The 51190-nt window shown below is 30.8% G+C and overlaps 6 protein-coding genes and 1 long non-coding RNA gene across 13 annotated transcripts; 1 reads left to right on the forward strand and 6 right to left on the reverse strand.

The window, feature by feature from the left end:
- Positions 1-811: 811 nt before the first annotated feature.
- LOC11434498 (protein IQ-DOMAIN 14) lies at positions 812-4269 on the forward strand. 3 transcript variants are annotated; one of them, XM_024771942.2, is made up of 4 exons: positions 812-938; positions 2079-2522; positions 2997-3203; positions 3393-4269. In XM_024771942.2, the coding sequence occupies exons 2-4, from the start codon at positions 2103-2105 to the stop codon at positions 4008-4010; spliced, it is 1245 nt and encodes a 414-aa protein (XP_024627710.1). In that variant the 5' UTR covers positions 812-938; positions 2079-2102; the 3' UTR covers positions 4011-4269. The 3 variants fall into 3 exon arrangements, with proteins under 3 accessions (XP_024627710.1, XP_003627052.1, XP_024627711.1); XM_003627004.4 differs by lacking the exon at positions 812-938 and adding an exon at positions 1095-1417; XM_024771943.2 differs by lacking the exon at positions 812-938 and adding an exon at positions 1721-1916.
- Positions 4270-11987: 7718 nt separating this feature from the next.
- LOC11424327 (elongation factor 1-alpha) lies at positions 11988-14316 on the reverse strand. Of its 2 annotated transcripts, none has more exons than XM_024773445.2 (3): positions 14180-14316; positions 13276-13766; positions 11988-13183 (listed from the first exon to the last, which is right to left on the reverse strand). In XM_024773445.2, exons 2-3 carry the CDS (start codon positions 13741-13743, stop codon positions 12302-12304), a joined length of 1350 nt encoding a protein of 449 aa, XP_024629213.1. In that variant the 5' UTR covers positions 13744-13766; positions 14180-14316; the 3' UTR covers positions 11988-12301. The 2 variants fall into 2 exon arrangements, with proteins under 2 accessions (XP_024629213.1, XP_003627053.1); XM_003627005.4 differs by having other exon boundaries at positions 14170-14310.
- Positions 14317-19181: 4865 nt separating this feature from the next.
- On the reverse strand, positions 19182-25585 carry LOC11430414 (uncharacterized). 4 transcript variants are annotated; one of them, XM_024773726.2, is made up of 6 exons: positions 25388-25585; positions 23842-23902; positions 22338-22366; positions 20993-21286; positions 20145-20290; positions 19182-19986 (listed from the first exon to the last, which is right to left on the reverse strand). In XM_024773726.2, the coding sequence occupies exons 4-6, from the start codon at positions 21284-21286 to the stop codon at positions 19401-19403; spliced, it is 1026 nt and encodes a 341-aa protein (XP_024629494.1). In that variant the 5' UTR covers positions 22338-22366; positions 23842-23902; positions 25388-25585; the 3' UTR covers positions 19182-19400. The 4 variants fall into 4 exon arrangements, with proteins under 4 accessions (XP_024629494.1, XP_024629488.1, XP_024629491.1 ...); XM_024773720.2 differs by having other exon boundaries at positions 21624-22366; positions 25388-25584; XM_024773723.2 differs by lacking the exons at positions 23842-23902; positions 25388-25585 and adding an exon at positions 22436-22888 and having other exon boundaries at positions 21624-22366.
- Positions 25586-27100: 1515 nt separating this feature from the next.
- On the reverse strand, positions 27101-32498 carry LOC120577377 (uncharacterized). Its single transcript, XR_005643446.1, has 7 exons — positions 32421-32498; positions 31979-32311; positions 31840-31863; positions 31532-31554; positions 29962-30080; positions 27695-29583; positions 27101-27607 (listed from the first exon to the last, which is right to left on the reverse strand). It is a non-coding gene; the product is annotated as an uncharacterized lncRNA (long non-coding RNA).
- A 3286-nt stretch (positions 32499-35784) lies between these two features.
- On the reverse strand, positions 35785-38919 carry LOC112417517 (uncharacterized). Its single transcript, XM_024773622.2, has 2 exons — positions 37610-38919; positions 35785-37493 (listed from the first exon to the last, which is right to left on the reverse strand). Exons 1-2 carry the CDS (start codon positions 37679-37681, stop codon positions 36951-36953), a joined length of 615 nt encoding a protein of 204 aa, XP_024629390.1. The 5' UTR covers positions 37682-38919; the 3' UTR covers positions 35785-36950.
- A 103-nt stretch (positions 38920-39022) lies between these two features.
- Positions 39023-40431, reverse strand: LOC11431123 (stem 28 kDa glycoprotein). The gene is made up of 3 exons (XM_003627009.4): positions 39993-40431; positions 39677-39886; positions 39023-39357 (listed from the first exon to the last, which is right to left on the reverse strand). The coding sequence occupies exons 1-3, from the start codon at positions 40394-40396 to the stop codon at positions 39177-39179; spliced, it is 795 nt and encodes a 264-aa protein (XP_003627057.1). The 5' UTR covers positions 40397-40431; the 3' UTR covers positions 39023-39176.
- Positions 40432-43301: 2870 nt separating this feature from the next.
- LOC11431124 (stem 28 kDa glycoprotein) lies at positions 43302-44990 on the reverse strand. The gene is made up of 3 exons (XM_003627010.4): positions 44550-44990; positions 44042-44251; positions 43302-43651 (listed from the first exon to the last, which is right to left on the reverse strand). Exons 1-3 carry the CDS (start codon positions 44942-44944, stop codon positions 43471-43473), a joined length of 786 nt encoding a protein of 261 aa, XP_003627058.1. The 5' UTR covers positions 44945-44990; the 3' UTR covers positions 43302-43470.
- Between the last annotated feature and the right edge of the window lie 6200 nt (positions 44991-51190).

The following is a 51190-nucleotide window of genomic DNA, read 5'->3' on the forward strand; positions in this document are numbered from 1 at the left end:
GAACTACATTTACGGAACAAAAGAATAACTTGTTACAAGAATATAATTTAAAGGACCGTGAAAAGTGTTTAACCCTAAAAAAATATTGCTACTAAAGATATGGTTATGATGTCGGTGAGACATGATGAACCAATAAGTTAAATCATCAAACTTCATTTACAAAAACACGATCTTTTAAAAGGGATAAAGTTCAAAAACTTCAAGTTTGACTTGGTGCATACTTAGAATTATACTCACTCACTTATGAACCCAAAAAAAAAAATCATACAAGATAAATCGTGTCAAAATCTAAGATTCGGCAGTTTAGATCACATAATAACAAAAATCATCTATATAGAATCTGGACTCTTAAATTCAAATCAGACGGTTAAATAGGAAAATTGTGTGACACTAAAACCACCCCCAAATTCAAATCCACCAAACAATTAGCTCTAAATAAAAAATTATTATGTCCTTAAACATTGAAGCTTGTGAGGATATCCAACAAATTGTTAGAATATGCCAAAGACCTTAATTAAGTGTTTGTTACCTCTAATAAAAAAGAATAAAAAATTACACAAGAAACTCTTATATATGATTGATTCAAAATAACACATTGAAATTCAAAATTTGAATGAGAAGCCAATAATAATAAAATTAAATTATAGTAAAATCCAATTAAGATAAAATTATAACATCAGCAACAATATAGGAGTATCACATGGTAGTATTAATTAGCATTGAGTGGCAACAAAACCAACCAAATTTGGAGTATTCCAAAGATATCCACTACTAGAAGTTCACCTAAGAATAGAATTTAATGCTATCATCAGTTATGCTAAAATCTCATTGACTGTTCCTGCTCCTCCGTTTATTTCTCATCTGAGACTATTTCAAAAGCCACTTTTCTGTTACAGATTTTACTATCAGAAGAAAAAGAAATTTTTTGATTTAAAAGGGTAAGCAAAAGCAATGGAATCAGAAAAAAAAAAAAATGATATTTATTTATTTTTTTGCAATTTTTATTTCATTATCAATGACCCTATTTTGGATTATTAGTGGGGACAAAGAAGCTTATATAAAGTAACTATTTTTGAGTTGGTATAAGACTTTTAATGTATAGTACAATTTCACAGCAAAATATGCAGTGTACTATATGTTCAGTGGTGTTATTATTATTTGGTTGCAGAACTTAACTCATAGTCTTATTTTGGTTTGAAACTATACTCAAATGTGAAGAAAATATACTCAAATGGGTTTTTGAAATGAAACTATACTCAATGAGTTTTTTGAACTAGAAGAAAACTCTTTCTAACTAGCTCACGGGTTTCTTTGTTTTTTAGTGGGTATCTTTCATACGTAATAGTACACATTGTTCCAGAAAGTTTTCCAATTGTTGTTGGAACCATTTGCCAGTGATTTTTTAGATTGTTATTGGGTGAGTTGAAAGTACTTTTTGAATTTAAGATTAGATATCATATGAAACTGTTTTTTAGGCTCTTTAAGGTGCTTTTTCTTTTTCATTTTTCCTATGATTAATGTTATTATGTTTTGTCTCTAATTCTTGTCTCTTTACCATGTAGGTGTTTTAGATTTTGAATGTTTTAGTAACTGTTGGATTTTTTACCTTAGTGTTTTGTCTCTAATTCTTGTCTCTTCAATATGAAGGTGTTTTAGATTTTGAAGTTTTATGCAAGTAATATTCTAATGGGTTTTGATTGATTTTTGAATCTATGATTTGAGGTTATTATAATTTATTTTTATGGTTAATTTGAGAGCCTCTCTCTGATAACTTTCTGTGACATCTTTTTGTCATGTAATACAGTTCTTCACGAGCTAGTGTCAGAAGTTTTTTTATATTCTTTTTTCAAAAAAAGTTCCATCTTTATCCAAATTTTTAGTATTTTACCACCGTTTGTCTATTGAGCACTTATTTGGTATTGAATAATATTTTCCTTAATGTTTAGATTCTTTAGATTTTTGCACTAAACTCCACTTGTTTTGTCATTCCACACTCTCTCTTTTAAATTTTACCAAATTCCCTCGTATTGCGTTTATTCAACATTTGACATAGTTTTTCTCATTCACTCACACTTCAGATTCTTGCTTGTGAAGAAGTAGTTATGGGAAAAGCTAGTAGATGGTTTAAGAGTTTGTTAGGAAACAAGAAGAAGGAGAAAGAGAAGGACCACAGTGACATCAATTCAGGTTCATTGACACCTGACATCAAAAAGGAGAAGAGAAGATGGAGTTTTGCAAAACAAGGGAAGAATGTTGAAGTGGAACCTCCTAACATTACTCCTACTTCATCTTCTGATGGTTCTTGGCTCAGATCCTATATTGCTGATACAGAAAATCAACAGAACAAACATGCAATTGCTGTTGCAGCTGCTACGGCGGCCGCTGCTGATGCTGCTGTGGCCGCCGCACAGGCTGCCGTGGCAGTTGTGAGGCTGACAAGTCAAGGTAGAGGTACATTGTTCAGTGGAAGTAGAGAGAAATGGGCTGCTGTAAAGATTCAAACTTTCTTCAGAGGCTATTTGGTATGTTTGTCTCTTTTGAATTTGTAATGGTTTTCTCATTTTGGTATGTTTGTTTTTTCTTGGTTTTTGTAAATGTTTGTGATTTGATAAATTTGCATTGTTTTATGATTTCTGTGGTGATTGAGACAAAGATATTTTGGTTGGTATAAGTGAATAGCTTTGCTTGATTTCTACTTCTTTGTCTGCTCTCAAAAGGTGGGAAAGTGTTATTTTAGATTCTTTGTTTTTTAAGATTCTTAATGAAACAGTGTTCCTCTATTTCTGTTTGGATCCTTGAAACAAGTGGCATATACTTTCCCTTTTTTCCACAATCTAGTTGACTTGACTTGTTTTTCAAATCCTCATTTTCTTTCAAACCATATAGAATATTTGACATGATTTGAATTTTTCAAACATTTGATTTCTCTAATGTATTGATTTGTTATTGTTATGGTTTAGGCTTTATGGTCTTGATCTTTTTAATGAACTTTTCAGGCAAGGAAGGCTCTTAGAGCATTGAAAGGATTGGTTAAGATACAAGCTCTTGTTAGAGGCTATCTTGTTAGAAAAAGAGCTGCTGCAACTCTTCACAGTATGCAAGCTCTATTTAGAGCTCAAACTTCTGTCCGAACACAGAGAGCTCGCAGATCCATGAGCAAAGAAAGTAGATTTCTACCTGAAATTATTGCAAGAAAATCACTGGTAAAAAACTTAATTTTCCTAATCCTGCATTCTGCATTGCATTGCATACCAAACATGTATATGTTAGGATCCGCAGTCAGTTTGGACCGTGATTTTGTCAAACTCACCGCCAATCTGAATATGCATGAATCAATTAACAAGTAGTGTCTAATTTGTTTGCTATTATGTTTCCTTTTGTTACTTGCTTAGGAACGATACGATGAAACAAGGAGCGAATTCCACAGCAAAAGACTACCAACATCTTATGAAACATCATTGAATGGATATGATGATCAAAGTCCAAAGATTGTTGAAATTGACACATGCAAAACTAGATCAAAATCTAGGAGATTTTCCTCAGCAATGTCTGAATGTGGAGAAGAATTACCACCTTTTCATGCACTTTCATCACCTATTCCTCCTGGTAGAATCTCAGTTCCTGATTGTAGAAATCATCATCAACACCAACAAGAATTTGATTGGTATTTCAACAATCTTGAAGAGTGTAGGTACCCTACAACACATAACACACCGCGTTTCAGTAATTCTTCTACGCGTCCTCCAAACACGCCATCAAAGAGTGTTTGCGGCGGTGACATCTTTAGACCTTATTATTACTCAAATTTTCCGAACTATATGGCTAATACTCAGTCATTTAAGGCAAAATTAAGGTCTCATAGTGCTCCTAAACAAAGACCTGAAGTCAAGAAAAGGCTTTCACTCAATGAAATGATGTCTGCGAGAAACAGTATCAGTGGTGTTAGAATGCAAAAACCTTCATCCAATTTTCAGACAAAACAAGAAGATGAAGAATCATGGAATTCTTGACATTTTTAGTTGTCACAGTATTGGAGAAATTTGAGAGGAAACTAAAGATGTAATGATGTTAGTTAGTGCTTTGGAATTTGTTTTTTCATTTGTGTTTGTGTACATTCTTTTTAAAGAGTTCTTTTTTCCTTCTTTCTTTTTCAATCATTCCCCTTTCTTTTGTAACCAAGTGGTTTACATCTAGTAAAGAATTTGGTTTGGTTTCTTTTAAAGAATACAACTCTGTACTCATAGCAATTGTTATCAGTACCTTACGATACATGCGACTCGTATCTCATTTCAATGCAAAACTGGATCAAATCAATACGAATTTCTAGTGTGTATCGCGAGCCGCAATTGATTGTAATGAATTTTAGTTCACGATGGTAAATCATGATTTATTTTAATGGTTTCCTTTGTCAAGTTATTTCCTATGGAATGCACTAAAAACAAATGAGCAACACTTGAAATGTTCAATGCTACATAAAAGATTGGGAATCTTTGGGACATCAAATTGCAGATTGGTAATAGTTTCAAATTTACTTCTAAATAGTTGAAATGTCTGACACTAGAACAACAGTTTGCTATTCAAAGTTTGTAGTGTGTGTTTGATTTTACGGCCACAAAAACTAGTTTGAATATATTATACGGCAAAAGTAATTTTACGGAAGAACATATAAACATGTCAAAATATATGTTTTCTAAACGGTTTTTTTGCAATGTGGATGTACTTTAACATCATCGAAGCTCCATTTCGGAGTTTATCTACCTTGATAGGAAATCATTTATTGAGTAATCTAGAAAAGTTTAGAAGTGCAGGTCAACCTAACGAATCAAAGCAAGCCAAAACGTTTGGTTTGGGTCTTTGAAGCACGGATACAGACAGAGACATTGGACACAACATGGACCCCGGCACACCGACACCGCTAATAATTTGAGAAAATAACATAATTCAGTGTAATTATATGTCTCGGTGCTGTGTCGGTATCGGACACGACACCCAAGACACGTCTAATCCAACGAATGTTTGTGCTTTATTGAGTTTTATCTTTGAGTCGAAACCGAACTAAGTTGGCCAAACACAATCTTGCCACTAATTTACTATTGATATTGCCAGCTAATTGTGTGATGGCTTGGCAGTAACCACAAGCTAGCTAGCTAGTGATCATCTTCAAGTTGGAAGAATAACTCAAAATTGCGTGAAATGTGATAGCATCAAGTTGCAACGAATCCAACGATTATGACACTATAAGATATTTACATATGTTCCTTTCCCTTGTCTTTTATCATGCTAGTAACCAATATTTATACCCTAAAATCAGTACCAAAGATTCTTTGATATATACAATATAAATTTCTAATTCCCAAAAAGATTTAAGAATATTTTTCATTTTTTATAAGTAACGATGTTTTTGCAAAAACATGTAAAAACATCTTTAGGGATTTCATAATAAATAACAAATACATTATAGTATCAATTTTACTTTTTACTAAATGAATTGTATTTTTTTTTTATTTGTACGGAATTGTTGACAAATATTTCTTTATGAATTGTTATATATTCCAACAACCTTTGACATATCATGCCTATTTCGTTCATACTGTTTTTTTCCTTTTAATCTCTTCCATGTTGCATAATCATATAGCACATATGATTATATTTGGTTTCTAGTAGACATATACATTTTTAAAACTAAAAGACAATCATATCGTTATTTTGAAAACATATATGTACATTGTACACTACTAGAATTACTATTTACGCAAAGTCACTAATTAATGATTACTGCAAAAGAACAAAAACCCTTTGTTAAGGAACAAGACTCAATTGTGGATGTCATGAGCACATATATGTTTTTAGCAAGAAGACATGAAAATCATTAGCTAACTCAATTTTAAACAAAGATTCAAATTTGAACATTTGTCAAGAGGCATTAATTCAGTGATTTTAAGTTTAACTTTTTAACTTTTAGGATAAATTAAATCTTGTTTGAAACAGTTGTAGAATAATTATTGTCACCACCGATATTAATAATAATTTTGTCTTTCTAAAAAATAATCCATTAAAAATGATTTTAATTGTTTAATTATGTAGATATATTACAACTAACATTGCAAGTGACATGAAATGTGATTTAATATAACTATTTTTTGTGTGAACCTAATATCCTCTGTACACAATAATAGAGATTAGTCTTACAAATCAAACTGAACCACAATATGTTGGTAAAATTATGTCAAAAAGTTTAACATTCATGTATTCTCAAAGTTAAGTTTGAACTTAGAATCTCAGGTTAAGTTCGGAGATATATCTAAATTTTTTTTACCCCTGCATATCAATCAAATGTTGTATATTTTTAAGATGAACAAAAAGAAAGAAATAATTGATAAATAAATGAACAAAATCAAAGTTTTTACCGCGTGAACCCACGCGTTAAGGAAGTGCGTGGAAACTGAAGTGTGAAGGAGTCCAATCCAAAGGCAGAGTTTGAATCTTAAATTTCATATCGACAATGATTAGAGTTTCATTTGACTGTTCTGTCTTGGCTCTTGGGTTTTGAATTTCGAGTCAACATTTCTTTTCTCATGATTCAGAGCTTAAACTGAACAAAAACATCATTCCAATTTCTATCTAGTATAATTAAGGGGTAATATAGACAATGCATATTATTTGACAGAATAATATTAACCTCATCCTCACTATTTTCGTGCAGTGTGTCGATAATATCTGTGCTTGTCTCTTTAATAAAAAAATGTTAATCGATGCTTCCGGACCACCGATTAAGGAATTATAAAAGAAAATATTTTTTTGAAATTATGTATTCTGAGTTTTAAAAGTTAAAAAATTGATCTTTTTAATGCAAATTATATCTTTTATTTCTACTTTTAACTTCTTAAGCATTGCCCCGAGGCACCGGTTAACAAGACAAAAAAAAAAAAGCATATCATCCGGTAACCGTTAGTAACAAAGTTTAAGATTTTAGGTTTATTAAATAAATGATATATGTAGTCTATATTAAAGACCACATAATCATTTATTGAATGAATTTAAAATGTCAATTTTTACTTATAATAGTGACCATAGAGTGTATTATTAATGATTTAAAATTTGGCTAAATATCACATTTGGTCCTTTTAGTTTGAAAGAATTTTCAAGTTAATCCTTTAAATTTTGAAAGTTTCAATTAAGTCCTTTTAGTTTGACAAAATTTTCGAGTTAGTCCTTTAAGTTTCAAAAGTTTCAAATAGATTCTTTTAGTTTATAAACTATTTCACCGCTAACCCTGCCGTCAGTTAATAATTAACTGATGCTGATGCAGCCGTTAAGTTGTTGACTTGAATCAAAATATTGCATTTTAAAAGTTACAAGGTGTCAAAACGTTGTGTTTAATCGTCACAAATGATCATTCTAGCACTAAAATTGTCATTTAATAGTGCTAGAAATGCATTTGTTGTTGCAAATACCTGTCTTTCCAACATTATAAATGATCATTTGTGACCATTAAATATAGCGTTTTTCAAAATGAAAAGAGTTTTATATTATGAAGAAAAATGAACCCTAATGTTCCCTTCTCTCCCCTTCCAATATCTTCTATTTATTCCACTTATTCATTTTTTTTTCTTCTAAACCCTCCCTCCCTTTTCTTTCCTTCTAAACTCGAAACAAAACTTAAGATGCGATTGAAATGTTGTAATAGTAGTTCTTTTACTCGAGTAAATTTTAAGATTATCCATATCTTCGTGATAAGCCTTGGTGAAAAGTACTTGTTTCCATGAACTTTGATTTTAACTTCTTTTTCCTCTTTCCTTGAGTTAATTACTCAATATTCTCAATGTTTGAACAGACAGAAAGAGACGTTGAGAAGAGGCCAAAATGGATTAATCTATTAAGTGCTTCCTTAAACAATGATTATGTTAGTCCTGAACTTGTGATTCAAAGATTAAGAAAGAGGGTTAGTATTTTATACGATAGTCTGAATCAACACTTAGTTCAAGAAAATGGAGTCCAATTTGTTTGGTCTAGTGGCCTAATTGTGCTGCTGCTTTCGTCACTTGGTTGAGATATTGAGATTGATGCTCTATTAATCCATTTCTTTATACGCACACAGTTATAAACAAACGTTGATGTATTTTCTCTACATTCCAACCAAAATATCAATTTGGTGGCATTATTATTGTCTGTATTGATAATATTATTAGTACATGATCTATGCCTCTATCTATTCAGGATCCTGTCACTGGATTCGGGTGCACCAAAAAAAAGTTTTGGGATTCAATTTTATGCTTTTTTTCTTTCAATAAGTTCTTTTAATTATCTCATTATAAAAACTTCTTTAATTAAAAGTTTTTTCTTTAGTAAAAAAAGAGGGAGAAAGTCCAAAAGCACAAAAATTACAATGGAATTGAACAAAGAGTAGAAACTCTTAACCTACCAGACAAATTTTCTTACTAACTTTTGTGGGTTCCAGACTTTAAAAAGAAATCACATATAAAATTGTTCGACACATAGATTCACCGAATAAGAGAGAGTGTTGATAACACTTTCCTTCATAGGAAAAAATGGCGTGATTCACTAATTTATAAGAGGTTGTGTGTTGAAATATTGTGTTAAAATGACTACTTTGATATTTCAAATAAAAAAGCTTACAAATACAAATGAAAGAAATAATTTTAAAACTAACTTATTTAAGAAGAGAATCATTTTAAATATGATCAAAAGATAAATAAAAAAAACATATGTTTGTAAAAATTTAGAAAATCTACAAGATTTAACAAAATATTTGTTTAATGATGGTAAGTGAATATTTTAATTATGATTCCGATTGTTATAATTTCTGTAATCATTAAAATTACTTTTAAAATTTTTCATTCACTTGCTATAGATTCTTAAAAAAATTAAGAATCTAAAATATATCTAAAAATCATTTTAAATATGAGAAGTTGTTTGAAAGTGCTTCTCTAGAAAGTTATTGTTGATAACAAGAAAAACTGATTTTCGTTTTTTTTTTGTCAAGTAGCCTAGTTCCTTGAGTTCACACAATTTAATTGTGAAGAAGTGGAGTGTCCGAGGTTCAAACCCAAGCTCCTGCATATAATATGCAATATCCCTACCAACTGAACTAAACTCACGGGGGATATTTTGATAAACAAACACAAAACAACATTTGTTTTTTTATTTTATTTTAAAGAATAACCTCTAAAAATTAATCTATATATTATTGAATATAATTTTTTTATTTTTTTTTATTTTTATAATTTGAAACAAAAAGATCTTATGTCTAATTTTGATTTTAGTTTTTTGTGTGTGTCCATAGTGCTAAGTCTAGGTGAGAGCTTAGTCTTGTAGAATATAGATGTTTGGACTTGAAATAAGTCATTTTGAAGGTTCAAAGGTTCTGGTGCACTAATCCAGTGTATAGTTGTTAGATATATATTTTAGATTAACACAAGGTTGTTAGTTAATTAATATTGAAGAAATTACTTATTATGCAAGTAACTAACTATATGAGTTTGTTATATAGTATCGGGCCTACGTGTGATATATAAAGCCCATCAATGTTGTATAAAATGTAGATGAACAATAATAATTGCAGATTCTAAATTTCTCATGTTTCCACCTCCCTCACTTTCACTTTTCCTTTCTCCACTCTCACTAAATTCTATTGGTGACGGTGGTACAATAAGCATTATTATCACATTATTTGATGAACATTTCCACTCCCTCAATTTAAAAAATAAAATTAAAGCATTCATTTAAAAAATCTAATTGAATAACTTTTAAAAAAAAATTGGGGAAGGAGATATATTAAATTTAATGCATATATATTTTAGACCCACAAAAGTAACTTTTTTTTGTTGTTGTTTATATCTGAGATAAGAGAGAGTAACTATACTGTTCTTGTATGGCCACAAGAACAACAAATCTACCGTGCTCACAAAAACTATACTACTTTTACTCTTACTTATAGTCATTACAAAAATTGTTGATCTAACATTTTGAGGAAAAGTATCTTTTTTTGTACGTGTATCTAAGCACTATAGAGTTATGTACGTGTATCTAACATTTCGAACTCCGATCCTACATATCACAATGCCTCTACGACAAACAATAGATGATGTTTTAATATTGCAGAGTTCCATGTAGAAAAATGGCATTAATATTGCAGAAGAATCTCACAGTTATCTAATTGCATGCAAATTTCTGGTAACAAACCATGGCACGCCACTATAAATGAAAAATATATTTCCTTCCTTCAAGAAGTTGTTAGGAACCAACTATTCTTCATGTTGAAACTTAGTTGTTCTCCACTAAACTCCGCTTCAACTCAACTGCAAGTCAAGTTTTTCTTTCTGAGTTTTCATTTTCATTTCCTCCAGTTGTTTACTCAAGTGCTCACCCTGTTCAAACAAAATGAGATGGAATGTTTTTTAAGAATCAAAAACAAAAATTAACATATATTGATTGATGAAAAAACATGTTTAAGCCTGTATAATGGTTCCTAACACATTGATTTATGGACAATTAATCTCTTTATTTATTTATGAGTTTAATTTTTAGTCGACCGGTGCAAAAAGTTGTACGCTATCAACCAATCATTTGTGATGATTTGATGAAGTAAAAAGTCTTTACACAGACAATGCATAAGGATTAAATCCTTCAATTAATATGGAATATAGTAAATGGTCAAGAACAAAACCGGAAATACAAGCAATGTACGACATCAACTAACTCTACAAGCTTATTATCATTGATTCCACCAGCTGGTTTATTCTTAAAGAATTGATTCTCCTTCTTGAGTTCCTTTATGATTCTGCCCTCTTACTTTAACCACAATGATGAAAAAGGCAGATGACTTTATAATTATACTCATCCAAGTAGATATGATATATATGATTCAAGCAAATATGATTAGAACAAATGAAATAAATATTTATGAAAATTAAGTTTACCTTATCAATCTCTTTGTTTACATGTTTCAAATACATCATTGTTCTTTTGTTTATATGTTTCAAATACATCATTGTTCTTTTGTTTATATGCTTCAAAGACATCCTTGTTCTTTGATAATGCTTCCTCAAATTCAAGGCATGTTTGAGAACAAACAATTGTAGTAATGTATAAACATTAAATCAATTTTATGTTGTGACTCCTTGCATTGTGACTCGAGCGTATCTCTGACAGCAAGAGCTACAAAAAGAAAGGAAACAGTCGATGAACAAAAATTCATCACAGATTAAGCGCTGCCAGATATTCAAGATTCCAAGAAAGTGTCTTCAAAGATATACCATTTTCCCAAACAGTATTTCTCAAAACAAAACAAAAGCTTACCCAACACTCCATTATAGCCCAAATTAAAATTAGTAAAACAAAATTGTTACCATGTTTAGATGATCACTTAAGAAAATAACATGATCATACACTTACAAATATAAGAGGCAATACATGTAGAAGAAATAGTAATGCAATCCTAATTATACAAGGCCAATTTCTTGATTAAAGTGAAAATCCCTTGATTATCCTAGTATTAAACTACACTGGTATGAACTATGGAGTCCGATAATTTTATCGGAAATATGAAGGTACTGCTAGTAACATGAAGGGTATGATTGGAAGAAAAGAACTACACCAAAACTATGAATTCCTTTAATATATCAGTATAGATTAATAATTAAAAATAAAAATATACTAGTAACATGACACCGTCAGACCTTTGTAACTTGAACTGGTATCTCCCCCTGTTTCAATGTCCCGTACCATTTAATTACCTTGGTATAATATTCGAATCACATATACTAATATAACATTGGCATTAGGCAAAGATAACTGCTGTAAATTTGGGGGTTCCTACTTAGCAAATGTAAATTTTAGACAAGAATAACAAATTATCAAAGCATTATGGAAGTGACGTTCAAAAACGCTCCTGACATTCTCGGCCAACTAATTGTCTAGAGCAATCAGAGACACCCGGCAAGAACATAAAACATTACACCAAGAAGTAAATACACAAATAAAGAGTTGATATTCAAAACAAAATCAGGCTCAGCATGTTCAGAAACTTGATGTCAACAAAATCCAAGTGTTCACATTAGACACAATAATTAAAGCATAAAACGAAAAAGAAATAGCCCTGCCACAGTCAATCTAGAACCGAGTTCTAGGAACAAAAACTGATATGACAGTGCAGACTTGACACTTAACCTGCAAAACAAGTTTACTAGACAAGGTATAGAAATACTCAGGACCAAAGACTAATTATTATTGTAATAACGACGATGCACTTTCTATTTAAATTTAGATCATCCTGCACAATTCACTTCTGCAATGCCGATTTAGTGATACTACCTCCTGCACCAGGATCCTTCTTCTTCACAGCCTTAATGACTCCAACAGCCACTGTTCGACGTATGTCTCTGACAGCAAAACGGCCGAGTGAAGGATAATTAGAAAAAGTCTCTACCACCATGGGCTTGGTGGGAATCATCTTAATAATGCCAGCATCACCATTCTTCAGGAATTTGGGCTCATTCTCAATTACCTTACCAGAACACCTGTCAATCTTGGCTAGAAGCTTATCAAACTTGACAGCAGTGTGGGAGGTGTGGCAATGAAGAACAGGTGTATAGCCATTTCCAATCTGGCCAGGGTGATTCCTGATGATAACACATGAGATGAAGTTATCTGCCTCCTTGGCTGGGTCATGCTTGGAGTTTGAGACAACATAGCCTCGCTTGAGATGCTCAGCAGACACATTCTCAACATTAAATCCCACATTGTCACCAGGAAGGGCCTCAGTGAGATTTGTATGGTCCATTTGCACAGACTTTACTTCAGCTTGCAGCCCAATCGGGGCAAAAGTCACCATCATTCCAGGTTTCAAGACACCGGTCTCAACACATCCCACAGGCACAGTTCCAATTCCTCCAATCTTGTAGACATCCCGAAGTGGTAATCGGAGAGGCTTGTTTGATGGCCTATTAGGCTCGTTGATTTGGTCAAGAGCTTCAAGAAGGGTGGGACCCTCGTACCAGTCAAGATTAGAAGAACGCTCAATCAAGTTATCTCCCTCAAAACCAGAGATGGGAACAAATGTAATTTTTTTAGGGTTATAGCCAATCCTCTCCAAAAAGTGTGAAAAACCTTTCACAAATTCTTCATACCTATACTTGGAGTATTTGGGTGCAGTGGCATCCATCTATCAAGATAGATGAAAATTAGTAATTATATAAATGAATAATAAAAATAATAATTAAAATACAACTTTGAAGGGGCTGAAAATATAAATACCTTGTTGTAGCAGCAGATCATTTGCTTCACACCAAGGGTTAAAGCAAGGACAGCATGTTCATGGATCTGACGAACCCTAGAAATAGCAGTTTCAGAGTCAGATCCAATAGTAGTAGAATCATATACGAGAACAGCACAGTCAGCTTGGGATGTTCCGGTGATCATGTTCTTAATGAAATCTCTGTGTCCGGGGGCATCAATGAGAGTGCAGTAGTACTTGGTTGTCTCAAACTTGGACAGAGAAATGTCGATTGTGATACCTCTTTCACGCTCAGCCTTGAGCTTGTCAAGCACCCAAGCATATTTGAATGAACACATGTTTATCTCAGCGGCTTCTTTCTCAAATCGCTCAATGACATCCTTTTTAATACCTCCAAGCTTGTAGATCAAATGACCAGCAGTGGTTGACTTCCCAGAGTCGACATGACCAATAAACACAATATTAATACCAACCTTTCCTTTATCCATTATTGCACCTTAATCTTGGAATTCTGCCAATTCAACACAGAAAACAACAGGACATAAGTAAAATAAATTACTTTCAGTATGCTAGCTACCAACAAAACAAAAGAATAACATTTTGACAAGTCAAAAAAAGCAAAACCAATGATAACCTATGATACATAGGTACAGGGTAAAAAATACAGCAAATTTTAAAAAATCGAATACTCTCACTGCACAGCATAATCGAAAAACAAACATGTACAACAACAGAAACTGTGCTTTTTCTAGTATGTTATGTTAAGAAAACATAAACGAATATCACTATATCTATCTGGATTCAGAATAACAACGGTTATAAATAAGACACATAAGCCAAGTATTATTAACATAATCGAAAAGAAAGAGCAGAAAACAAAGAAACAAAACAATATCTAACGATCATATACATACAATCGCTTACGAGTCGGGACGATACGAAATTGAAGAAAAAGAAAGCTTGCCCTGGAAGGAAGAGAAAGATTGTAGAGAGGAGCAGATTGGTTCCATATATATATATATATTCTCACCGTCTCTCCCCTCTCTCTCTCTCTCTCTCTCACATAAGTGATAACTGATGTCCAACTCTTTCATCACGGGATTTATAGTGGAAATTTGTTTTTTTTTTTTTTTTTTTTTTAATAATAAATAAATTTACTCATTTAAACATGTTTTTACATCATGTTAAAAAACTATACAACTCTCTCCACTCTCATTCAATAAATTTATGTTAAAAAAAAAAATTATATGTATAACTTTATACAAAATTATATGTATCAAAAGATTTTGCAGGGACTATTTCTCTAATAAATGGGTTCAGTCATCATGTGTGACGTGTGCAAATCATCACAAAAGTGGAGCAAGGGACCAAAATCAAAATGAGGCATATTTGCAGGAACCAAAAACAACAAATTATTTTTACAGGGACTAAAACCAAAACGAGGCATATTTGCAGGGACCAAAACTATATTTTAGCCATAATATATTTATAACACCATTTGTTAGTGAAAAAAAGATTACAACATCATTTTGTAAAGAGTTTCGGTAAAAACTTTATCATTAAAATCGATGGAATAAAATCATGACGAAGAAAAAAAGTGGGTTTTTTTTTCTAGATTACCCTATCTTATTTAGAGGGTATTTTACCCTCTCATGATATCAACCAATCAAAATGTAATATACATTGACAACATTAAATGTCATAAATGAGTCAATTCTTTTCTAAAAAAAGAATCAATTTTAATCATAATGTAACTTTTAATACTTTTAATTTTTATTTAATTATAAACATCATTACATTGGAGATCATTTATCTTATTTATTTGTTACATTTGGGTCCTTTATCTTTATTTTTTCCCGCTTAGGTCTTTTATCTCTTATAAAAGCACATATACATCATTTTTCTCATTTTTTTATTAAAAAAAAATACATAATTTTATTTTTTAAAATATCTTTTTATTAAAAATGAAACAAATCCAGAAATATGATGAAGATGTTCATCATCTTCATCTTCTTCCTTTGAATCTTCATCATTTTCATTTAATCAAAAAAATTTCTACACAAATATATCTCAAAATATCATGAATTAATGTTATATTCATCTCAAATATTCTTTTAAACACAAAATCAAACCCCTATAGAGAAAGAGATTTAGTTTCATCACAAAAAAAAAATTAGTTATATAAATTGTCACGCTGTATATTATTATCGTGAGAATTGACGTTATTTTCAGTACAACGTCAGATATGATGACTTGATTTTTCTTTTTGATTTGATTTTTCTTGGTTGTGAGGTAATTAATTATAACAATTGAGTAAATCATCTGTTGCTAGCAGGTGTTGCCGCTGTGATGTTGTGGAAGTTTGCTACCATTTTTTTGGTTGCTGCTGAGATGGTTATGTGATGAGGCTTTTGTTCTTTTATTTGGACTTAAAGACTTTTGCTGATAGTGAGACAGGTCTATGCGTGTTAACAGATTTTATTAGGTTGACTGCTTAAATAAAAAAAATAAGTCACGATACCTGACGCGGTTCTAGAAACAACGACAATTCTCACGATAATTGAAAATTGCGGCAATTTGGAACGACAAAATTGAACAATCAAAATGGGAAGAAGAATGAAAAAGAAACAAAAATTGATCAATATGGAAGATTAAAGAAGAAGAAATTTGAAAGAATGAGATGTTTTTGTTCTCACGTTCGGGGTTCTAGAATGGAAGAAATTTTATGAATGTAAATGATGAATTTAAGAACATCCAGATGAAAGAAATTTGATGTAAAATTTTATTTGTTATCAGTCTTGTAGTGTAAATTAATTAAGATTGAACACCTTAATATAAAAAAAATAAATTAAATAATTTGTTGTTTCAAAAAAAAAATTTAAAAAAAAATTAAAAGTATTAAAAGTTACCTTATGATTAAGATTAACTCTCCTTAAAAAAAAAATTAAGATTAACTCTTTTATTTTTAGAAAAAATCTACTCATTTATTTGACATTTAATGTTACCTATGTATATTACATTTTGATTGGTTGATATCATAAGAGGGTAAATTACCCTCTAAACAAGAGAGGGTAATGTAGGCCTAAAAAAAAAGTGTATAACACATATTAGACACACGAGAATTTTTAAAAGATTTTGTGTAAGATGATTAGATTAAAACAACAAAGATAGATATTTTCTTGTAAAAAAAAGCTTAATTGCATGTTTGATCCCTTATGTTTATTTTAGTTTTTAAATTGATCCCTTATGTTTTAAAAGTTTTAAGTTGGTCTCTTACGTTTTAAAGGTTTCAAGTTGGTCCAAAATGTTACTCACATTGAAATAAGTTAGTCCCTTCCGCGACATGATACTGAGTTTAATAAAACATAAAAAATTAAAAAAAAATGTTTTAAAATTGGTTTTCTAAATAAGTTAAGTTTCATCACCCACATTGTAAATCCAAATCTTTAAACGTTAAGTGACTGAAGGGACTAACTTATTTCAACGTGAAAATGTTTTTGACCAACTTGAAACTTTTAAAACATAAGTGACCAACTTGAAACTTTTAAAACATAAGTGACTATCTTGAAACTTTTAAAACATAAAGGATCAACTTGAAAACTAAAATAAACATAAGGGATCAAACATGCAATTAAGCCAAAAAACAAAGATAAATACTAATTTTTTTTCTTATTTTGGTTTATACAAAAGAGAAAACAAATTAAATCTTTTTTGGTAGTGGTTGGGGTTTGAACACCAACCTTACATATTTTATGTATTGTACCAACCAACTGAGCTAAGCTCCCGAGGACAAAATAATATTTTTAAAACAAATTAAATCTAATCTAAGCTATAGATACTTCTTAGAGCCTGCTTGAAACACTTCCCAACAACTCTTTTTTAGTTTTTAAAAATTTGAAAATTAAAAACTTTTTTGCTAAACTATTTTTTAAAATTACAGTTTTGGAAACAGTTTTGAATTTTTTAGTTTGGAGGACTAAAACTAAAACATGTAAAAGGATAACTATTGTGAGAAGATGACTTATATATTTCAAAAACTGAAAACAAAAACTATTTCAAACAGTCTCTAAATCTTTTTGTTTGTTTCCTTCAAATAAAACTTTTTGTTTGTTTTGGAAATAAGATATGAAAAATAACTAACCTAATCTAAATTCCCTAAAAAAAACTAACCTAATCTAAATAAAAGCAAATGAAATCCAATCCTAATCATGCAGTAGGTCCATTTTCTTGTGGTAGGTCATCTGATCCTAATCCTAAGAAGAAAACAAATCTACCTAAATAAAAGAAAAATTAAAAGCTAACATAGTCTTGAAAGATTTAAATTAGTCTATTTCGTGAGTTTAACTCGGTTGATAGAGATAATGCATAACATACATAAGGTTTGGGGTTTAAACTCTGACCAAATAAAAAAAATCTAAACTAGTCCTAGAAATTTGGGGTGAAAGAGATATGAAACGGGAAATCATTCATCATATTTTATAGGGTTAAATATGTTTTTGGTGCCTACATTTTTCCCTCCTTTGACAAATCGTCTTTACATTTCAATAAATGTTTTTAAAATCCCTACATTTTTCCTCCGTTAGCACAAATAGTCCCTGCTGTCAAATAATTAACGAGAAGTTGACGTGGCAGCTAGTGGACCCCATTCTTTTAAGGGTTAAATATGTTTTTGGTCCTTATATTTTGCATGACTTTGAAGAATAGTCTTTACATTTCAATAAATGTTTTTAAAATCCCTACATTTTTTTACCGCTAACAAAATTGGTCCTTGTCGTCCATTTTCGCTGACCGGACAAACAGAACATGCCACATAGATGCCATCAAGGACATTTTAGTAATTTTCCAATAAAGTGCAGGGGGATAATTTATGGAATAGATGTACCGGTACACCTTAATTTAAGGGTGTACCGTATAAACTCCCATTACAATTACCTCAATGGTGTGTTTAATCTCCCATTCAACAGCAATTTTCTCTCCAATGGCATGTTTAATGAGTGTTGAATTGGAAGAAAGAGGAGAGAGAGGATGAATAGATTCAATTGTGTTGAATGCAGTCCGGAATGCCACGCGGCGCGCTGCAATTGGCTGAAAAATGGCGCGTGTAGCACACGCGCCGGTAGGGCGCATGAGTGGTCAGAGACGCGGAGAGAGAAACGACTTTTGAATAGGTATGGACACGTGGCGCGTTTTAATTGGTTGTCCGGATTCTTATAATTTTAATAATTGGACCTCAATTATTTCGTTGTAAATTAATTTAAAATAAATAAATAAAAATATCAAAATTCATGATTTTTTTTCCTCTATAAATAGAGACTTGGTTCATTTGATTTGGACACAGAAAAAAAAAACCAAGTTTTTCACTATCTTCTTATTATTATCTTTCTATTAGCAAACTAAGTGAAGTTTTAATCTTATTTTTAGTGAAATGGATCCCAATAATAAATAAATTATTTTACAATTTTTTTTCTTCCAAAAATACTAAAAATAAATAGTTAATTGTATTATTTTAATTTAATTATAATCGATAATTTTATGTAATTATAAAAACAAAAATTAAATAAGAATAGAAAATAAAAAGTGGTGGGGTATAGTGTTGAATGAAAAACCATTGGAGATGATAAAAGTTGAATGAGTGTTGAATAAGAGAGAGAAAATAATTTGGAGTGTTGGGAATTGAAAAAGTGAGTGTTGAATGGTGTTGAACCATTGGGGATGGTCTTAGTCACACAAGTAATAGTATATTCGATTGAAAGATGGAAGGAAACGGGAGAGAATTATATATAAGATAGGTCCTACGTAGATTTTCATAAACAAAGTACGAGAAACCCATGATTACTTCATTTTTTAAGTCAATCAGCATGATCCACTATCAACAGTCAAACACCTAACAAAACCTGCAACAAAATGTATGAGAAAAAACAGAACATTTACTTTTTTAAATCGAAACATTGTCTCAATTCAACGGTAAACATGGTTTGGTTTCAAAACAACAAAACATCTGTTCTTAACAATCCGCTTTACAGCATCAGAAGTATGACATGATAAAATTGTTCAAAACAATCAGCTTTACAACATCAAATGACAACAGAATGAATGACAAAAGATAAAATGGACCAGAACAAAAACAGCTTAAGCCAACAAGAGTTCAGGGAAGTTTCAGATGATCCTTGACTGCTTTCACCTTGTCATCTACGTCGTTAACTCTCTTACCCAATCGCAACTCCATTGCTCCAACAACATCATCTACTTTCTGTCCAAGCCTGGACTCTGTATCATCTAGTTTTTTTCCCAGCCTTGTTTCCATAGCATCAAACATACTTTGAAGATCAGATGGTGCATGCTGCTGAGCTATTGAGTGTTGTGTTTGTTCATGTTGTGGCACTCTGGCCTGGCTACAATGAGGATGTTGTGAAGGTGCAAGCTGTGGCACTCTTACCCGCAGAGGAGATTGTTCCACTGGCAGATTAGCATCAGGATGTCGATGTAAGAATTGAGGATTAGGGACAGTAGGAGGTGGACCTTTCTCCAATCTAATTTCTTCCCATGGGGTCGGGGTCTTCTTTTTGTTGCAACTTACTCTAATTTTAGAGATTTTTTGCACAATCGCAGCTTTATTGCGATGATACAAGTGAGTTCCTAGAATAGGATGATTCACAATTCGATTAACATCTTCGTTGAGATAGTAACAGCCGCACAATACAGCATCATTCTCGACATTGCTATAACTGGAACTACAATAACAAAGCAAAAATAGTTAGAAAAAGATGGCTGCACAAAAGAACCCTATCCTCATTAGCATACCAATGGGAAATACAAAAAACAACGCAGAAATGTGAAAACATGGAAAACAAAAGGCTGCCTTTCAACTTACATAGGCCTGGCAACTTACCCAGAACGAGGAACAACAGTAATATCATTAGCATACACATCAGTAGAAACCATCATGTTCGAAAGCTGAGGTCCAGAAAATACCACCATCTGCCTGTCACCTTCATGTGGAGGCACTCCAAATTGACTAGATGAACCAGAGGGCATCTAATAAAAATTAAACAATACAAAAATTAGGCCAATTGTGAGTTTGAAGTTTGATTATACAAATTAAAGACATACATAAAGTGATTTAAACAAACAGACAGACTATTACAATAGTCCCCACAACACTAGATTTGTATCTCACTATCTTCCCCAACCATTCTCTCTCCCACATGTCAGTCTCTCTCACCCACTATATTCCATATTTACCTCCATCATTTACCAGTTAGAATGTGATAAAATATAACTGTTTACTGAAACGGAAAATCCATATTGTACAACTTTGGTTGCAGCCAAATAATCCATATTGTACTTTAGTTGCAAACTGAGGATTTAAACAAACAGGAGTAATACAACCCTAAATGTATCCTGATAAAAATAAAAATTTACCACTAGCAAAAAACAAAATGTAACAAAACAAATGAAATTTGTTTCAGATTACAGACACATTTTATGAGTTTTTATTAGTTTTTCAAAAAAATAAATTGGAAGTGTAAAATAATCAGTGAGGGTTGATCGTTTATTGATAATAGTTCAAGAAAACCTAACCGTGGATAAAATCAAAAATAACCAGATGATCAAATAACACTAACGTTAACAGAATAGTTGTGTAAACTCAAAATGTATAAAAAAAGAAAAAAAATATATATAAGTAGGGTTGAGATTTTGCAGAATGAAGTCTTAAAATAAAAATAAAAAACTCACAGCAGTAGAAGGGGTATCCATGTATAAAATCTGATCAACATCCATATCTCCACTAGAACCCAAACCTGGAACTTCTACAGACTCGATCATTCTTGAAAGTTCATCGTCAGCCAACAACTCGTCAATGAAGCCATCACCAATACTACCAACATCCATATTTAGACTAGAACCCAACCCTGCAGCTTCATCGTAAGACAACTGGTGATTGAAACTACTATCACCAATACGACCTTCAACACCTTCATCAGGAGATTTATCCAAGGGACTTGGATCGCTGCTAGAATTTTTTGACATCTAAACAACATTAAACAGTAAAATAAATTAAATTTGACAGGGGAAAAGAAAACGATAGTGTACAAACCAAGGACTACCAACAAAAAATCAATGGACCAAATAGTGCACCATTCACTTGTTTTAAAAATGTAGAATAAAGAACACTATAGTTCAAGAAGACTGCCCAAAGTAGTGTGTCAAAACAGGATTAAAATTTAGCAGAGAACAATTAATCCAAGATGCTTACAGAAGTTAAGAACACTTTCAGAATTTATCAGAATAAGAATGCAGAATCAAATAAAAAAGAAAAACAACGATCACCATGTTTCAAGAAAAATATATGAAATCAGTGACTCACCGTGGGAGAAACAGATGATGGACGATTAACTTGGAAGTGTGTGAGAGAAGAGAGAGAGAGAGAGCTATCAAGAATGGGATTTAGTTAGAGGTTGAAGAAGAGAGAGAAAAGTAGTTAGAGGAGAGAGAAAGAGAGGGAAAACAGAAATTGGAAAATGAAATGGAGTTAACAATCAGAATTGGGTTTATGGGTTTATAAGTACCAAATTAATAAAACAAGTCCAATTATTATCCCAATCCAATTACCCCTCTAAACAATGTGAACAACTTAGTTAATAAAAATTCTAAATGAAAATTGTTTTCAATAAAGTTGTTAAAAAATGTAATTGGTTTTCAATAAAAAATTAAGTTTTTTTTTCGGTCTAGATGAAATTAGTTTTCTATAAAAAATTAAGTTAGTTAAAAGTTTATAAATCAATTTAGTTTTTTGAAAAAAAGGAAAAAAAAAGAAATATTTATCAGATTACTAAAATAAAAAAATCGAGCTGGGAAAGAAAATTTGGGGAAAAAATATTTCTCAAAAAAGGTGGGCGTTATCTATAGAATGCATCGTGTGCGTATTTTTGTGTAAGTCATAGACGTGGATCCAATGTATACGAGATCCAAAAAAATGAAGTAAAGCTAGCCTCGGAACAAAGCTTCTAGTTCAAACCACAAACCAAAACGCCCTTAATGAATGAACCGTTCCAAATGATCCTGAGATGCACATTCTCACCTGCCGTCTGTTCTGCTTTCATCTGGGCCCTGAGATTAAATAAATAAATAAATAAAAAATTAGTAAACCATGGATTAAAAAGCCAAATAATCAAGCACCTCATTGATGCTAAAGCCCGAGGGACTGAGAACCCATGGATCTGAATTCTCATGTATCTGAGAACCTGAGTTAAAGTCATAATCTGTGAGAACTCGGGTATGATGTTCTAAAAAAAAAATCAAAGTAAGCTAAGTAGAGATCTTGTGGATCAAGATGTTTTCCCTTAAAATCAAACAAAAATCAAAATATAGACTTTGTATGATGTTCTCAGAAATAACAATTGTGTCTATAAAATAACACAGGGAGATTGGTTATTTTATCATCATCATTCAACATCATAAAACACAAAATATATGGAAGTTTAGAAGGAGGAAGGGGAAAAGTGATATTGTAGTATATTAATATTTTATAATGAAAACATTTCAACGAAAGATAATGAGAGAAAGCTGGGCAGCTGCGCAGAAATAAATAGGGTTGGGATGTTTGGATGGCTTGAGAAAATATTATATACTCCTGAAAATTGTTATGATGTTGGGATGTTCGCTAATGGGCCTTGGTGTGGCCTGCGAAAAAGAAAATTGTTTTTCTAACATGTGTTTTTTCTTAAAAGTACGTTGAAAATAACATCGTACCATTCCTACCATTCCATTACATTCCATCAATTTAAACATAGCCTAAAAGATGGACGGAGGTAACTTGAAGACTTAAATGGGGCGAAAATTAATAAGGGGACTAAATTGAAATCTCCTAATTATTTAAGGGACAAGTCATGTAATTAAGCCTAATAAAAAGTAGGCTTAATTGCACTTTTAATTCTCGTGTTTTGGCATATTCACGAAACTGGTCCTGCCCTTTTAAAATAGAACAAAACGGTCATTCAATTATCATTTTTATTGCATTTTTCGTCTTACCTCCTATTTTCAAACTCCAGAAACGCAAAGAAATGACAGATTATACCTACCTCCATGCTCAACCATGAAATCAACAAGGAATAAAACATGTGGACACAAGGAATCTATTATATTCAGCACACTAACCAATAAAACCCTAATTTGAAACATATCTTAGAAATTAGTTTTTTTTTGTTAGTGTGTTGAATAAAGTGGATTCTTTGTACCCACATGCTTTATTCCTTATTCCTTGTTTATTTCATGGTTGAGCATAGGGGGTAGGTCTAAAACTGTCATTTTTCTGCGTTTTTGGAGAATAAAATGGGGGGTAGGATGAAAAATGCAACAATAATTGAAGGACCGTTGTATTCTGTTTTAAAAATGCAGGACCAATTTCGTGAGTAGCCCAAAACACGATGATCAAAAGTGTAATTAAACATAAATACTCATTAATTTATACTACTGCTTAGCAATAGTTGAGGGTGAAACATTGTTCAGCAGGTGACCAAAAATCAGCACCGTTACTACGTGCCACGTGTAAGGTGCATCCAACACAACAGGGATCAAACACAAACCTCTGCTCCTGAAATCATTCTTCACTTCTTCGTTGACATTGACATTGTTATCTCCGTCCCCCTGAAATAACGCTCATACACAATTATAATCTCACTATGTCATCACAAACAAGACTTTGCTCAATGTCAACATTTTCAGTAAGGTAATAATACTCAGTATTGTCCATCAAGTGGACCCTCTCATCAAACCTTCACTGGGTACATATTTTGTTTGTTCATTTATAAAACAACATAAATAAATAAAATGTAGTTTTCTTTTCAGCTTATTATTACTCCAAAACATAAACAACAATATTTAATTTGAATAAAATATATTTGACTTTGTAACTCTATCAATTTAGGCACATGTTAAACATTAATTTTATTTTATTAACCGAAAGAATTTAATGAAAAAAATTAATACTTAAACATTTTAAGTAATAAATTAACACAATTTCCAATATTCTATTAGTGGAATTCTTAACACATACTTCCTTTGTCCCAAATTATATGACGTTTTGGGCATTTCACACGTATTTAAGAAATATAATTTATATTATATGGGAAAGAGATATTATGAGTTGTTTTATAAAATTGTCCTCAATAAATGATATGAGAAAGATAAATAAATGAAAAGAAAGAAGATAGAGTAATAAATAGTTAATGATATAATAAGAAAAATAACATTAATTTTTTATTGGTATTGTAAAGCGACATACAATTTAGGACAAATATTTTTTCTAAAGTGACATACAATTTGGGATGGAGTTAGTATTTTCCAATTGTTTATACTACCATTTTGTTACGGAGAGAATTATCATTTTGCAACTATTTTCTCAAAAATAATACTCCATCCGTCCCTAATTATAAGACTCTTTTGCTAAAATCACGGGAATTAAGAAAGTGGATATTTATATTAAAGTTGTTTGTAATCACTATTGTTTTTACAATTTTATCCTTAAGAGAGAGAGTTAGTTTATGTTTTCCATATGTTATTTATTGCTGATTGAAGAAAAATATGTATAATAAATAGGGGCATGTATATAAAGAAATAATTAATGTAGTTGGAAATAACAAAGGGGTCTTATAAAAAGGGACAAATTTTTTCTTCTCAAAATGGTCTTATAATTAGGGACGGATGGAGTATTACTGATTTGATCATCCTTTGACCATAAATAACATTATCATAGAATAACTAGTTACAAACCCGTGCTTCGCACGGGTTGAATTACCTATTTTTGGAAAATTTTGTTGTAGAGGAATGACTTATTGTAGGCAAACACATATTTATTAATTTGGTTAAAAGAAAACTGATTTAAATCATACATACTACATGCATATAATTCCGAAAATCTGTAAACGATAACATACGAAATTCAAGATGGGTCTACCATGCTTGTTAACTTAGATTACGAAGATTCTAAAGTACTTGTGCTTGATGGATTATAAAATTACATTTCCAAAATGATCTGAAAAATCAAGGATTAATATTTTCCCTTCACTTTGTTGTTTATGCAAAGGAGGTGAATCAAATATGCTCTTTTCATGCTTGTTAGAAGAAACAAACCTGGAAACCGAAGCTGCTCCATTAATATGTTTCAAAGCTGATCCATGACTTGATTTTCCCTTAGAATTCAAATTCTCCTTGTTCATCAAACTCTTATCATCTTTCAAATCAATCACATACCATTTCTCTTCAGAATTCTCTTTTAAATCTTTCGATTTCCCGGCGATCACGTCTCTAGCATCAGAACTTGTGAGATAGTTTTAGAGATTTTATAGAAATAACTTATTGAGCTTATCTCCAAGATAGCTTATTGAAATAAGCCTAAAAATATCTTATAAATTCATGAGCTTATTGAATAAAAACAAAACAACCATATTTAGAAACCTCAAAAACATAAATGGATAAAAAATAATCTGATGCAACTAAAATACTGCTCATAAAGAAGTCACATGTGAGATAGTTGGGAATGGATTCAAAAATGGAATTTTGAGAGAATGAGATGCTATAGTTAGTGGGGGGAGAAGAAGCTTTGTTTTCAAACTAAGAGGTAGTAAATAAAATTGATCATTGCGAGAATCCACTCAAGAAAGTTGAACCTGTTTCTTGTAATTTTTTCCCAGCATTATTTGTATGAGTAAGATCAAAGTTAAATCCACTGATTTCTCTGCATATTGCAGAAAATATATAATGCATCTTTACTTTCTTTGCTATTTGGAGCTTTATAAATTGAAATATTTCATCCTTTCACACAAAAATGAGATAAGAATTATAACATAAATAACATGTTACAAATGCATCAAGTTGAATCTCTTTAAGGCTATAAGAGTCAAAAAGGCTCAGGCAGGTTCTCAAATCCATTATCAAATAATAAGGAAACTTGATCACATTTGTCGTCATCACTAATCAGCCAAACTATGAAGATACAACAAAAATATTATTCAAGAAAGCAAATAAGGAAAAGTGGAAGATATTTCAGCCAATCAACTTCTCTATGTCATATATGTTCCGCTAAAGCTCCAAATTTGCTTCTTAATCATTTGACTCTAAATTTGCTAAATAATTTGATGCATCTATTTACATTTAGTCCACAAACATATTCCCATAAAACCATGAGTTTTAAGAGGAAACTTTATCATAGACCAATGTCAAGTTTAACCTCATAAAACGTTAAGAATAGCTAAAATTATAAGATTTCACCAAAACCAAACTCACCATAATAGTATCATAGTCTAGATATTTGGTCTTGTACAATTTTATAGCAGCTGTATTCAAATATGGTTCTGTCCCTGAATCACCTCCTAAGCAATTCATATTTAACCATATAGATAGAACAACAGAGCGGCAAAATGTAGCTCCACTGACCAAGAACTTAACAACCCTTCTAAATATGCACAAAGGAAGAAAAAATCAAATCTGATATCATGATAAGCGTAGTTCATCCAAATAAATTGTGCATTTGAACAAAACATGACTGTGAGTGGTTTCAATAGTGTATTTCACATCAATGGTGAAGGTTGTTTAAAAGTTACTATCTAGTAAAGATCAAATGTGAACCGATTGATCTTAAATCTCCAATATCAATCAATGTCCATATATTTAAGGATCTAAAAATAGTAATCAACCCAAACAATTATAACAATTAAATTAACTATGCAATGAAAATTAAGGATATTTTAGTGAAATTTTAGGAAAACTCACATCATAAGCTTCATTGATCAAGTGAAACTGCGCCCCACAATCTCTTCCTTTGCACTCATCTGGATGGTACTGAAACACAAACAAAACCCAAATATTCATCAAGAAAAACCTAAAACAAATCCAATTACGATGCCACATTTTTATATCTATTTAGAAAATGTGCAACTGCAGCCTATAAAAACAGATCAACATCAAACTCAACAATCAAAACAAAAGCATCAATTAGTGATTTTATTCATTTCTGTACATTGCACCTACAAAAGCATCAGTCACTTCTGGTGTTCAAGTTAAATGCCAACCATCTTATATGCCTAGTCATACTTTCTATTCACGCAGTTCAATAATAGACATCAACTATGGTTTTTGAGCCGGCAGCGCTACTTAGCCTAATTGTTTACATCAAAACATGACAGTAGAATTTGTATGCTCATCAAATCATCAATAGTAGAATATATCACACACCCCTTGTTTCTAGCAAGCAGAAGCAAAAAAAAAAAAAATCCCAGCTTTACAATGTATTTAACTTTTAGCTTCTTCACTTGCTATAACCAATCCTTGTATGCACTTTACATTTCAAATAACCTGCAAAAATGACAATAAATGCCTTACCACAAATTTACAATTACAGATAAACTGAACATTTAAAATCTCTGGAAAATGAACTCTTACCCAATAGCATAGTCAGAAATCCAAGCCACTCAAACCACCTCTATCATAGGATCACTATCTACAACTACTTGTCAACAAAATTTAGTTTGTATAATCTGCCTACTCAAATTTTTTTCAATTTACATTGAACTATTATCAATAGTGTATTTCATAAACCCATTTTTATCATAAACTGAACTGAAGCATATTCAAACCCAACTCTAATTCTCACAGTATACTTTTGATTTCTTCCGTCATCAACACACCTCAACATATAGGACTCACACACATTTAAAAAAAACCAATATATATGGCAACCAAGTTTCATATCCTAATCAACCAAGCCAAGACAAACTATTCCCTGTAATTTATTATTTTGTTAAACATACTCTAATATCATAGGTTAAATGCAGAATTTCAAATATGTGAATCAATTGAACCTCTTTCTATTCTCCTTCCATTTCTCTCTCTCATAGTAAACACCTTCCAGATAAAGGACTGAAATCACTTATGGACTAACCCTATTTATCTTGTAAAAAAAATGTTCCAAAGGAAAAATGAGCAAATTAATGAATATTGCACAAACACTATTTATCTTTATCAAATATTTATGAAAGCTTTACCAAGTATTGATTCATGAAAAGATATATTTTGTTCATGAGTTCAGGAAAACATTATTAAAATTAAGATGAAACTAATTGGAACCAATAATGTGCAAATTACGATTACATATTAGTCAAAATTATAAAAGCGAGCGCTGCCGTCATAGAATTAAAAATCTAAATAGTAACATTATTACTACCAGCCTTAAGATGTCTCATCAAATCACATATTTTTCTCATCAGTACTAAAAGAAATATGATTAGCAATATCAATTGACACTTAACATCAGTCATGTCCATATCTGCAGATTACTCTCTTTTGGCTTTTGAGTTCCATCCAATGGAAGCTTGCATTTTAATAGCATTCAAACATGACATAGAAGTAAATTTTTAGCACAACAAACTCTTATGAATTTCATAGAACTAAATGCATCTTCATATCAAAAGCAATGTCATTGATGAAGTACTCTTAACTGTTAAATCCAAATTTAAACAGATATATTACTAATTAATTAGACAATCAAGCTTCTCAAATATAAGCCATTCATACAATTGAAATAGAAACAAAATAAAAAAAATAGTAAACTTTCAAACTAAAAGCCTGACCACGGCAGGAGCTGTGTTCAAAACAATAAAAAAACCATTCTCATGTCATGCCCACTTAGGATTGCAAGAGTTATTTATCATAGTAGGTAAAGTTCAATATAGATGAAATATTCAAATATAGATTGTTGATGGATAATGGCCAAAATACATTCTCCTTAATATTTAGAATAACAAAACATAAAATAGTTTATAATAGATTTGGAACAAAGTACATTCATTCACCAAAATTGAAACATGGACCTGAAAGTATGATTAATCATTGCATTCTAGTCACCTCCATGCCTCATCCTATGAAATTATTACTACTAAAGTAACTTTGTATGAGTGATCTTCAACACACTTATTCAACCACATATTTATGTGCCCTTATCTAGTCACATTCCCACCCAAAATGGTAAAGTATGTTTCCTTTATAATTTAGTTACCCTTTTCTTCCTTCTCAAAACAGTCATACATGAAGTTAAGCTAATTTCATCCATAAGATACATACAGAAGAAACCCAATTCAGCAAACAATAGAAGTCAATTATCAGCGCATAATCAGATTACCTACAAAACTGTTCGGATTGAGCAGCATTTTCGCTCGCCAGCCTTCAATATCCAGAAGATAGAGTTCCGCGCTCATGAGATCTAAATCGTGCAACATGTTAACGAACTTGTCGGTATAGAAGCTCAGGGCTTGAAAACCACATTACCACTAAAACTGTTCAAAAACAAAAAGAGAGAGAGCATGAAAATAGGAAGGATAGTGGAATTGATGTGTTAAAAATAGTTTAAGACATAGTGGCAAGATCATCCATCCATAAAAGAGCACTATCTCAAGAAAATTGGACACCTATGCAAATATGTGGAGATAAACATCAAAAAAAGGATACATGAATATCAATTCTTGTCTGGATGATCAATTGAGCAACCAAAATGTAGAACCATAGTTTCAAGCAACTCTGACTAATGCATAAACTACAGAACTTTTACATCTTTTAAGATGATTTATTCAATAGATACAATACTTAATTTACCATATAGGACTTTAACAAAAGAATCAAAGTCAGATTCAATAATTGTGAGTCCAAATCAGTACCTAAAGGCAATTGAAGTCACCACCTCAAAGCCATAGATTCAGCCAAAGTGGGAAAGTGCTGCAAAACTCACTGCACCATGAAATGTTTTTCTGTTTTGCAAAGAGTCATCGCACGGAAGCTAGGAATAAAATAGAAATATGTCAAACAAAGTTATAACACCTCTAAAACACAAAAACAGTTTCTGCAAATATCTGTTTGGTTTATCTGATTGCTTCTTTTTTATCAAAACAGATATAGTTAAAAACAAAAGCTCCTTGAAGACATTCAGGTTTTTCTTAATAAAACTTTTAACTAATAAGCCTTGCTAACTCCTTAAAACAACCAATAAAAACATGCTAATAAATTACGAAACATGCATAATCAAAACTAACAATTCATTCCCTTGCAAACCATACATATACAACTCTTTTCCTGATAAAACTAAGGCAGATCAAATGACATTATCACTGGACTTGCCAGGAAATAATTGAATGCTACAGTTCAAGCTAATGCTCATCCAGATCAACCATATAAATTTGAAAATAATCTAAATGTATGAAAAGAAACAATGGTTGAGTACCCTTGTGTGTGCTTGTGCCTCTAAAAGATACATAGACAATAAGCACACAAGTGTGCATTACACTACACATGAATGAGCATGACATAGCTACATACCACTTTGACATATATTACTCAAACCAATTGGTGAGTTAAACATTCATCCCTATATATACAACAAACATTATGAACTTTGCCATAAAAACAGCTTCTGCAAATATCCCTAGGTAATTTGCACAAACTCCTCTTTCGATAAATTCTTCGTCTAAGTAACAAAATATCGAAAAATTACATGATAGAATCCATCTAGTTTCACATTCAACAATGTATTCTATCATTATAACCCCATTCTGAAACAAACACTACATTTCAACCAAATTTTGTATCAACAAACTCTCTTTTACGACAATGATTCACCCAAACACTATCTTTCACCCAAATTTTGCATCAAACACTACTATCATAACCTAATTCTGAGACAAACACTATCTCTCATAATATTCAGAATCCTTATCATGCAGAATTTATCAGCAATGACTTCACTGGTTTAAAAAAAAAATACCAAAATCATGATTGAATAGCAAACAAAAATAACACAAACAGCAACCAAATTTTTAAAATTTCTTAGTGATCAAACAAATGATATCAATGGCCATCTTTAAGATCAATAGACCAGAAACTCTAATTCAAATACCTCAAAATCTTTTTATTTGCTATTTAAAATCATAACAAAGTTCCATAGCCAACATGCATACATTTTCAAATTTAACCTAACTTGGAAAAGATATTTTCGAATCTCACATATCAACAAATTTTCAAAAATAGCTTAATCACAACTTATTGCTTTTGTCTCAAGATTTTGCAATTGTATCAAACACAGACCCAAAAACATATAAATCAATTTTAAGAAACATTATCCAACATTCATCAAAAAAATAAAACGGCACAAACAGAGCAAAATCACACAAAAACAAAACAAAAATATGAACAAATAATTGACATAAACAGCACCAACTCCCAGAATCACAAAACCTTATGCTTGATGACCAAGAAACCTGCAGAAGAAGATAAAAAACATACTCAGCACAAACCCAAAATCACAAAAAACAAAAAACAGAACAGAAAAATTAAAAAAATCCAACAAAAACAGAACATGCAAAACAATCAAAAAGAAAACACAAACTTTTAAGCTTGATGGCAAACAAACTTGAAAAAGAAGATAAAAAACAGAGTTAGAACAAAACCAAAGCACAACCAAACCAACAAAACACAAAATCACAATAAAATCAAAAAAATCGAACAAAAAAGGGCCATGCAAAGCAATAAAAAAGAACCCTGACCTTGAAAATTAATGGCAAACGAACCTGAGGAAGAAGATGAATTACAACCTTAGAACAAAACCAAAACACAAAAAAAAAAAAAAAACAATAAAACACAAACATGCAACACAATCAAAAGAAAAAGGAACCAGACCAGAACCTGTTGTGGAGAAAGAAAAGGGAACCGGACTCAAGTGATGAAAGACATGAATGAGGTAGTGGGAGGGAATGAACGAAATGAAGTAGTGGGAGTAGAGAAATTGAAATGGCACAACAACTCATATATATAGGGGAAAGAGAGCATTTTCTAATTTACCTAAATACCCCTATAAGGGCAAAATTGTAAAAAACAGGGACAAAAATTGTCCTATATAGTTTAGTAGATGAAGAATATTTTGAAATTGAACTTGTCAAGGTTGCAGGCATGGAGAGCACAGAACCTGAACTTGATCATGTAACCAGTAGCCTCGTGAAGCACCGAAGCTGTATCAGTCTGCACATGCAATTTCAATTTACAATTTCCAATTTTCAAAAACTAAATTCAATTCACTAATTCCCAAATTATAATTTTAATAACACTGGAAAATATACTACTAATTTACCTTGCCAAAGGGTGAAACATGTTGTAACGCTGCAATTCGTTCACCAAGCTTCTTTTTTTTTTTTAGGCTATTCAAAATAATAACAACGTAATAATAAAATCAAATTTAGTCAAAAAAATAAAACAAAATACAAAGATCAAATATGTTACATTTTTTAATATAGAAAAAGACTTGTCATCTTTGTTTAAGAATATTGTTGTGTTGATGAGAGAGACATGCAAATACATATTCAATCAACACCAACATCATTCTTAAATAAATAAAATACAGACATTGGATTTAGCTGTTGTCAAAGAATTGAAACCAGTGTTGGTTTGGTGGTTGCATGAAGAAGCAGAAGAAGAATCACTTGAAGTGATGATAGATTTCTGAGGAGTTAATATTACGTTGGTGGTTTCATCAATTTCGTTTTGATAGTTACCAAAACAAAGCATTTTGGGTGTGTTGTGAAGAGAGAAAAGAGAAACTGGTCCCAGTTGTTGTTGTTGTTGGTATGGTCAAATGGTCCATTACTTGAGGTTCATCTTTGGTTTCCATTACTTGAAGTTGAAATGGGATTGATGATTTCAAAGGTTGAAAAGGAAATGTAGGAGGGTTTAATGGAAGAGAAAATGAAAGAACAAGAGGGTTATTTAAAAGAGAGAGAAACAAGTGTTAATAAGTGGCAGGGAGGTAAGAGACATTTGTAATCACATTTGTGTCACTGGGATATGATATGTGTGAAACTATACTCAAAATGAAAAAAAATGTGAAGTTACTAATTGAACAACAAACATTTTTTGATCTATGGTCAGAATTGAAGAACAAATGTTTTTTGGTCTGTGATCAGTTTTTCAACAGTTAATCCATACGTTTTTTACACACTTTTTTTTTTACCACATTGATGGTGTTTACAACCTATATTACCAATCCCACCTATAAATACCCCTCCATACTTCCCTAATTCCTCACACCATATCACTTTCTCCCCCTCCTCACTCTCTCTCTCTCTCTCTCTCTCTCTCTCTCTCTCTCTCTCTCTCTCTCTCTCTCTCTCTCTTTTTCTTTTCCAGTTTCTCATTGGGGGCAAAAGTGATCAATCTTCTTCGGGGTAAAATAGTGAGTAGCCGACTTAGGGAAGTAATCAACCCTTGGGATAAGTTTAAATATCCTTTTTTAAACCCCAGAAACTTTTTACCGTTGGTAAAAATAATCTTCTTCGGGTAAAAAAAAAACCAGATTTAAATTTAGCTCAATGGTTGATGATGTATTTTCCCCAAGAAGGTTGCTCACTATTTTACCCCACAAAGATTTTTCACTTTTGCCCCCAAGAGGGAGAAAATAAGTAGAATAAATTAGTGAATTGGAATAAATTATTGTATTGTATGAATTCTATTAATAAAATGAGATATTGTTATATGCCTCAATTTTTTTTATTTTATATTTGCTTTTATTTTCTAATATTGTATTTAATGAATAAATATTAATTTAGTTCATTTACTTTTATTTATATTTGTATTTTTTTAATGAATAACATCGAATCAATATTTATTTTAAGTGCATAAATAAATTATAATAAAGTTAATAAAATAATTTAGAATAAAGGGCTAGATGTAACCATAAAAAAGAATAAAGACCTAATTGAAAATTATTTAGTGCATTGGCGTGAGTTAACTCAAGCTGTGCGTGACTTAAGTCACGTTAAGAATACACTAGCGCATGTTAAGTCACGAAGCGTGGCTTAACATATGTAAAAAATACACTAGCGCATGTTAAGTTGTGTAGGGGCATTTTAGTCTTTTACTTTGGAAATGAGCGATACAGTTTGGGTAATGAGCAGAATTCAAAACTGTGTGTTTCACTCTCCAATGACTCATTTCAATTCCCCCATCATCATCACACCACACATCACTTCTAAGTTCTAACTTACTCCCTCCGTCCCATATAACAAGCAAAAAAAAGAAAAATAATCACACTTATTACGAAAACTACTAGCCCTCCGGTCCTATTTATAAGAAAATTTTCAAAAAAAAAATTTGGTCCAATATATAAGAAAAAGTCACAATCTTTTCTAACCCTCATTTAATGTTTGTCTTTTTAATATTATAGGTACTAGATCATCTACATTTTTAAAAGTAGATATATGCAATATTATCTATTTAAAATTTCCAAAACCAACAACATTTTTTTAATAAAACAAACAACTTAGTTAATTTAATTGATCCTTCAAAACAAATGTGCAGATCTATATAAAATATGGTTGAAACATTATGGAGAATGTCGAGACTGACTCCAAACAGGTGAAATTATACAAACTTATAGCGAGACATTTCCACAAATTTTGTAATATATCGAAGAAAAAAAATGAGAATTGGCCAAAGGTCAATATTCTCATTTATTTTATAGCAAGGACAACTTTTTTTTATTTGGTACAAATAGGAAGGCCAACTTTATTAACATGATGATCGTGTTTATAATATTATTTTTAAAAAAACATGGATCCTTGAATCATTCATTCAAATCTATGTAATACATAAAGACAAATCTGAGTTCAAGACATACACATAGGACATGGTACACTCTATATAACAAAAGACAACACTACACTATCAATGTTATAAATAAACCAGAATTTCTCCAAAATGCTGGAGCACCAATTTTGATTGCAGCCCCTTGAGACAGTCGTTGAAGTTTGCAGTAGTGTTTCCAATCCCCTCCAATTTCCCAGTGTAATTTAGGGCTTTTTCAATGAATGCATTAGTGCATTTCCATACATGTCCCATGTCATCAGTAAAATTACAATTCCTTGTGTCCTTTGAAAGAATCGACTCCAAATAACGATCATAAGTTAGCGTCTGCAATGAAGGAAATACAAAAATACTAACTTGTTAGAATATCATAGATGCACGGTAATATTTGTTTGATATAGATGATGATTTTCAAAATAATTAATACCAAAAAATCTTATTGTGCATCATCCTCACAAAAAAACTTGACAAAACTATATGTAAAGTTCCTAAGATCATGTGCATAAGGAACAGGAAGACTTCCAATTACAAAGTACAATCCCATATGCTCCTGAAACATAATTCGGTTTAATCTTTGAAACAACGGCAGAGTATGTTCTTACAAAGACAACCCAAAACAATTTCGTTGGAAGATTATATTGAAGCCCATCGTAACCTCTTTTGCTGAGTATACACAATTTAATATTTGGAGTGTTGTTTTGCATATGTGTCTCGAACCATTCGATAAGATTTGACATAAGAGTTACATGTGTCTAATATATGTCGCAACTCAGTCACAATACTGCGCTTTATTGAGTCTTTATCATCATGACATCATCCATGCTGTTAAGGCAAACAGTGAAAAACCGATTAAAATATTGAGAAACGGATAACAATATATAAAGAAAAAAAATACTTACAGCAAAATTGTAAATAAGAGTTTAACCAACGAACCACTTTGTTTTCTGGCTCTCACCCTGCATATACACAACCTATTAAATATTGGGATAAGCATATTTAATATCTCACGCGTGTACACTTTTGCAGCAGACTCTTCCAACTTAGCCAATGTGATTGCAACACATGATCCCCAAACGAGGACGTAAAATCTGCCTCAACTTCTCTAAACCGCATGTAATTTATCCAACGCATAAATTGTTGCATAAAATCTAACAAATTATCCTTTAAATTTACATACTTAACGAATTCTGAGTGTAGTCCCTCACATCGAGACGTTGTCCTAAATCCAGCAAAGAAATTACCCCTAATCTGGGTTGTTGCCCACATTTTCCGCTTTGAATACAATTCAGAAACCCATATGTTGTTTTCAAGTCCAAACTCGGTAACCATCTTATCTCATCTAAGCTCAAACTCATTGACATCAAAGTCTCCTAGCATGCATTTCTTAAACTTTGTTACAAATTGCAGGTTTTTCACATTAGTAGTAGCACTGCGTATCAAATGCCAGGAACAAAGACGATGACGAGCTTTTGGAAATACTTTTTTAATAGCATTGTGCATGTCATTATCACCATCCGTAATCACCGAAATTGGAGTCTTACCACCCATAGCCTCAAGAAACCGTTCCAGCAACCATGAATATGTTTCATTAGTCTCCTTTACAACAATAGCAGCAGCAAACACAATACTCTGATTATGGTGGTTAACCCTAGAGAATACCACAACGGGACACTAATATTTTTTTTATAAGTAGCATCAAAAGCCAGCACATCCCCAAAAACAGACTAATCCTTCCGAGCAGTACCATCACACCAAAACAACTGCTCTAGACCACCGTCTTTGTCTATAGTGTGACTACAATAAAAACCATCATCTTTCAATGAACACTCTGTTAGAAAATCCAGTGTCTTTTTTGCATCACATACAATGCTCTTTCTTTGCCTTTGTTGCTCATTATACATGTCCACTCTACGATACCCTACTTTGTTGTAACCTCCTGCCTGATGAGAAAACAAACCAAATATATGTCTTGTCTTCACCCCCACATTTCTCATAATGCTCATTTGATACTTGTCATACTCATTCATTTTCCTATGTGTTGGAAGCATATACCACTAAAAACTTTGTCTACAAATGAATGGTTGTGCACATCACATATAAACTTAATGTACCACCTTCCACAGTTAGAATCCACATGAACCTGACATCTTGCATCACAACCACACCTAGATTTAGGCTTGGCTTTCGTTTTACGAATATAATTCCTATCATTTTCCATTATGTGACCTTGTCTATGGCACACAAAAGTCTGTTGTGTAACTTCTCCCCTACAATTTTTCACTACCCTATCCCTCCTACCAGCAAATCCTTTGGTGCTAGGATACCAGTTATAAAACATGAAAGCCACAGAAACATCCGGAAAGTGGAACAACATTAAATCTTCAACACTTACTTGCGTAAAATTAACTTTTGCAATATATTCCGGACCATCAACTGTTGTTTTTTGACCAAATGTGCAGCCACCACAACCGTTTTCATGTTCATCTTCATCACTATCACTATCAGAATGTCCATTATTGCAACTGCCTTCAGCCTCGGCCCCATAATCTAAATCAACTTCATTACCCTGCTCAATAAAAGACGAATTTACTCAATTAATTCACATATAATCAAACAAACTTACGATCTTTGCGATAAAAAAGCTTTTTTTTTTTTATGGACAAATTAAAAAACTAACTATACCTGATCATTTACAAAATTTTCAGAACACCATTCTTCTTCTTCAGCGATAACTTCATTTTCGTAATTTTTCATTCCGCCGTTCTCTTGATGTCAGATCTAGGGCTACGATGGATGGAAATAAACTAAGATTATAAGATTTCAGGTTAGAGATAACTAATATTTGAGGCTAGAGAAGAAAAACAAGAATGTGAGTGGTGTTTGATGAACTTGGTAGATCTTTGAATCCGAAACAAGATGAACTTGGTAAATGTGTGTGAGTGGTGTTTGATTAATGAAATCTTCAGATCCAAATTAATTTGTAATATAACCATATTTTGTGTCATTTATTATGTATACCTTTTTAATAAAAATCAATACAAAAACATTAATTATTTCTGGGGTCAAATGTGTAATTGTGGAAAATATTGTGGTGTGTCTATAATAACATTTAACACAACATTGGGGTCAATGTCGAAAACTATATAAAATCGGAAAAACTGGTTATCATATGTATTTTGATTTATTTTCATTTTTGTACACCATACCAAAGAAGATACACTCCGGTAGGCTAGATGGCACAGCATAAGACATCACAATTGCAATAGTACTTCTTTCAATTTTTTTTTATTTTTTTTTGCAATAGTTCAGTTAATTCATGATTATTAGCATTTTACATTCTTTTACAATAACACACAATGTTTGAATTTTTCAAAACAAAATGACTCATATTGGGCTTCAGCCTAACATAAACATGAGAAGAAGAAAAAAAGAGCTTGAAGATTGCTGTTTACACTAAAAGACTTACTATCACCCACCTAAAAATACCAAAATATCTTCAACGGCTGCAATTCGTTTCAAAAGAAAAATTAAATAGCGAAAAACAATTAACTACTGTACGTAGAAGATATTTTGATCATTTTCAGATGTTTAATTTAAAGTGTATGATGATATATTTCTTTTAATATTTATCTTAATCTTCCCGTTCTAGGAGATAATGATCCTAATAATTTGGAATTTGACAAAAAGTCCGACAAAGAATTGTTACTCAAATTCAAACTCACGCTAAGAGAGTGCTTACAAATCATACATCAAATTAACATAGGAAGTTAAACTCACAATCTTGCAGACGAGTCAACAACTTACCAACTAAAGTAGTTTTAAGGGCAAATTTCTATAATTAACATTGTACTTTTAAGGAACTTTAGGTTGAAGGAAGGTGTACTAAAATGGTAAAGTGTTTTTGTGTATTAGCACGTGATCCATGCATTTTTTCTCTTTGACTGTCGTCATAACATGCTTGGTCAAAAGAACATCAAATCTAATTCCCAATTCCATTGTCAAAAGAATATCAAATCCAGTTCCCAATGATTTTTTCTCTTTTCTATGGTTTTGTATTTGTAGGTTGTTACACAATCAAAATAAACAATAACAAAATTTTCTGAACAGAATAAGACATGACGCAATTTATTATAATTAACTTTATTTGAGAAAATACAAGATAGCTAGCTTGGAATGAATTTCATCATATCATAGGAATTATATTGCATATAGAATAAAAGATCATTAATTAAGCACAGAAAGTGGTTAATTAGGCAATGTAGTAGAGGGGATCAGGGAGCTTGAAAGTCCTTTCACCAGTATTGGTTCCAAGAATATCACTCCATTGATCTCCAATGTTTCCAACAATTCTGTATCCTTCTTCCTCCAATTTCTTTCTCTCAGATGATTTGTATGTAACTGCTGTTTTACCATGATATATGGTTGTATTCCTGCAACCAAAAAAATTTAGTATATTTTTTAATGTACATACAAATTAATACTATTTTTTTTAAGTTTAATATAATATGCTAGTTTAAGTCGTTGATTATTTTAGTTATATAATATGTAGTGCTGGATTCATGACAATGACTAAATTGTGAAAAAAGTTAAGCTATATGATCACGAATGATTAGTTTATTGAATTATTATCATTCTTTTAATTAATTAATGAAACGTAAAATTAAACTACTATTAATGGATCTATCATCTCTAGCTAGTTGGCTCATGTTAATTCAATTTTATTAAATAAAATAAAATTAGAAAACTTACTTGAGAATTAACTTCTCCCATTTCTTAAAGCCAGCACGTCTCAAGTTCTTAGCTGTAATTTCTTTCTGTTTGAGTGGTCTGCCTGTTAAGAACGCAATCTTGATACCAAGAGACAACAATTTATTGTACAATTTTTTAGATTCAGGAAGTGCTGGTGCTGTTCCAAGATCAACCCATTGATTAAATAATGTATCATTGTATGGTTCCACCCTATCAATTCATTATATATATGTGTTAAATAGCATATATATACAAAAAGTAAAACAAAATGCAAAGTTAGAGTATGAAAACTAAAGATAAAGATGATCGATCATACCCAAATCCGTGTTTAGCATAATATGGAAGATTTGATAGTGAAGTTTCATCAATATCAAAAACCCATATGTCTTTACCAGTTGTTATATTAAGAGTCTTTGCATAGAAATAACCTTCACGGTTAACTGCTTTAGAGTCAGCTCTATATTGATCACCTAACATATAGTTCCCAATATATTTCTCACATTCTTTTGGTATAGTTTTCCAATTTATGATGTTGTGTGCTTCAATACCAAGTCTCCAACTAGCACATGATACTTCTTCAATGTAATGGCCACCTGAGCCAGATTTCACTCGAAGTGGGAAAATTTGGTTATTTGAACCATGATCATCATCATGGTTTAGAATGTTACCATGACATGTAACTAAGAGTGTAACAAAAAAGAAAATGAGGATCTTCTTCATTCTTAATATAGTTGTTCACTTAATTGCTTATTGTGTTGTGGAGGGTTTTGTTCTTTATATAGACATTTTCTCTAGTTAAGAGAAACATGGTTGTCAATATAATAATAGGACAATGAAAAATGTGTACAAATTATTTATTATATATTTCTTATTCTTGATTGAAATGAGGAATTAAATATTTTAAGACTACTCCTTAGTCCTTAGTATGAATCGCCCTATCGTAAAAGGGTTTAAAGGTAAATCAAACCTTTCAATTTAATTGGGTATTACCGATTTAAAAAATTTTGTGGTCAAAAGTTGGAACCCATATGTTATGCATGGATGATATATATATATATAAATGAAAGCTTATAAAGAGTCTTGGCGTGAAAGTATTTCCTTTCAAACAAATTAAATGAATGAACTCGAAAAAGCAATCTAGTGTTAAAGTTAGATTCTTATGGTTTCTAAGTTAATGGATTAAGAATACAAGCGTACGAGTTAAGATGCAAGAAACATCATGGACAAAACTACCTAGGTAAAATGCACAAAGAAAAGAAAAAATATATACACAAAATGCATATTCAAAAGTGAAAATGAACGTATATATGAATGAGTTTTATATTCCTTTTAAAAAAAAAAATGAATGAGTTTTATACATTGTTCTTTCAATCTCGTTGGAAAGATATGTTATCTTGTGAAGACAGATGCATTTATCTAAAGACTACAAAAGATTTTAGAAGTTGTTGACACTACTAGAAAAAACAAAATTAGCGAGGGAAATTAGTGACGGAAAAAATGAAATTCCTCACAAATTTCATAGTCGCAAAATTTAGTGACGGAATTAGAGAGGGATTTCACATTTTCCCTCACAAAATTTCTCTCACTAATTTTTGTTTTTTTAGTAGTGTGAGTCTAATTTTCGAATAAACTGTACAATTTAATAAAAAATATTTTTATTCTCTTTTTTTATTATAATTATTATTTTTTTTACTAAAAATGCTAAAGAATCACAAGAGTATTTTTTTAGAGGTCCATATTAAACACACCTATATTTTAATTCTTATTTAATATAGATATATTGTATACACTTTAATTTTGTTTAATTAAAAGCAAAAGCTGAGCAGTGGCATTCAATAGTCAGTTAGCAATTTTCTTTTTAAAATGATGTCTGTTAGTCTTTTTCTTAAGGGAAATGCTAACCGGTGTCCCGGGGCACTGATTAAGGATATGAAAAAGGAAATTATATAGTAGTTAATACATTGAAATTGTGTAATTAATTTATAATAATGTCAAAAACAGTTTCTTTTGATGGTAATAATTCCCTTTTATGATATGCTTAACCAGTATCTTGGGAGCACCGGTTAGCATGACCCTTTTCTTAAATAAGAACTTATTTAGGTATTGTTCGAAAACAACTTTAAGTAAAAGAAATCCTATTCAATTCGAAGCATGTTCCATGCTTGTTGGTTTTATTCAAAATGTGAAGTTAATCATGGAGTATGAACGTCTCATTAAATGATTTTTAAGTACAAGAATCCGGCTCATACGTCTCATTAAATATTTTATTCGAATTGAATAGGATTTCTTTTTCTTAAAGTTGTTTTATTCGAAGAAAAAAAACTACAAGACGAAGAGTAGAAACTTCACTAACAACAACTAATATAACAATCGATAAGGAGTAAAAACTCAAGTAAACACTAAGAATCCTCACTATCATATCTCATATCTATTCGAACCCGATTATCTATATGTCATGTGCCTTTCATCACAAAAGTTCTTAAAAACTTGTTATATCTTTTAATGAAGAGACTCATCTCTTTATCACTTGAGACATCATTGTTATCACTATTTCTCCTTGTCCTTTGTCCATTTTCTTCATGCTTAGTTAATTGAATGAGCTCCTTCTCATGTTCTTCTACTTTATCAAAGAGTATGGTAATCATTATTGTAGTAAAGTTTAGGTCAAATGCATCTAAAAGTCCTTTAAGTTTTTCGTTTTTTCCAAAGTGGTTATTTAAGTTTCAAAAGTCCCAAACAAGTCCTTTAAGTTTCAAAAGTCCCAAACAAGTCATTTTAGTTTTCGAATCGTTTCAAACAAGTCCTTTTAGAGGATGATGGTGATGATTCAGATGATAGCAACAAAGAACATTATCCACCATTTGCCATGCCTAAAAAAATGACTAATTTTAAGTGGATGTTGGAAGTCAGATTTGGTACCAAAGACGAGTTCAAGGAAACAATTACCAATTATGCTATCTACAATTGGACTTGTTTGAAACGATTCAAAAACTAAAATGACTTGTTTGAGACTTTTGAAACTTAAATGACCGCTTTGGGAAAAATGAAAAACTTGAAGGACCTTTAGATGCATTTAACCTAAAGTTTATGGTTACTTTATGATTTGTATTGTTAATTACTTTATGAAAGCGAATTAATTGACCTCAATCATTAAGTTAATAAAGAGTATTTCTAATTCTATCACAAATGCATCTTTAGTACTATCGTTTATGCAATTTTCCATTTAACACTAAATTAAAGATAGCACGTGATCCATGCATTTTTGATTTATATACGCCAGACCCCAGAAAAGATATGAATCCGAAATGTACGTTTTTTGTCCCTTTGTCATTGTCATGACAAGTGGCATTTAAAAATGTAAGGATGCTCTTGAATTTTGTAAAATCATATTAAATCCGATTCACAATTATTGAAACATATTCAATCATTCATATACTTCATTTTAATGTCAAGGTAAAGATAGTCTGACCAACGTTTGTTCTACCCAGAAATTAAATTCAAGTTCACCTGAGCGATTCATCATTGATGAAGCTCGTTTACCACTTGAACTCAATTGTTTGGTTAAGGGACCAATTTTCTATTCGGAATAAGAACATACATGCAATTTATAATTAAAACCACAAAATTAAGAGAAAGCTATGTAACATGATTAATTTTATTCAATTCAAGAACATAAAAGTTAGCTAGCTTGAAATGGATTACATGATAGGAATATTTCCATATAGAACAAAAGATCAATAATGATCCATTAAGCAATTAGCTAGCTAATTATTCTTTAAGCATAGAGAGATTAATCAAGCAATGTAGTAAAGAGGATCAGGGAGCTTGAAAGTCCTTTCACCAGTGTTGGTTCCAAGAATATCACTCCATTGGTCTCCACTGTTTCCAATAATTCTCCATCCTTCTTCTTCAAGCTTCTTTCTCTCAGATGATTTGTATTGAACTGCAGTTTTACCATGATATAATTCTGTATCCCTGCAACCATAAATTTGAAATTAATACAATTTTTTATTTATGTGCCAACAAAACGTACGTGTTAATAATTGACATGCCCCTCACACATCACCTAATATGTCCTTTTTTTTGTAGTTACCTAATATGTCCTTTTCAGGTTGTATATGTCAGCAATAATTCACCTAGTTTATTTATTTTTATTACTGAAATAATTCACCTAGCTTATTGTTTATCGTATTAATTTATTTTGATTATTATTATATTTAATGTCAAATTATCATGACTTTGATTATTTTTCTTTTTTGACTAGATCATGACATTGAATATACTCTATTGTAAATATAGAAGGTTATGACTCATAATTCCAATTACTTTCTCCTATGAACAATTAATTAATGTTAGAAAACTTACTTCAAAATTAGCTTTTCATATGTGTGGTAGCCAGCTTCTTTCAAGTTCTTAGCTGTAATGTCCTTCTGTTTGAGTGGTCTTCCTGTTAAGAATGCAATCTTAACACCAAGATTTACCAGTTTGTTGTACAATTTTTGTGTCTCTGGTAGTGCTGGTGCTGCTCCTTCATCAACCCATGCATTAAACAATGTTTCGTTGTATGGGTTCACCCTATCAAATATTGTTAGAAAATATATTAACAATGTTGAACAAGAAAGAATTATGTATGTGCAAATTAATTAACATTAACATGGATGCACCCTAACATTTCTAGTCCTTAAAAGTTTATAAAACACATATTTTTTTTGTCTCCAATGACTTGAAATTAATATACTACAATTATTTACAATTGTTTTAAATTTCTTTGTAACATTAATTTTATGTAGTCATTATTTAATTTTTTTTAAGCCAAACTGAAGTTCAATACCAAAATTAGGGTTAGAGTATGAAAAAAAAAAGATTAGCATACCCAAATCCATGTGTGGCATAATAAGGAAGGTTAGAAAGTGTAGTTTCATCAATGTCAAACACCCAAAGGTCTCTACCATCTTTTAGATTGAGAGTTCTAGCATAGAAAAAACCTTCACGGTTAACAAATTTAGAGTCAGCTCTATATTGGTCACCAAGCATATAGTTACCAACATATTCTTCACATTCTTGAGGAACAGTTTTCCAGTTAATGATGTTACGTGCTTCAACAGCAACTCTCCAACTAGCACATGACACTTCTGGAATGTATTTTCCACCTGGACCAGTTTTCATTCGGAGAGGGAAAATGTTGAAATTTGATTCATGTTCATGGTTTTGAACATTACCATGACATGTTGCTAAGAGTGTGACAAGAAAGAAAAGGAGGATCTTCATTCTTATGTGTATGTTTCTTGTAACTTTGTTTGCTTATTGTTGTTGAGGGTTTGGTTCTTTATATAGACAATATCTCTATAGTTTTGGGACTATAAGGTTGTGAAAATAAAAATAGGAAAATGAAAATGATAAACTTTTTCTTTTTTTTACAAAAAGATATATGTGGTCCTACAAAATTCCTGGAAAATATATTTTATTGAAAACAAAAAAAATCAACTCGTTTTAAAATGGAAATCAAATATGAGTATTGAAACCCACTTTGATTATGAGAATGTGTTCCTTTATTGAGGTCTCAGATTCGATTCTCTCCGATGTTAATTTAACTTTTTAAAAAAATAAAAAATGGAAATTGGTCATCTCATATGTAATTTATAAATGAGAGAGATAATCTTTCACATTCATCAAGAGAGTAAAACATATGAAGAATTTAAATTAAGTGAGGTTGAATCGCTATATAAGATCGCATTTTTAACTCTCATGCGTAAATTATACATAGAGAATCTATTAATTCATGGATTTCAATATTTCAAAACTACTACTGGTATGGATGATATTATGTCAAAACTGGGTAGTTTATAACAATTTTTGTGGTCAATATTATTTGATGCCCATATTTTGTAAGAAAAAAAAATTATCTGATGCACATACGTTATGCATGGATAATGTTATGGATAATATGATATAAACGAAACAAAATTCAGTATATATTATTGGCTTAATTAAGTTTTTAGGCCCTATAAATATTCATAGTTTTGTTTTTAGTCCCTACAAAATAAAATCACACTTTTTACTCGATGTAACATTTTCCTTAAGCATTTTAGGGACTAAAAATGTTGATGGAAATTTTTGATAGAGACTAAAAATGCTGATGAAATTTTTTATAGGGACTAAAAATGCTGATGAAAAATTTTATAGAGACTAAAAAGTATGATTTCATTTTATAAGGACTAAAAACAAAATTGTGAATATTTATAAAGACCGTTTACTTAATTAACCCTATATTATTTAATGGGAGTTCATAAGGTGCATCTTTCCATGGTTTTTGTTTGTTTTTCGAACAGGGTAATAACATCTTTCGATCGTTGTTTTTTTTTTTTTTTTTTTTTAAATAGTTTAGTGGTTAAAAAGATTTTCAATTATAAAAATATTTTCGTATTTTCTATAATATTTAAAAAAAAGTACATACACAACAATTTTTTATACGTTTTCTTCACTATATTATTTTCAATATTATTTATTTACCAGACGCCAAAATAATATATTAAGGTACTACAATGTTTAAAATCATGTCACATATTTTTTTATTAAATGATAACTCATTTAAGCATTGTTATAGACAACCTTTATTTTTAACGTATTTTTTTAAGGTTTAAGAACAACTTTAACAATTTTGCCTAAAAACGAAAGAAAAAATTGTTGAAACAAAAATGTTAAATTTTTCAAAAGTTCAATAAGAATTATTCTGATTTAGTTTGAAGCGTGTTCCATGCATTGTCTGCTTTTGAATGCTAAGATGTGAGAAGGAGGTACATGGGTCGCTCTTTGCCCACCCATTCATCTGTCTATGCATATAAACACCTAAAAATAATCCGGATGGACCACTAAAATAAATCATACGAAAAATTTATGTTTTAATAAATATTAAATAAAAAGTTGACCATTAAAAAATTAAATTACATATATTTGAATTTGAAAATGATTATCTACACATTTTCAATGACTTAAGTAATGTAGTAAAGCGTATTGAAATAGAGAAAATGGTGTATCAAAGGATGATTTTATTTAAAAATCAAAGATATTATAGGAATTTTTCCTATAAAAAATTTAAATATTTTTTGTGAGGTGGGCCATGGCTCACCAGAGCCTTAAAGGGGCTCAACCACTCTTTGATGATGATATAGGGGCACAAAAGCGAAGGACATTTGTTATGGTGATTTTTGGTTCATAATGTTTTTTTTATTGTTTCTTCAAATTAAAAAAATTTAGCAAAAATTCATCACCATTGGAATAAAAAAATTTAGCAAAAATTCATCACCATTGGAATAAAAAATTACCATCATCTAGGTCAAAATTTTAGATCATGATAAAAATTGCAACAACTTGTGAAACTGTGGAATCAAAATCCCTTGTTTTAAGCTAAAATATTTCTTTCTGTCTTTTATTTTTGGGTAGAAATACTGCAATGTCTTTTTCATGCATGAGAAACGTGGTCATTATTTTACTCAATAATGCACAACGAGAGATAGATATCATTGTACCCATATTGTCCAAAAAAAATATATCATTCTACCCACTGCCTTAAAAGATAAACCACTTTTTTGTTTTTATAAAAAAAAAATGAAACTCTAATATTTAGAAATAGACAAAATTATATTTCTGGTCATTTTAATTGATCCTTTAATTTTTTTTTTGTTTTTAAGTAGGTTGTTTAATTTAAATTTCGAAAGGTGAACGTCGTAGTCTTTTATTTATTTATTTTTTGGTCAAGTAATCCAGTGGCTAGAGCTCACACAATTAAATTGTGGAGAAGTGGAGTGTCCAGGGGTTCGAACCTTGGCCCTTGCATATAATATGCAATATCCCTAGCAACTGAGCTAAGCTCAAGGGAAAGGAAAAATCAGTAAATAAATTTTAATAACTAAATAAAAAATTACTGTCTTCTTTAAAAAAATAAAATTATTGAAGTTATTTTTCTTTATCTTCAAAATCCATATTTCATCTTCTTCCTCTTAATTAATTAAAAAATCTAAAACCCCAAAATATCTGAAATCCATCTTCGTCTTCCTCTATCTTCATTAAGAAAATTTAGGTTCTTCCAACCCATGAACAGCAAAACCCTCAACTTGTTCTATCAAGAACACATCAACTCTTGAAACCGAAATGTTAAAACCAAAAAAATATTCTTAACATTTTTCTTACAGGAAAAGTATTCGTACATAACCTGTGAGTAATACTTATAATATTATGGACTGATTAACCAATATAATAATAATAATAATTCACACCAAGTCTCAAACTATCACATGATATATACGGACTAATGTAGAGGCCATGACATATTGCTAACATTAGTCTCTTTTTAATGACAAATGGTAATAGTTAATTTGTTAAATTAATATTTATTAACCTAAACTATTTGAGGTACCCCCTACCCAGCTCGTGTAGCAACTAACAACAAATAAAACGAGCAATATATTCATTGATATGAATGATTCTAGCTACCTGTCACCTTTTCAACTTAATTGTTTATTGTTGTGGAGGGTTTTGTTTTTTAAGGAGACGATATCTTTAGTTTTTTTTTTTTTACTCAATAATATCTTTAGTTTGGGGCCAAATAATCGTGAAATGTGAATATATTAGGATGGAGTGTTAGCTGGTAATAAGACAATGAGGAAAAAGTTAATGTACGATTTATTTATTATATTGTCCCTGAAAACTTTAATGAGTAAATATGTGGTCCCACAAATTTAAGGGGGTGTATTGGATTGAGATTTCAAAGAATTTTAAAAGATTTTTTTGTTTAATAAAAGTCTTGTGGTATTTAATCAAGATTTTTAAGGAATGTAAAACATTCTTGTGGTATTCAATTAGGATTTTCAAGATTTTTTAATGAGTCCAATGAAATTCAGTGGTATTCAATTGAGATTTTGCATAACTTAAAAATTGTCTACCGGTATTCAAAACTCTACGGATTTTAATGGATTGTTATGAGTAATGGATTTTGTGAGATTGTTTAGTGTAAAATGTACATACTAACAATCTCACACCTAGCCTTGAGACTTTTCTATCTCTCACACATAGCCTTGAGATTTTGTGATACTCTTCCAAATATATTTTTTTTTTTTATGTTTCTTCCAAATTCTTTTCTGTTCTACTGTAACAATGTTTTACGTTCATTAAAAAAATAATCTTTTCAGATTATATATTTTGTTTGGCAAACTTATTGTCGAAATCATCATGCCTCTAACTTGCACTTTTCTTAACATAACTTTTACGTTCATTAAAAAAAAGAATGTACTGTATAATCTTGTGGTTAATTTACCATCTACCTATATATCAAATTATTATAAAAATCAAAACTTTACGTTCATTGGAATTATAATAATTTTTCTACTTGCATTTTTTACCTGTAACATGCATTTTTCAATCAATTTATTATAATCAATAAACTAACATAACTTATTTTTAGGTCTATTTGTTTTGATATCATATGTCTAGAATTTTTAAGATCAATTAACCTGCTAGTAGTATATTATCTAATAGTCTTTTTTTTTGAAGAAATATTACACTCATTGATTCAATGTTTTTTTTTCGGTTGATTTATAATTTTACTTTTGTTTGAGATTTTTTGGTCTGTACTGTATCTTTAAATTTATTGATCCTTTTAAAATCTTTAAAATCCATTAAAATCCTTTAAAATCTATATCATGAATCCATTAAAATCTTGCAAAGAATCTTGATTGTAAAAAGTCTTTCAAAAAAAGTCTTTTAAAATCCCACAAAATCAATACAATCCAACAAAGTCTTTTAAAATCTTCAAGATTTTTTCTATCAAAACAGTCTTTTAAAATCTCAATCCAATACACCCCCTAAAAGTAAAAATCGACTCAATTAACACGATGGGTTCAATATTTCAAGACTTCCAAAGATAAATGAAACTTTTTTTGTGGTCAATATTTATTTTTATGGAGCCCACGTCCCAAAATAAATAAATTATATAGAACCCATGTGTTATGCATGGGTGATAATTGGAATAGGATTCCCTCCTAGGTGCTATAATCAGTGATAGCCGTCCGACCACAATTAGATGACAAAGATTATTTTAACTAAAAATATACAGTTTTTAATTTCAACTGTTCGATTTGAGATGAACGGTTGAGATAAAAAATTGCATGAAACTGTGTGCTGATTTTACAACAACAAAACTTGGTCCGTGATAATTATACAACGACTGCTTATTTTTCTACCCTATGAGCTTCTCGCACATTCTATGCAGTTTGGATTATAGAATCCGAACGACATAAATACATCATAAAAACCTTTAAAAACACATTAAAACATTTCAGATTCTAAAATCTGGATAAGATGCAAGAAAAACTTATAGGGTAGAAAAAATAACAATCTTATCCCGTAGTTTGGTTCGTGTTTTGGATAGAGAACCAAAAAAAATGATGGATTTGACTTGGTTCGGTTTTTCAATTTTTTTTCTTATCAGATATATTAAACCAAACAGATTAAAAATGAATTTGCACTAAATCGGTCTTTAGAGTAGTTTATTTTGGATTTGACTTCTCTCTTAGTAATGTGAGAAAAAACAATTGATATTATAAGCACACATAATTTGTATTTCATGCTCATATAATATCATTGATTGATTTGTTTATAAAATCTTTTCAATAATAGATGTTAGTTGTTAAATTAATATTTTACTCATAGTCCAACTTTAAATACAAGACTTTCAGCTCTGTATCTTTTAGTTTAAACCAATTGAATTACTCAACTTTCCTTACTTACAAATGGTTGATATTATTTGCTATATATTGTAGCTCTGTCGATTTTTTCTCCTACTCTAACTAATGCTTCCTTCAAGCCAAATAAGAATCTATTGTTTCCTTTGTTATGTGCTTCTTTCGCTTATTATAAGTGTTTCATTTGAGTTGTGCGCAATTTTTATGATGATTAATTGTGTTTATTTGATGATAAAATAAATCTAGGTTGAAAATTGAAATACAATAAAAGAAATTCTATCAGTGGACAACATATTTAATGTTTTATTGATATTTTAAAATAAAAATTAATATAAAAAAGATAAATATTAAAAATGAGAAGTAGTATTTTTCATCATTGCAATGACGAAAGAAACGTGCTCATCGTAGTCATTGTCTTAAGAGACGAATTTCTACCATTTAAAAATATTCAAGTTTCGTCTGTAAGATTTAGGTCAATTAATGTCAATGTTATTGTACTAAATATTTTGTGTGATTACTGAGATTCGAACTTTAGATTTCTCCTTTACGTGTGAATTATCAGATGATATTTGTTACTCTGTTAACAAAAAAGAAATCTACCTTGTTGTATCATTCATAGCCTCACACAAATGGTCCACCCTCATAAAACACATTCAATACTTTATCTGACTATGTTTAATATTGATCTTTCATTCTAGTTTCAAACTGAGTGTACATGCTTCATCTAAAAAACACTAATTGACATTAAAATGAAACAGAACTTTGATTTGACTCGGAC

This window comes from Medicago truncatula, chromosome 8, assembly GCF_003473485.1.
Source record: "Medicago truncatula cultivar Jemalong A17 chromosome 8, MtrunA17r5.0-ANR, whole genome shotgun sequence".
NCBI lineage: Eukaryota > Viridiplantae > Streptophyta > Magnoliopsida > Fabales > Fabaceae > Medicago > Medicago truncatula.

Bases quoted from the DNA above. Each gene is read 5' to 3' on its own strand.
- LOC11431124 (XM_003627010.4), bottom strand. From the start codon at position 44,944: ATGAAGATCCTCCTTTTCTTTCTTGTCACACTCTTAGCAACATGTCAT. The intron at 44,252-44,549 runs GTATGCTAATCT...AATATTTGATAG, and splicing joins TATGCCACACATGGATTTGG to GGTGAACCCATACAACGAAA. The intron at 43,652-44,041 runs GTAAGTTTTCTA...TTATGGTTGCAG, and splicing joins TATGAAAAGCTAATTTTGAA to GGATACAGAATTATATCATG.
- LOC11434498 (XM_024771942.2), top strand. From the start codon at position 2,103: ATGGGAAAAGCTAGTAGATGGTTTAAGAGTTTGTTAGGAAACAAGAAG. The intron at 2,523-2,996 runs GTATGTTTGTCT...TGAACTTTTCAG, and splicing joins CTTTCTTCAGAGGCTATTTG to GCAAGGAAGGCTCTTAGAGC. The intron at 3,204-3,392 runs GTAAAAAACTTA...TTACTTGCTTAG, and splicing joins TTATTGCAAGAAAATCACTG to GAACGATACGATGAAACAAG.
- LOC11430414 (XM_024773726.2), bottom strand. From the start codon at position 21,286: ATGTCAAAAAATTCTAGCAGCGATCCAAGTCCCTTGGATAAATCTCCT. The intron at 20,291-20,992 runs GTGAGTTTTTTA...AATTTTTATTAG, and splicing joins TGGATACCCCTTCTACTGCT to ATGCCCTCTGGTTCATCTAG. The intron at 19,987-20,144 runs GTAAGTTGCCAG...TTGTTATTGTAG, and splicing joins ACTGTTGTTCCTCGTTCTGG to TTCCAGTTATAGCAATGTCG.
- LOC11431123 (XM_003627009.4), bottom strand. From the start codon at position 40,396: ATGAAGAAGATCCTCATTTTCTTTTTTGTTACACTCTTAGTTACATGT. The intron at 39,887-39,992 runs GTATGATCGATC...ATGAATTGATAG, and splicing joins TATGCTAAACACGGATTTGG to GGTGGAACCATACAATGATA. The intron at 39,358-39,676 runs GTAAGTTTTCTA...TTTTGGTTGCAG, and splicing joins TGGGAGAAGTTAATTCTCAA to GAATACAACCATATATCATG.
- LOC11424327 (XM_024773445.2), bottom strand. From the start codon at position 13,743: ATGGATAAAGGAAAGGTTGGTATTAATATTGTGTTTATTGGTCATGTC. The intron at 13,184-13,275 runs GTATTTATATTT...CTATCTTGATAG, and splicing joins TGATCTGCTGCTACAACAAG to ATGGATGCCACTGCACCCAA.
- LOC112417517 (XM_024773622.2), bottom strand. From the start codon at position 37,681: ATGAAAAATTACGAAAATGAAGTTATCGCTGAAGAAGAAGAATGGTGT. The intron at 37,494-37,609 runs GTATAGTTAGTT...TTTATTGAGCAG, and splicing joins AAAATTTTGTAAATGATCAG to GGTAATGAAGTTGATTTAGA.